Genomic DNA, 64,165 nt, shown 5'->3' with positions numbered 1-64,165 from the left:
AATAGAATGTCAAATGTTGATACCTAAGATTCTACAAGTACCTATCATCACTTAAATATGTAACAAATATTTGTATTGAGTTTCAAATGGAAAATTATGTAAATAAAATTACATGTTCATATATAAAGATTCATATTTTTAAATTGGATATTATCTGAGTGTGTTGTATATAGATTTTTTATCCATGACGATTATTCAAGTGACACACGTGCCTGCCTTTTCACCCCAACATTTTTCCATTGTTCATTAGCAATAAGGATAAGGTGTTTGTTTGCTATTAACAACATACAGTGTATTTCTAGTTCAGTGGTTAAGCCGCCTTTTAGATAGACTCATTCGAGTCTGGCAATAAAAAATATTGAGGTGATACACGTACATCGAGGTGCCTTCGGGCCGGCCTCAGTCCACTTTCGATGTTATGCATATCTTTGGCCATAGACACCACCTGACCATTGTCTCATCATCATCACCATTGCCATTATGAACAGTTATTTGATCTAAAAGCAGTGGGTCTACCTCTCAGATACTAGTAATCTAACTGCTACATGTACGATCCATTAGTCTTGGTCCGATACCCACAGACCTGCCAATTTATGTTGAGGATTTTATTCTATTTTGTAGGATTTTTAAGGGGAAAATTACACTAAATAGGAAATTTCCCTGAGAAATCAGTTTTTTTAAACTTGATGACCGGGAATGATGAACGAAAATAGGATTTTAGGCTATAAAATAGGATAAAATAATTTTAAATATGATTTTTTTTCACAATTAAGGTTGGCAGCTCTGTACCCACAAGCCAAGATTTTCTAATAAAAAAAGAGAAGGCAAATTTGGAAATGGATGGGAAAGAAAAGAACATGGAGATGAGAAAGAGGAGGAAAAGAAGGAAAAGTAAGAGGAAGGAGAGTAAGAAAAGAGGAAAAAATTGAAGCTGAGAAGTTGATTTATTTATTTTATTCAAAAATGACATATAAGGTAGCAGTAAAATCAGTAAACTTGAACAGGATAACCTACAAAATCTTGAAAGCTTGTTTCCAGTGGGGGTCCACGACATGTATAATGATAAAAGGTACATGTAAATGTTACATGAGGAAAAATCAGGAATAGTAATGTAATAATATGGACCATTTGTATTGCGCAGCTACTATATTAAGATTAGATACTCTACTGCGCTTAACATTTGGTTTCGTTTTATTAACAAAGCTATAGCTGAGCTCAAGCACTCAAGGAATTTGTTCTCAGCAGGTAACCATTCACCTAACCCGGGTTGAGTGCATCACAATGTGGGTAAATTTCTTGCTGAAGGAAAACATGCCATGGTTAGGAATCGAACCCACGTCCCCAAGATTGAAAGACGAAAGTCGTAACCACTAGAAAACGATGCCCCCAAAGAATTACTATTAGAAATAAATACATGTAATACAAGAAGAAAAGGAAGAGGGAGAAGAAAAAAAAACGAGGATAACGGTAATATTTTCAATATACAAAATATTCACACCATGCTCTGCGCTTTCATCAATCTCTGATGTAAGCTGCTCATCCTTTTCATGAACACAAACGATCAGGCTTAAAAATGTTCCATTTTCGGGTCAGAATATATTTTCTATAAGTTTGCGCTATGTGCTTGCATTCCTTATTTAGGCCTGATGAGATAACTACTTTTGTTTAAAAGAGTATGTCAGCCTCATCATCATAAACATCATCATCACCTACACTACATTTAATTGTCAATACAACCATCATTGTCAAAACAATGAAAGTATCAAATCACCAATGTCATTATTTTCATCACCACCATCATGACCATCATAGTAATCACCAGAATAAAAATCTTTTACACTACAACCATCAATCATCATCTCCATCATTGCAATCACTTTCAACATTATCATCATCATTGTCGTCATCATCTACATCATCGCCATCATCATGTTCATCATCATCATCATCATCAGACCCTCAAAAGTATTACCACCGCCATCAATGACTCCTACTTCACAACTTATTTTGTTTTCCACAACATGATTTCTCATTTTATTCAACCAGAAATCATATACATGTATGCCCTGCACTATATTATATAGTGGTTGCATTCAAAGAAAAAAAAATATCACGACTTGACACTAAAGAATTACATACAGTATCCACAAAACTGTACAAATCTACTTCATTATGTACAAACAGAAAATCTGTTGGGGCCAATAAAGGCATACATTACAATTTCAATTGAAAACACATGAGATTATATTTCTACTTACTCTGTATTCACTACATATTATTTAGCCTTTTTTATATATACACGTATAATAGAAATACAATAGACTGGAAGAGTAAACACATTGCATATGCTTCGTTCCGAACGTAAAAAGAATACTGGTACAACAGAAATTCAAATTTACAATAAATAAAATCAATATCTATTATTAACACAATATAAAGCAAGATTCACGATAACGAAAGAATATTAAGTAAACATAATACATGTATATTCAGTTCTAGATATGAAGGAATATTGATCCGAGCAAAATTGTTCAATTTCAAATCTTTAATGAACACTTTACACACACACACACACTCCGTAGAGTTTCAATATGAAAGAGACCCATGTTATTAGTACACATGAGAGAGAAATTATTTCAGAAATGCTGAATATACAAGAAAATGCCATGTATCATAAATTTCCAATGCGAAATAAGGGATATAAAAATAGCTTTATTTGTTCATTAACCAAGTTCCAATAAATTACTCTGTCTTCTTATATGGGTAGATCTTAAAAATAGTTTTTACATTATAATAGAACAAGTTGTCTTGTGGATAATCGATTTTCTTTAAAAATTGCAAATCTTGGGGCTGTAGTTATCAAATATGCATATGCACAATGTATATCTATTCAGAAATCAAAACAATATATTTTCTTTCACAACTTTCTTTTATTTTTGTTCCCCCACCAAATAATAATAATAATAATCTAAAATGATTTACATGTATATGGTAGAATTCTGAATGTTCGATTAAGGTTCAGTAAAATGCATCCATTGGCAAATAAATCATACAGTTCGCGTACATGTACCTGTAAAAAATAGACAAATAATAAAGCATTAAAAATTTGAAAGGTTATGCAGGTTAGAGATATTCTGGGAGGCATTTCATTAAAGGACCAGTTGACTAAAAAATATTAAAGTATTGTGTATTACAGAGGTCAACCTAATGCAAGTGATTAGAATGTCTACACAAAGTCACCAACCTAAAAATGGAGGGAAATTTCAGGGAGAAAATTTTACCATACAGCCTCAGAGAGTTAACCACTAGACAATTCTCCACATAATACTAAAATGTGGATTTGAATGAACAAAACAATAGTAAATAAAACAATTTATATAAAAAACAACAACAGCCCAGCTTTATAAATAAAGGTAAATAAAACTAATATTACAAACTTATGAATCCCCCCCCAAAAAAAAAAATAGTTTATTAATAGGAAATCAGTTTGACCGAAGTCATTATTGAAATGTGAATTTAAAAGAAAAACAAACAATACAAAGTTGGCATCATACACTTATATTATCAAATGCTGAACTGGTTAATGAAAGTGATTTTTACCTACACATGCCATACAGACATCTTCCCAAATCAATATTTTAGGCAGGAAAACAAGGTTAATGATTCTGAATTAAAGTACAATTGAGGAAAACAAAATTGAAATCCTATCTGCACAATGCAGAATCTTGTAGGTATAGATGTGAGAATCATTTGAAAATATATATTAGAAATTTAGCATTTCCATTCTACATGTTTACATTCTCATTCTCCCTCATGCATTATAGTTATATTAATTCATATTTAAGGATGAGGAAAATAATTACGTAATATATTATATGAGGTAGTGCTACTCAAATATACAAGTACATGTACATGATTTTTCTGTATCCTCAATCCACACTAATTATACACAACTGCCCCACATATAGAAAAGTATGCAGGCAGCATAGATTTTTTTTTCACAAGTTTATTATAATACACTTTCTGCATTTCAGCTGGCAAAATACCCATATATTTTAAATACAATATACCTGTATATGTAAAATATAAAGCAGTGAAATTACAATGCATAAATCAAGTTAATCAAGCGCTTAGAGACGTCGTTCCGATGTATTAAGCGCTATATAAATGCGGAATATTATTATTATTATTAATGTGCTAGTACACTAATCTGCAAATGATTCCGTCAACAGTAGACTCATTCAAAGACGTTGTTCCAAAGAAAGGAATAACATGGTATTTTTTTGTGAATGCATGCTGATCAATGATCAAAGCATGGCCAAAGCCTCACTAAAGAGACAATAATATCATATCCAATCGGTGATCATATTGAATGAAGGTAATTCCATGATCAATTTTATTATTTCAATTTTGTCTCCCTTAGAGATCCCTAATTAATAATAATAACAATAACAGTGGCTACAGGTCCACCTTTTGGTGCCAATGGCGTGGGGGTGTTCATACATCTGGGTAGTGTTTCATCAACATTTTCATCCGACAAGTTGTCAGATCTGACATCTTTCTCTGATGTTGATTGGCTGAGAGGTACTGTTACTATGGTAACTGTCAGATAAAATAGGACTTGTTGGATAAAACGTCTGACAAGTCCTTTCATGAAACGCCCCCTGAACAGGAGAATGGGCTATAATATTACCTCAAAGACTATGACAAGCTAACATGTGAGGACTATGTCAAGCCAAATGTGTGGCCAATGAAGGTCCAATATGCATGTCTTTATTAACAGTTTTTGTTAATCTGTTATAATTGTCTGTCATCATTCCAATTCATTACTAGTAATTTACTACATTGTATGAACATGTACATTCTATGGTGTGGAAATAGAACATTAAAAACATGTTTCAGTGGATGTTTTAAGGACTTAACTAAATGATCTTTATTTGGCATTAACGCAGAATGGTGATCGGGTACAGTACCTCATAAGCTCATTCAGAGTGACGCTACAGTAGAAATTTTCAGATTACCACATCCAGAGCTTTGTTAGACAGCTAAATCTTGGGCACCTCAATTTATAGATCAATTCAACATTTTATTCATAATACCAGCAAGCATGAAATGTATGGATATTTTATAAAATACTTATACCACATATCGTTTATACTACAGGTATGAGATTCATACATTGAACATGGTTTCAGGGGAAAAAAGAACACTTGAATTGAAGGGTGAACAGTTACAAGCTTCAAACACTAAGATGTCAAAATGCTATTTTTAAAAGTGGTTTAAATTTTCCAAGTCAATTCTTTATCCTATCAAAAATTACTGTGCCAGACCAACCTTATCATTGAATTCAACACAAAATGCAAAACATGTCCAGAGGAATCACCATTTGGAAAAAAAATATATAAAATTAGATTTGCTGTACAAGACAACAAATGGGGTGTTAAGCAGAACTAAACGATGTGTTTCGCAAAAGTTTGTACACAAGGGAAATTAAAGCTTCTCTACGGTGTGCATAATCAGGACTTTTATCAAAGGTTTTTAAAAATCATATGCATAGACAAAAAAAAATTATTAAAAAAAAATGTACATGCAAGGGTATTGTTTTTGGCAAGATTGTTTAAGCTGACCTGTGGCCAAGAATTTGGACTTTCAAATGAGAGGTACGGGGAAAATAAGTTCAAGTCGGATACTTAGCACGCATAGTATGCCAACAAAAATGAATATTTGGTGTATAGGTTAGGCGTTTGGTTAACTTATGAACGGATAATATCATGTGGCACACAAATAAGTGTTAAAATACTTCATATCTCGTTAAATAAAAACATGGGAACAACATACAAAAGGAAATAAAATGGTCAAATGTCTCGAACAATAATGTGCGGGTGTCAGAAAAGAAAGAAAGGATAAAATAAATATGATCTCTGCAAAAAAGAGGGAATTTTGGTTAAAAGGCCTGAACTAAAAATGGTAGACTAACTTTGGTAAAATAGTAAAATCACAACAGTATGATCTACTGATCACATATTCTGACTTAAGAGGCTGAGGTGTATATTATACAAACATACCAGGCTTTGAGTAATTATAGTGGGAATTGTTTGTCTGAGGTTGGACTGGCATTTCTATTTTTCCCCCGAGGGGCAAAGCCCCCGAGGGAAAAGTAATTTGCCATTACAAACGAGGATGAATACTTCCCTCGATACTTTCAAAATAAAGGCCTGGTATATTTGTTTTATATCCTACTCAAAATAAGTTAGAACAATAGATCTTGGTAATCTAGATATTGTACTTGTAGATCATCCTTTTTTTAAATCTGAACCAAAATATAGATAACACGCTGTGCCAGATGACCTACTTTTCCTTAAGCCACGTGCTTAGCGGACACGGATTAGCGCCTGAGCCGTCCCTTCGGTGGACTTATGTGGTGGAGACACCTCGCCGAACGGTGCGTTCGAGAGATTGCATGATCTGTGACATCACGAGGGAAAAGTGCACTTTTCCATCATTGATGTCACAGAGAAGTGGGCGTATGATTTCAATGGCATACATGTAGCTAGAATACATGTCTGTTTGGTCACATGATGCTGTTTGAACCAATCACTATAGAAGATTTCGTTTCTGTAGGATATAAAATGATCTACATACTATGTAAATATACTATTGAGTATAACATTGTATAAAAGAGCCACTGCAATCTGACTTATAATAAAGTATAATAGAACCGCTGACCAACTAGTTTATAGTAGATGGATTCTCATATGTAGAAACGTATGCCTCTATCATTGCCTGATCAGGAACATATTACACAATCAATCTCTAAAATTTCAAAATGACCTTCGTGACCACTGACTTTTGACCCCAATCAACACAAAGATTATTTTCTCTCCAATAAACAAAGATGAGCATAGTCCGAAGTTGATCTCTCAAAACGATACTTCAGGTTTTGTGAGAATGAGATATAGTAATGTATATGACGACCTCTGTGACTTTTGACCTCATGACCCTAATATTGCCACTCCCATGGGCACTGTTGGACCAAGTTTGAAACTGATCCGTCGAACAGTTCTTTTGTTATCAAGAGAACAAAAGCGTGATGCACAGACGGGTAGACTATCCAGAAACAAATGCCGCCATCAACCATCTACAGGGCAATTTAGTAATGCAAAGGTTATATAACATTATCAAACATAATTAATCGGCTTTCATTTGGAATTTTTTATGCTATCTCCAATATGCAGGTTCATGGTTAGAGGTCAAAAATGTGGGTCACGTGTGAGCCTTCAGAGAAGCATGATTTTGAAAGTTTACTTTCATTTTGAAATTCCTGTGAATTTAAAAATTAAATTAGACTTTCAAAATCATCATAATTAGTTATCAATTACTAAATCTATTTTTAGATCTAATTAAAGTCGAATTAACTAATTAAAGTTGAGGTTTTTCAAAATTTCGGTCACACACGAGACCAAGAAAGGCCCTACAGAGGGCAGGGGCATACAAACCACAATGCAAATATAACCAGCTGGAATACAAGTATGCACCAATACACAAACAACTACTCCACTCAAGAACTTTGCAAATGAGAACATACATGTATACACCAACTTTGGCAACTTGTGAAGACCTTCAAAGTCGCAGCATTGAAATGTTTTTGATACGTTAAAACACATACCGGTAATCATTTTTTTTTTATTATCAAACTGATCTAATTTTCAGCATCTTTAAATTGCAAGAAAACAAACTCGTCCAAGGGAGTAATTGGAAAATTCATGGTTACAAATCAATCTCTAAATATGAACAACAATATGATCAAACAAAATATGCTTTGTCCAAGTAAGCTCTTTAGTTCATATCTTGAAGGCATCGCATGTGACATACATGTCGTCTCATGAGACAAATACATGTGTATTTGATCCACGGGGTATAAGCATTGCCTATGAAGCCTTGATAAGAAACGGTCTAGCTCTGTGAATAAGATTTGTTCATGCCAGAGTGTAAGTTAATCCAAAGTAGGCCAAGGAGGTTGGGGGACTGGACTGAGAGGCCCTTCCTCCCCCTTCCTTTATGTTTTGCCCAATGAGTCAAAATTGCAATAAGATTTCATGATATTTTTCTTCCAAGTCTCAAGCAACATTTGAAACCAAATTTGTGATACCCCAGGTAAATGTTCCCAAATATACGTAGCATTTTTCAAGAATATACCAGACCCCAAATCACTCAAAATTGTACTTTCATGTACGAATCCAATGCCAATTCTGTTTCAAGCCAAAATTCATACATGTAGATTCCATTTCCTTTATAAAACTGAAATAAAAAAATTTCCTTTTTATGATTGGAAAAGTGTTACCGACAGGCCTTTATGTCCATTTTTTTTTAAATTTCAAACAATGATTTCATAGAGTGTGGACGAATGCAAGAAGAAGAGAGATTGATTATGAGGCCTTGCAATTAACTTGCAATCAATTGCGAGTGAATTTTGGGGTCAAAAGAATCAATCATAACTCTGGGCAAATTTACACTTGATTGAATGGTCTGCTTCTTGTTATAAGAAGTGAAAATCAACAGCGGGTATGTCAATTGCAAGTTTTCATAAGAAAGTTGCAATTGATTGCCAATATTTTCTTGTGATACTCCCTCAGTCAGACAATGTGCAGTTAGAATAAACAAGCACCAGACTCCTACAGCTACATCGGAGGTTAGGCTAGCAATGCCTGTGGACTGTCCAGCTGCCACATCATGATACTCATTTTCAGCACCAATATTGAACTGGGCCTCACCTTACAAAGAGTTACGATTGATCCAGTCAATCGTAACTCTACGGAAATCCATCAGCGTCAATTTTTTCTCCAGGAAATTTGTCCTTTTGTAAACAAAGGAGAACACACCAACTTGTCAAGAAATCAATGAATTTATAGATATACATTCATATCTAGAACAAATTTTGAACAAACATGCATTTCATATGTTGACTTAAAGGGGAATCCAACCCAAATAAAAACTTGCTTTTATAAGGAAGGAAAAATCAGACAAGTTGATAGGTGAAAGTTTGAACAATATTGGACAAACAACAAGAAAGTTATGAATTTTTAAAAGTTGTAAATATTGGTAATCACTATACCCATGGAGACTTCAGATTGGCCGCATATGGGATGTCATAGTGATGTAAGGCAAGGACTACTCTTCCATGTACTCCAATACATATTATGGCTAAAATGTAATTTTTCCCAAAAGTTTTATTTCAAATTATATTTTTCTTTCATGAGGACATAAAACGATATACTACCTGGGTTATATTTACAATGTAGATTACTGCCCCAGGGGAATGAGTACTGAGTCCCTGATAATAAAGTGCATGGCCTTTGGGAAAGTTGTCCTTGCCCCTTGTCATAATAATTTGCCAATTTGAAATCTACATAGTATTAGTGATCTCAATTTTAAAGCAGCTATAACTTTCTTATTGCTTGTCCGATTTCTTTCAAACTTTCACCATTCTGTTTAATTTATTTTTCTCCTTCCCAACACAACATTTTATGGCCAAGGCTGGATTCCCCTTTAACTGGCTTTCCATAGCTCTGATTGATTGGATCAATCGTAACTCTTTAAAAGACACAGCCCAGGAGTAGGAGGCATATAGGAGGGTCAAACTATTAAAGCTAAATTGCCCCACCCTACCAACCAGGGTTGTGACAAAAAATAAAATTTGGCTCAGGACAATTTAGTCAGTGAAAACCACTGACAAGCTGTTTCATGAAACAAACCCTCAGTGATTTTCACTAACAAGCTGTTAAAAGCTACTGAAATCCTTCCATCCGATTGGCTGAGAACAAATTAGTGAGTGCGAATCAATAGCAAGATACTTCATGAAACACTTCAGAAAACTTCCTAAAAACAAAACTGAGAGTACATGTATGACAATACGAGGGTCTCTAGTACTTGACTATCATCTGGACATGGAGTCTGACTGCGGGGAAGGACCGATGGGAAATCTGGACCTTAGCTTGACAATCTGCTCGTAGATCTTGAGCGAGGGCGCCACCTTCATTCCTGTCAGTTTGACCAGTTGTTCCTTGGTAAGAGACATCAGTTTTTGACCGTTGATGTTCTGTGGTCAGAGAGAGAGAGAGAGAGGAAAGAGAAACATTTTATTTTCAATCTTTGTATCATCATTGATTAATTGTTGGTGTATATCGGCCATCTTCTCTCCATTTGGGTCCCGTCTTACAAAGATTTACAATCAATCCAATCAATCTCAATCCTATGGAATTCCATCGTTGTCAAAATATTTTCTTCAAGAAATTTGAACAATGTCCTTTGTACACAAAGAGAAACACACTGAATTTTCAAGAAAACAATGAACATACATCATTGTTAGAAAATATTTAAAACGAACATGCATAATAGATGTTGACTTGCTGGATTTCTATAGTTGTGATTGATTGGATCAGTCGCAACTGTTTGTAAGACAGGGCCCTGGTCTCATTCTGTATAGTCTAATCCAAGTTCATCAAGCAATAGTTCATCTACTAGCCATTGGTCTAAAAGCCCATTTACCAAATTGTCTAATTTCCAGTTAGGCTACAACTATTTTGGTCTAATATCCACTTGGTCTAATACCACTTTGTCTTTACAGTTAGCTGTACTATGAACCAAATTTTTATTTGATAGAGTACAATATAATAAGTAAACAGACTAGATATCAGAACTACTGAGCATCAGACTAAATGAGACTTAGACCTATTGTTCACCCGAAAATTGATGCCATCAGCAATTATAAGTTGTTCATTTACTAAACAAATACAAACTTGTATTTTTCCTCTCCGAAGGCTAATTTATGATATTGAATCGGCATTTCCTTCACCTACAGATTTAAATAATTCAGAGACCAATATACATGTACAGCTTGGGAAAAAATATTTGACCATACTGTATGGGAGCTTAATAGGAAAAAGGTCCTAAAATAATGGTGACAGGGCATTTGTTCCTGCGACCTTTGCTCCGGTCTTGATATCTCAGTGGGCATTGGGTTAGGATTGTATAAATAGAGTTTTTGGTATAGAATAAATATAAAGATAAGGAATATGGTTATTCAGTTTCAGCAGTTAGTTTTATAAACATTTGATTAAGTTCTATAAACATTCTGATTAATGGTCATATTTTTCATTGGACTAACTGTCACCAGGGCAAATGTCAACCCTAATTTCTTCCCAAACTGTAGTTTCTATCCTACACAATTAATAGCTAACCTGTCTGCAAAAGCATTCTGCACATGAGCCTTCCCCGGTCTCAGCTAGGAACTGAACCACCTCCGGAATCCCCCACGTCCAAGGATTCGGCATCTTCTCACCGGGTGACTTGACGTTCGGTGTGGTTGGCTGTTCTGTGGTGAGGGCAGGTTCACCAGGTGTGGCAGGGCTCATCTGTGGGCTACTGGTACTGGAGGAGGGAGCCTGGCGACCCAGAGGGCTCGGCAGTGGAGACTGCTGGTTGACCATGGCCTGGTGAAGGTTGTACGGCGGAGGTGGAACCGACGGTGGTGGAGGTGCCAGGATATGTGTTGGTGGGGGCACTCCGGACATCTGTGGCGAACCCAGGGAATGATTGGCTTGGGCTGGGTAGGCGGACTTCTTTGGGTGCGGTGGGGGCGGGTACCGTGGCTGCATTAGCAGCGATTGCAGCGGGGGTAGACGTTGAGGGGCGTTGGCATGGGGGTGTGGCATAGGAAAGCTGGAGTCAATTGGCATGCGGTGCTGCGGAGGGAACGGCAAGAAGTCTGATCTTGGGTCTACAGGGGATCTTGGCATATTTCGCAATGCCTGAGATAAGTGGGCCCTGTATGTTGGTGGAGGTCTGCTTATCGTAGGAGACATGGAAGTAGGACTGGATAGAGGTATACTTGTTGGGGACATGCGAGGGGGATGGGTGAGGCCTTGCATCATGGCAGTGGGGGAGGGGGAACGGACGTTCACTGGCATACAGAATTCTTTTGGTGGTCTTGACAGGGCGACCATATTGCACAGATCTCTACCAGTTGGTCTGAATCCAGTGAATACACCAGGGTTGGATGAAGGGCTAAGCTGAGAAGGACTTGCTAGATCAGGGCCGAGAGGCAGACTGGATGGAGGAATATGCGACCTCTGGGTTTGACCTTGCATCATCATCCTGATTATCTCCTGCTGCTGAGGAGATGGGAGATTAGGAGTGGTACTACCATCCAGCGAGTTCAAGAACCCTACCTGGGTTATACCCTGTGCATTCATCAACGCTATCCCAGACTGCTCCTCGCTGCTAACTCGTCTCTTCCTCTTGGCTTGCTGCTTTGTCAGAATGTCACTAATCTTCTCCTGCTGCAGGAAGAGAGAGCGCAACTGCTTCAATTTCAGTTCATCTTCCTCCGAAATCTGCGTTCTTCCACCGCGCGATGTTGGCAAAGAAGCGGGGCCTTTCTTTCCTACCTGCTCTTTAGAAACAGTCACTGGCTTTGAATGTTCTTGGGATGCCAGTGACGTGTTCACATCCTTGATTATTTTCTGGACCTGGGCTTGTGAAGCCAAGAGTGCCGCGGTGTCTGGCCCAGACTTCAATACCGTCCCATTTTTCGCAGAGCTACCTTTCATAGTATCTTTCCGTGAGTTAGATGCTGAAGCCTTTTTCTCTTTGATAGGTCTGACAGGCACTTCTTCATTCAGCTCAGCTTCAAAGTTGTACGGATCATCACTGGGACTTTGTAGTTCTTTAGAAAGCCGCTCTTTGAGGGTAAGGTCTCTAGACTTGGTCTTGTCGATGAAAGAATTTGTCTTTGGCACATTCGGCTTTCCAATATCCTTGTTTGCAAAAGATGAAAATCCCACACTTGGCTTTGATTCTCTACTGGTATTACTGTCCTTTGCCTGTGATTCAAGAGGTTTTGTGCTGGAACCAACTGGCAAGCTTGTCAACGCCGAACTATCCGATTTCAGGGTTTGACTATACACAGTATAAGGAGCTACTCGTCCTGACACACTTTCATCCACAGATTTAGCCAAAAGCCTGTCTAATGTAGAGACTTTGTCTGATGCAGTTCTATTGTCCTCACTGACTGACGTATCTTTACTTGTTTCAGGATTGCTTCCAGTGTTCATACTAAATTTCACCTTTGACATTCTGTTCAAGTCCAGTCCGCCAGGGGGCGTGCTTTTGTCATTCAGAATATGATTAAGCACATTTTCCTCATTACTTGCCATGTCGGTTTGCATGACCGAAGGCAATTCCGTAGGCAGATTCAACAGGGTTGATAGCTGACTAGCCTTTGCTTTGGCCTTTTCCTTTTCTTTCCTCCTCTCCTTCTTACGCTCTTTATCTAACTTTGACTTCTTTTTCTTTCCTTCCTTCTTGTGCTTCTCTTTTTCCGGTTCCTCATCATCTTTGTTTTTCTCTTTATCTTTCTTCTTTTTGTTTTTCTTCTTTTTCTTCTTCTTTTTCTTCTTTTCATGTTTGTTGACACTAGGTATAAGAACAGGTGGTGCCATAGATGCATCTTCAAAGTCATATGTCTCGATGCCAAACTCATCATTTTTCTCTTTGCCAAAGTCTTTGAACGGCCTTGAAGAGAGCATCTTTGTGCACTGTTTGTGTTCTACGTGGGACCAGTTCCTCATGGTGAACTTGCCAGGACCTTCCGGATCACCTCTAGATTCCGACTGCTCCGATTGATGAGACGCACCAGCCCCAATAGAGCCCGACGAAGAATCTGCAGACAGCGGAGGCGAATCAAGACTGGATATAGATGCATCTGCTTTGGAATGGTTCCCCACAATTCCTTTCTCAACCTCCACAATGAACTCCCCCTTTTCCATGTTCTCGGACTTTAAGAATCCATTCAACATACTCCCTGTCTTCACACCGAGTGTCTGTTCTGGCGGCACGCTCTTTTCAGGTTCTGCCTTATTGTCCTGCGGCTGCTGACCCGGCGCGTTGCTGTTACCTTCTCGGGACGATGGCAATGCATAATTGTGATGAGATGCCGCCTCGTAAGGCCTGCCTTTCCCATTGTGCTTCAAAGTTGTCTTGGACATCTTTAACTTGAGGTTGGTGCGGTTCTGCGGTTTCTTGATCAGCTGTTTCTTTGGTGGAGGCGGGATGATTGTCCTCTCGTGGTTACTCTCTTCATCAGAGAAGGAATAGACAGATGGCATCATCTTCTGAGCCTCATCGCTTGTGTGTCTACTCATCTTCTCCAAGGCTGGGGTGAGAAACATCCCTGGGAAAATAAAAACACAAAGATTTATGACCATCAACTTTTCTTCTTCCATGCTGAAGGCATCTCCAAGAGATACAAAAAATCTATCAAGAGGAGTACAGTTAGGTCCACAAAGTTTAATTCTCAATATGTTGAATAATTGCCAAAGTAAAAGAAATATCTCAGACCAGATTAAGCAGAGCGTGTGTTATTTATATCTTCAAAATCAATTCCATCTAATACAAACAGACTTTTGGTATTCCCAGAAGTTTGACTTATGCAGATTTGTCTGTTCTAGTCGTCTTCTAAGTCCCCTAAATTAAATGTGCAGGTAGGGATCCTGTACTTCATCTTAATAATGAATATAAATGAATTTAAGTAGTTTACTACTACATAATGTTGCGTAATTTCGGAACCACGTACCCGGGTGCCGCAGAATTGGTCTCAAAAGTTGCGCAAGAAAATATTGCACGAATCGGCCTAGATAGGATTAATTTTGTGAAAGTAAGCGAAATTTTAAAATATCATGACTTTGTTATTTTACATCTAATTTTGATGAAATTTTAGCATTTATGCTTGTTGGATTTTTCTTTTTACTCTTTGATGGGGTGGACTTGTCCTTCAAGCATGACACTTAAATTTCTGAAACACTCCCTCATCCAATTTCATTCATCATTCTGACTCTCTTTATGCACTCTCACTTGCAAACATTTTACCCAACTCTGAAGTATGTGAGCACTCACTTCGTTTTTCTGCGCTAGGATAGTGCTTTCTCCTTGAGATTGGTTTGCATACTGGTGTGATGCTGATGTAGTCCTGGGACTCTGTTCATCAAGAGAGATATAAAGAACTTTTCAAGTATTTTGCATTGATATCATGGGTACAAGAGAATAGTCTTTGATATGATGCGTAAACCATACATATTTTACATATTCATATATCTTACATATTGCTATGTCTACCTATTACCATTTCTGCACTTCATGACACTCCTTCACGTGGCTCACTTCATTCATTATTACAGTATACTGTAGCTTCCTGTATGGGCTGCCAAAGGGATTATTACTTCAAGAAAGAAGTCTGATTACTCACCATGTATTCTCGGAGGTTGTAGCGGATACGACACCATTTCACACCAGCCTACTGGGCAGATGTCTGGCGAGTCACAGTCCATCCACTGATCAAACGATCTATCCCATCCATCAAAGTGGATCCTTAGCAACGGCCCAGCCACCTTGGTTACTGTGGCAACGCAGATGAAGCCGGACTCGATCAGGTCTACCGCTTCCAGCTTGTGACCGACCTTGAAACCTCGGTCGACAGTTTTCTGCAGAAAGAGGACAAAGAGAGAGATGAAGCAAGCTTCTGGTGATGGTGATCACCATGACAGTGACGATAAAGGTGGGGGTGGTGGGGATGATGATGATGCAGACAATAATGATAACGACGATGACGATAATGAAGATGGTGATGATGTTGATGGCACTGATGATGACAATGATAATGATGATTATGACAATGGTGGTGATGGTAGCGATGATGATGATCATGGTGATGATCATGATGGCAATGATTATGATATTAATGATGATGATACAGACAATGAAGACGACGATGGTGATGATAGAGATAATAGTGGTGTTGATAAAAAAATAATAGTGCACCTCGGAATAAAATTCCTATACAGACGGCACTATGTCAATGCCTATCATTATTAAACACTTACATATATGAGAAACAGGAACAGGATTTTAAAAGTTATTAAAAAATCACAAAATAGTTTAACCCTTAAATACATTTTTTGTGATAAAGTTGTAACATGAGAAGCTTTTGCCATGACTGTCTTCTTTTTAAAAACGAAGCCCCCCCCAAAAAAATATCAGATTTCTTGCATAACTTAGCATAATCTAGAAAACATTTGATTTGTGAAAGAAATCTTATGCTTACCTGATGAAATATTTCAATGGGTGCTGATACAGATTCTGTCATCCGTAAGTAATCTACCCAGTCAAAATTGCTATCAGAACCTACAAAGACAAGAAACAAAGGGGTTCATAATTCACGACTAAGAAAGAGGAACACCATGACTCCATTCATCAGGGTCATCATTATTTTCACTATAATCACCACCAGCATCACCACCATCATAATCATCAAAATCCTCATCACCATCATTATCATCACCAATGCTACAATAATCAATGCTACAGCCATCATTTAATCATCATCATCATCATTATTATTATTCTCACTATAATTACCAACAACATCAATGCTACAATAATCAACGCTTCAGCCATCATTTAATCATCATCATCACCATCACCATCATCATCACCATCATCATCACCATCATCATCACCATCATCCTCATCATCATTATCACAATCATCACCATCATCATCACTACCACCACATCATCATTATCATCATCACAATCTACATCATCATCATCATCACCATCATCATCACCTTCATCATCATCACCATCATCATCATTACCATCATCATCATCACCATCATCACCATCACCACCATCATCACCATATAAGTTAATTAGTTAAATAAGGCATCATCGCATTGGAAAAATCGTTTCAGAGGATGCACACTAACCTCATAATTATCAATAAGATTGGATGTTATAAAACATGTGCTCAATGGTGCTAAAGCATGACTGAATGCCACTGTTAATTCTGTGTGGAAAGTGCACCCCGGTGGGAGTTTCATATAGCTGTTTGCAAGTTTGAAAATTACTTTACGCACGACTGGTAACCCTTTTCTTGTGCTAAATGATATATTCCTACCTAGCTGACTTTGCACCTAACAACATGTTCTAGTCGTGCATAAAGTAAAAAAGAACTTGAAGGACAGCACTGTGAAAAACCACCCTGGAGGGTGTTTCACGAAGATTTAAGTGTGACTTAGAAGTCATACTTAAATGCTGATGCAAGCATATCTGACACGCAATATCATTGATGAATATCCAGCAGCACGCATCCTCATTGCATAATTTGACAAATGCGATGATGCCTTTTATACCATACACAACTGGGAATTTAAGCGACTTTTGGGGCAGTAGCAAGAAGGTTTCGCAATCAATTCCAAATTTCAGTTGGAAATCAACAAGTGATAGATCGGTTTAAATAAAGCAAGCAAATTTATTCCTGTTGATTCAAGGAGCAGACCAGTGATTGATAATAATAAATCATGATAATAATAGACCAGTTCGTAGTTACTTCATGGGCAATTTTGGTCAAATGACCTTTCATTTCTTTCATCATGATAGGCAGATTTCAAAGCAAGATATTACGTAAGCTTGCCTTACATAGCAGGATGAAGAAATTGAATAGACCAGGTGACTAGAATAGCACACCAATGAACACTTAATGAAGGTATTTGTTGCATTCCTATTTTGAATGCATATCTTAGCATGTTGCACAATGTACTTGACAAACTGTGAAATACCAGTCGTTCGTGGAAGCATTGTTGTTTTTTGTGGATGTAAATGAAAACGACAATTCAAAAGAATATATGAACAATCAAGACATCAAAGTTGGTGCTTATCTCATTAGATTTTAAAGCACCATGTCACTTTATTACAAATGACCTTCTTCTGATCAAGCGTAGAATTTTTTGATCATGCGCAGAAAGGAACTACGAACTGGCTTATAACTTATAGTTGATATCAGGACCTACAGGTAAAATTGACTTGCAATCAATTGCAAGTTCCTTGCAACATCCCATAAGTCACACTTAACCCTTTGTAAAAGACCCCCCCCCCTTCCCCTAGAGTGCTACCTACAGGGTTCCAACAGAAATTTTAAAACAGAATTCCATGACTTTTTATGACTAAATTGCTGCTTTCCATTACTTCCTTCCTGGCACGGTTTCCAAAATCAGACACGCTGTGAACACCAATTATAATAGCAGAGTATGATTACAGAGTATGAGAGTTGAAAGACACAACCGGAAAGCTGCCATAGCCAAGAGGTAAATGCAATTCCATGACTTTTCCATGACCAAAATCCCTTATCCATGACTTTTCACAAACTTTTCCAAATTCCCTGACTTTTCCCTGACTTTCCATGACGATAAATTTTTCCAGGATTTTCCATGACTGTGGAAACCCTGTACCTACCTCTTGGAGGCTGCAGGTCAATGTTATGATATTCACAGAATCCGACGGGTAGAAGGGCAGGGGAGGTACTGTGGCAACAGAACCAGCTGTTGGTATCCTCCAGACAACCGTCCACACCTATCATCAGGTAGCCCTCCCGCAGGACTTGCATCACCGTGGCAACACACACCGTGCCGAGACGGAGCGGGTCGACCACCTCCAGCTTCATCCCGATGCGGAATTGCGTCTCCTCTCTGGACGATGGCTATTGGTTGGAAGAAACACAGGTATGTTGTTGAAATCATTTCTTTACTCATATAGAAAATTATGATAAATTTTATTTCTGCACCACTGGTGCACAGTTGGGGAGGTTTTCGGGGGCCATGACCCCCCCCCCCAAAAAAAAAAATTAAAAAAAATCATGACATGGGAAAAAATAAAAGAAACAGAAAAAGAATATGATGTAATCATTGAGTATTATGTCAAAATCTATCACAAACTAAGATTTGGTAAGAAAAAAAAACTAATTAGGCTCGCTAGCAGCTTTCTTAGAATTATACCCTATACACCATGTATGCCCCCGCAAGATGTCTGACTGATTACATTCACCCTGCGACTAAGGGGGGGGAGGTCCTTCCTTTCAGTATAGTTCCCACTGGAGAGAGCGAACGTAGCCTAGTGGTCATGCTGTCAATCTCCCTGGTATAAACTTTCAAGAATAATGTACATGGCATGCTTACATAATTATAACATAGCAGCTTGTAAAGTTAATGGTGAAGAGCATAAAAAATACATACCATGTTGAATAAATCCCATGGTGCATCATCCTCCCCAGCTTTCTGGTTCCTTCCTTTATCCAATGCCTCAGATTTATATGCTATAAGAACAAAATAAAATACAAAATATATATAATTCACTGTCCGAATCTTTACATATTAATTCAGCATTATCCTAATTGTCAACATAATCATATCATCATAATCACCTGCCATACTACAAAGCCACCAACATCATCATCAGGATCATTGTGGTCATAATTATCACTATCATCAGCAGCATCATTATCATCAGCAGAATCATCATCATCATCATCACCATCATCATTACCATCATCATTACAATCATCATCATCCTCATCATCATCATCATCACTATCATCATCATCATCATCACCATCACCATCATCATTACCATCATCATTACAATCATCATCATCCTCATCATCATCATCATCATCACCACCATCATCATCATCATCATCATCATCACCATCATCATCATCACCATCATCATCATCACCATCATCATCATCATTATCATCATTACCATCATCATTACAATCATCATCATCCTCATCATCATCATCATCATCATCACCATCATCATCATCACCATCATCATCATTATTACAATCATCATCATCATCCTCATCATTATCACAATCATCACAATCATCATCACTACCACATCATCATCATCATCATCATCATCATCATAGTCACAATTACCATCTACACCATCATCATAATCATCGTCATCATCACATCACAATTTTAATCTACATCATCATCATCACCACCACCACCATCACAATCTACATCATCATCACCATCATCATTATCCCAAATGCAGCCACGGCTACCATCATCACCACTATCACTGCCACCATTTACCGCACAACCTCTATCACCACCATCACAACCATCATCAATCAGCACCAAATTCCTCCGAATCATCAAGACTACTATTCCTTACCAGCAGTAGAGATGATCGGATGACCGACCCGTTGCGACCACCCGACGGGATGGATCCACGGGGAGGTTTCATGGAACCAGAAATCCTTGCTAAGGTCTTTACAGTCGTCATATTGCACATGGATGCGATTAGCCACGGTTTCCGTCACCGTGGCAACAATGGTATGGGAGATCTGCTGTTTGTAAACGGCCTCGAGATGCATGCCCGTTTTGAATTTACATATCAGGTAATCCTAGACAAACAAACATGAGATAAAACAGAGTGAAGTTCATTTTATTTGCACCATGTAAATACACACAGTGTACCTGGACACTTACGGGGTGTCGCAAGAAAATATTTACAATCAATCGCAAATACTCTGTTGCAATTTTAAAACTGAGTGATCAATTTATAATGTAGCAAATCAGATTCCACTTCTTGTTTCATGGAGCAGATCAGCAATCAATCGCAAATAGACTTGCAATTGACTGCAAGTTTCTTGCAACACCCTAGACACCTTCATTCCAGCATAGAAACACACATACAAGCACATCTGCGAGAATCTTCAGCAGTGGAGGAAGATTATTCCAAAGAAGAAAAAGAGGCCAAGGTGCTGAATGATAGTATTAGTAATCCGGGTTTTAGGTCTGGTTTAGTCCCCGACCACGCGGATGACCAGATTCAGCCCCGCTCTCACAGAAATCACACTCACCCACCCATACCCTCCTCGTTCAACCCAACCCTCCTAATCTCCTCCATCACCTTGCCTCTTCCGTCTTCTTCAGTCACTCCCTTCCCTTTTGATTTCATGATTTTATATAGCATGTAATTTTCCCAAATGGGACATGTAGTACATGTAACTGTCATTTGTACGACACAGGTTTTTTAATACAAGACCATGAAATGCATGAATATGCAAAGATAGATATCATCAGCCTAACATACATTGCACTACTGAGTTTTCCAGGGTTATATGATATAAACGTCATCACCGGCTACAATGTTGCGATAAGGAAATACATCAATTCATAACTATATCAATACCACTTTTTAAAAGGCATACATACCAGTCAAGGGAGAATTTCATGTAAGGTTTGTCAATGATTTTCTCAGACTAATTAGCTCTCTGCTAAAAAAAAATTCACAAATATTCATGAAGTTCATAAAAATAAATCCATCAAGTGAAAATACCTTGTTTTGAGGGAGCACAATGGTAGGACTTCCTGCATGGGCAACTCTAGCTAGATGCTCCTGCCAACCGTTACCTAACCGAGCTAGGACACCTAAGAAGAGCCATGTCAATAATTTTGAGAAAAAGAAGACAAAAAGAAATACATCAATGAGATTGTTAAGTAATTGGAAAAGAAAGAAGCTATACCTCAAATCCTGACAAAATTTTCTTAAACTTTCATTGATCTTCTTCTCTGATTTTTCTGCTATACATAATTCTTCCAGGGTGTTTTATTCTCCTTTAATTGATTAACAGTCCTACCAACAAGAGAAAGTTTTAAATGATTAAGGGAAATATTCTATGCAGTCCCGTACATTTGTTTATCATGGGACCTATTTTAATATTTTGCTTTGAAACCATTTCTGACTATTCTAATCACTCTCATAGTCATGAAATTTACAAGGTGTACTGTATAAGATTAATATATATTCCAAGCTGCACAAAAATCTTTAATCAATCAAAGAAATGTGGTTTAACAACAGCATACCACTTGCAGCTCTTATTAGAGAAGATCTAACAACAAGAATTACGAGAACAAGAGCACCAAGGTAGGAAATAATTTTTTTGTCTTCGGGTTATTTTTTTTTTTCAAGGGCTTCTTTTTTCCCCAATCAGCAATTGTGCTGTAAAAGCAGAAATCAGTATTCTGATGTATGTAGAATATTGATTTTCTTAACCCTAATTCTCCCGGGGGGGGGCCATAATGGCCCCCCCCTCAACAATTTTCGCGATATATCTGCTGCGCGAAATTTTTTCACCTCGCAGCTCACTGACTTTTTACATTCAAGTCTCGCGCAAATTTTGAGACCAAATTTGTGACGCCCGGGTACGCGGTAACGACATTACGCAACATTATGCAAGTGCATGTCAGACCCAAAATTGCTCATAAACATGATTTCATGTACAAATCCAATGCAAATTGCGTATTTAGCCAAAATTCATAAATGTATCATTATTTCTACTTTTACTGATTAAACTTAATTAATTTTGCCTTGTTTATGATCAGAATTATGTCTGGAACAATTTCCATTGAAAAAACAATAAAAAACAAAAAGTAAAAAAACAAAGAAATACATAAGAAATTCATAAAACAATAAAATACATAAGAAATTTATTTCCAAACCAAAGTTTTTTTGAATTACGATTTTTAAGAATGCTACAAAGAAAGTTTTTACCAAAAATTAGCATTCTAGGAGCTTTATTTAGTGAATTAGAGCAAAAAGTATGATTTATGCATAAATTAGCATAATTAATTCATATAAAATAAAATCTCATTATTTTGGAAAATTTTACCATACAGACTTGTAGATTACATCGCACACTACCAGCGTGCAAATTTTTGCGTCGCTCGCGCGATCGGCGGCCGAGATCTTAAAGGGGGGCCATAATGGCCCCCCCCCCCCGGGAATGACAAGAATCAAAATACCCCGGGAGATTTAGGGTTAAGGTTCTTGAATATTTTTCGTGGCAGACATCTGAGGCAACTTTAGAAAAGATGGTTGCCCTAACGTATTCCATTTGGCAAATTTTAGGGGCAATAAACGCTGTCATGAGGGCAAATTGCCAGTCATCCTCATGTATTTCCTATGCTGGAGTGTGCAATAAATGGAAGGAGAAAGAAGAAAATGTGGTAAATGTGGCAAAAACACCACAGAAGAAAGCATATATGGGACTTACCTTTTGGTGGTTTCATGATGTGACCTGCTTTGACAGCACCATTAACAGAGTAACATTCAGCCATAAGAAGATGAAGGGTGAAGTCATGACTACTGTCCATGCCGTAACCTTCAAATCTTAACCTCACCTTGTAACCTAGGATATAAAAAAATATATCCATTAATTTTTCTTTAATGCCATTACCTTCAAATATTAACCTCACCTTGTAACCTAGGATATCAAAAAATATGTCCATTCATTTTCATTTAATGCCATTACCATCACATCTTAACCTCACCTTGTAACCTAGGATATCAAAAAACAAATCCATTCATTTTCATTTAAAGCCATTACCTTCAAATCTTAACCTCACCTTGTAATCTAGGATATCAAAAAATATATCCATTTGTCTTTATGTAATGAAGTAACCTTCAAATCTTAACCTCACATTTCAACCTAGAAATAAAAACTAAATTTATTCCTTTTCAGAGTAAAGTCCAAATTAGCTTCAAATCATAGCCTATCGCAATACTGCTGTGACGTCATAGTGATAAGATATTGAATTTAATTGTATTCTATCAAGAAGGCTACTATTGTCATAGATTTTAACATAATTATGATGATTTAGAACTTTGCAGAGTAAGATTATCTTTAGAGATTCAGCACAAATTTCATGTTTTTTATTCCAAAATCTGATCGCAGATCAATTGTAAGGTGTGCAGTGGCCTTTATAGAGACTGGGATTGGTTGATTACTGACCTGCCATCTGTATAACCCTAGCTACCCAGAAGCTGTTGGGCGATTCCTCAGGATCTCGATTGTGCACTTCTATCATCGCCCCTATCAGGTTACCTTTCCAATCCTGTGACATGGGTGCCTGAGCCAAACAGAAAGAAAGGTAGCATGAAAAGATCAAATCTGATGATCACTAACACAGATAAGCATATGTGGGACAGTGTAACATTGGGAAAATACCGGACATGTGATGGAATTCCGTGCCTACTTTGCTCATTTCTCAGCACTTCACATTTTCTTCCAGAGCTATTTGGCACATATTTTTTATTTCAACGTACCAACACACGGGTGGTCAATTCATGGGATTCTGTTCAAACTAATTTTTGATCATTACCACAAGTGGTATTCATCTTCAATGGTGGTGATATTAGAGAGTATTCACACTGAAATGTAGAACGGATTTAAGAACAAAATATATGTATTTAAAATTTCCATCAAAATACATAAAACAATTGGAAGGTATTCGTTGAACCAGAACAGCAATTCTGTCATAAGAAAACCTGCTGTTTTGATTCACCAATTTTTGACAAACATTTCTTTGCGGCTCTTTGTCACGAAAGGGCATTTGACAATACATTTTTCTTTGTTCTTGAATCCACTCTGCATCACAGTGCAAGAACTCCACAATGTCAAAGATGACAATTACAGCAAAATTGAAATTCTGAAGCACACTCAATCATCATAAAAAACAATGATTATAAAAAACAAAAAATAGATAAGAAACCAACAAAACAATACAGGGCAAAGGAAGCAAATGGAATCACCCATGGAAATCCAAACAATTCAAAAAGGAAGAATTTCAAGGACGGATGGCTGATTGTTCTTTGCTCAATCATATTGCCCGTTTGCCCATTAATCAAAAGAAAATGGTAACTTACGTGACAGAAACACTTGACCGGAGCAGCCTCAGTGTCATGGGCTTGGAGATAATCTGACCAATCGAAGACCTCGGAGCTATGACCGTTGGTCATCTGACCATTGGGAATGCTGTTAGTGACACTAGATGACCTGGAATGCTTGTGATTGTTGAATCGCGGAGGAAACAACGGTTGCGGTTTGTGTTCTTCGAAAAGTGTTGGTACCTGGAGCATGGCCGAAATGAAATAAAAATGTGTTCAAGTTCATGATACTCTCAGATAGTCACACGTTGAAAATAATTTTGGCTAAATAAGATATACATGTTGATTGAAGGGAAATGGTCTGTAGAGGAAAATTAAATAGAAGAACTGCTTTAATGCTTGTCCTTTGTATCCTATGGCAAAATACACTATATAAAACCACCTTCTTTATTTAACAGTGATTATTTATTGTTGCTGCTTTCTTGTAGCCCATAATACACTGAATGAGGTGTCTTAGTACTTCACAGATATATTACCACCCGGTCATCAGATCTTGTCCTCAGACAATGTATTCCCTCTCTCCACTCCTTGGGGAGCATTTCGGCAAGAGTTTCCAAACTCACTTTCTACGCATACTACACCAGATACCCATGTAACACCTGGGTAGAGAGTGGCAAGTGTTAACTAGGACTTTGCTAACATTGGGGCCCAGAAAGAAAACCCAGATTGAACCTGGACCAGAAGGTTTAGTAAAATTAATTTCCAGGTTGTGGATAAGCCTAGCATTCTGAGCCACCACATGTACCCAGCTGCAATTCACACATGGAGGTAAATGGTCCACATTATCTCGCTGTTTTTTTTATTTTTCAAAGGCATTTAGAGCTTCTGATCTTTGCTTATTTCGCTATCAACCCAGAACGGCTTGGCCCCACAACTCGCCAGGCTCCAAGTCCCAGCCAGGCCCAGCTCCCAGCATAACACTGTGCCAGTGAAAACTGACCTTATTGAGGTGTTGGTTTGTCCCAAGGTCTCCAGTAGTCTTCTCCAGGAGCTCTCCCTTCTCTCTTTTGTAAACAGCAAATTTCTTGGTGCAAGCCACACTGCAGAAGGGGTAGTTGCCACAGTAGGAGAGGAATCGAATCGCCCGCCACATCATGCAGTACGCACATGGTCCTGATAACAAAACAGATAACAAATAATTTGTTATACAAAGAGGAACTGAACAAATCTATATCTCATAATTTTTTATTACATGTTAATTGTATCTGAATGATCTGAAGCTAATTGATTATACAATATACAGGGATACCACTATGACTTGATCAAAAAGTCTGAAAATCATCTAGAATTACCCCTTCATCCATTCAAAGTGATTTTCTATTGCATAAAAAAAATTTAAAAGTCTGAATGGCATCATTGAAAAAAATATTCAATTGCAAAACATACAGTGGAATTCTGTTGGTTCACTCGGGGGGGGGGGGGGGAGAAACAAAAACTTACATTAAGTTTGTGACCCAAATACATGTACACAATCTTATCAAACTTTTACCTTAAGTCATTCAGTTTGGATTAAAAGTTTTATATCTTGTCTTTTCAAACTGCAGTTCAATTTCATTGAAACAGCAGATGCTCTTGTGACTTATTTCTTGTCACTTATGACCAAGAAAGGAAAATGCAACACAGAAGCTGTATTCTGTAAAACTAATACTAATATTAATGTATTATAAATAAAATAGCAATAAACTCAGGGTGTCCTTCAGTATTCTAATGCTTTACAATTCTTTTCATCCATTCCTTTGATCTCTGATCTTTGTTTTTGTTTATTTGTGCAATTTTATATTTACATATACACATCTGCAATGGGAAAAAACTATCAATTTTGATTAGAATTAGCAAAAATAGCCATACTGTACATTTATCAATTCAGGCTGAAAAAATTGAATTGAAATTCTACACAAAACACAAAATGATGTTTTCAAGCCATTTTTGGCCTGACGCGAGCAGCTACATGATCATGGGTCACTTCAGAAAGAAAAGAGTCAGGAAACTTGGGGTAAAGTATCTTTTTATGATCTGGACTTATTTCGCAAAGCATCGTGGGGGGGCCTTTATAAAACGGCCCAATCGATTCTTAACAAGATCCAACAACTCACCGACTTCTCTCCCCTTGAGCTCATAGAAGGGCATTCCCTCAAACAGGGCATCATGGTCAAGACCGTTGCTGTTTGGCGTCGATTGACTCTGACTGTCCACTGACAGCACATCAATGTTCTCCTCAGAATCGCTGGCCCTACCGTTGGTACTGCACCTGAGCTCACTCTCCTTGCTTCCACACTGGTTGAAATCATGGTTCTGTTTGGGCGATGTCTTCGAGTCCGAGTTGGGATGCAACAGATAAAGACTGTACAGACTGCTGGAAGGCATCAATTCTTCTTCAGGAAAGTCGTTGCTCTGGGAGACATGAAAGAGCATTAAATTTGTCAATATCATGGTCCAGGAATTAAATTAATCCAAAGCCTCTGAGACCACGGCCATATGTGTCCTTTGTGATTTGTTGTACCATTTTTGTGCTACAATATATAAATGTATCCTGTAGAAAAGTGGCCTTACCCTGAAAATCGAACAATTTAAGGCCCAGGCACCGTACCACGAAGGTTTGCAATCAATCGCTAAATACCAATGACCAATCAAGATCATCGTTGCATGCGCGCTCTGTTTAAAATACTGATCGGGAACCAATCAGTGTGGTTCTTTTATATTTGCGATTCATCGCAAACCTTTGCGTTACGGAGCCCTGGTGCCCGTTTCACAAAACTTTTTATAATAACAAATTTGCAGTGAAAGTTTAAAACTACTAAAATCGTTCCTTTTGATTGTAACTTGTTGTAGAATTTGACTATTTATAACTATAACAAGTCTTTATAAAATGTTACCCTGATGATCTCCTGAATCAGTCATTGAAAATGGGTGTATCAAGGACATGCTATGCTTGACAAATTGTTATGTGAAATTGAAAACTATGAATATCAACCATCTTAAGGCCTATACATTTCTTGATCTATATCAAAACTTTCACATGAATATATTTCAAACCCTTACTCAGCCAAGTATAGCCATCCAGATTAGTAGCAAGAAGGATTTCTTTATTTTATTTTTTTTCAATTTATCAGCCCGTACATGACACTATAACCCCCAAGCACAGGTGCAGCCATGCTGTTTCATCTGTTTGGGACTTTTAATTACCCTGCTAACTAAACAGAGAAAATGAACGGCAGTGCCCATGCACAGGGATTTCCACAATACAGGCTGCATCTACACGGATATTCGCAGTACAGTATTTTGTGCTATTACAAACTAATATCAACAGACTGATACATGTATATCTCAGAACTTTTTGACAGCTGATGGTGTTGTAATACTTACCACTTCCTCATCTGCTAAGCTGTTATAAGTGTTGTGAACGCTGTGAGGGTCTTGGCTGAGAAGGGGGTCGGCTCCCCCCATCATACAGTCCCCCATGGGTAAGAAGCCCCCTCCTTCTGATCCACAACCTGTCGAGGATAGAATCAAAGGATACAATATCAATAATAATAAGCGTTTTTCAATATGGAGGATTTAAAGGGTGATTTGGGTCGTCATGAGGGCAACATCATCCATCATACTTAAATTCTTTCTACATACTTTTAGAATTAACTTTCCATGCATTTACCTACATGTATGTACTTATGGGTGGAAGTATTGATGTACAACATCAATATTTTCTATATCATTTGTGATGTAAACAATATGATTATCATTTTTTTAAAGAAGAGAATTTTGTTCCTACTCACATATTCTGTTTGAAAAATCAAATGTCAATTTCACTTTCCCCTTCAAATAAGATCAATGATTGTTTTCTCTCTCGATTGAAAAGAAAAGAATTTTCCTTAAACATGGAATTGGGCAAATATTTTTGATAAACTTTGAAACTAAAATGAATAAAAAAAAATGTCACATTCCTCAGAGTGGGTGAGCACTAAATATAATTAACATACAACAAAATTCAAGATTTAATAAATAAAATAAAAAATTATTTATCATAGATGTACACTGTTTGTAAGATTTCAATACCAGAATGATACTCAAATATACATTTCACAACAATGATAAGATGTATTCTTTTCATGAAATACAGAAGAAACTTTTGCAAAATAAATGGAAAATTAGACAAAAATGCACCAAAGAATACAAAATTATCAGCTGTAGTTAACCTTGACTGACAGATCTAGCTGATCCACATCTTAAAGGGTAGTGACTACATGTAATTATAAAAAACAATATTTTGCAGGACCTTTTAATTATGATATTCTTCAATACAAAAATGGCAAGAAGAGAACTTAGAAGTTCACAAACTCCACTTATTAAACTGAGCTGGAAAATCATTTGAAAATCAAATAACACTAAACTTACCACTAAATGGTGGTTCAGAATCCAGGGAATTCTGTAAATAAACAAGACAAAAATAAGACAAACATATATTTCATTTACTGCCTCATAATAATTTTGAAAATTTAGGCATTGTAATTTTCAATTTCAATTCAACTCCATGTAAACAATGGAAAACAACAGTTTATAAAATAAGTAGGCCTACCACTATTGTTTGTGAGTGTCACCTACCTCATACATGTACACTGTCATGGTGAAAGTTGATTAAAAGCAGTTACATAAATTGTTGTCCAGAAATTCATAAACAAGAGATAGTTCCAACTTTCCATGATACATGTATGAGAATACTCTTATTCATTTTAAAAGAGCTATCCCCCCCCAAAGAAAAAAAGGAAGAAAAGCAAAGAAAAAAAGGAAGAAAAGCAATAAAAAAAAACATTCCTTGCACTTGTACATGTACAGTACGGTAATTGAAATTAGCTTTTATTTGCAACATATTTGTAGTTGAGAGAGAAAAATAAAACAATATCATAAAATCAAAGAAAATTATACCATAAAATAACTTTCCTGTACAGATGGAGCACAACTTTAAAAGGACTTATATTTTACAAATAACGGAGTGCTCTATTTTGCAAAGCTGATTTATAAGGTCATTCAATTACAAAGAATGAATTATCACTCCAATAACCAACACGGCACAATGGCATAATCAGTCCAATAACTTCTGACCTGAAATACTACTATGAATGAAAATATAGGGCAATTACGCCCTAAAGACAGCATGTACATATCATTCAGGCTATCATAGAAAAGCTGGAAAATCTCAGAAAAAACACACTAAAGGCAAAACAAAACAAAACATGGTCAATTCCATTGTGACTTATGGGAGGGACATTTGATACTTTTTTCCACATAACTGAGGTGCATATCTGAAATAGTAGCTGCACAAACATGGATTTACTTTATTAAACTGAAAGAAGAATACTTAAACTTACTATATACAAAAATGTATGCTTTCAGCTTGGTTGCATAGGGTGCTAGATATTCAGAAATGTCATTGTGACTTATGGGACATTGATGGACCACACAAATTGGGCTCTTTTGTTCAAAGTGCCATATCTATCTCAGTTTTATGACAATGTTTTTAGATTTGGGCTTGGAGATTAACTAGTGATAGGGCTCACTAACAGTACTTGAATTGGACTTGATTCATTTCATTTGTTTCAGTAGTTGTGTGCAATCGTGTGTGACTTATGGGACAAGTGAATGTGACTGATGGGACCCTATCTCATTTCATGGAATTAACATTTCCTCGCGATGACTTTTTAAGTCAAACTTAATTTCAGCATGAATAAATATTTCCTAATAAGATGACACCCTTAATAATTCAGGCCATTGTGTCAGAAATAAATTCAACAAAGGGCAGAAACATCTTTTCACGCAGTTCATTTATATAAAGGGAACATTAACCAAAAAAAAGCTTCCTAACTTGTCATCAAGTTTTAAGAACTGTAATCAAATAAGTAGAAAATAATCAATAAACAATTACAATCATAAATATTTAGCAAACAGATGAAAAATGAACAATTAGAAAGAATGTACACACTTTCAATTGTGACTGATGGGACATAATGATATGACATATTTGTTACAGATAGGACAAATAAATGTTGCTTTTCTCTATCTGTCTCATACAGTATGGTAAGAAAATGACCTTTACACTACAGTGTATTACATGTGAGAAATTAAGACATTAATGCTGCCATGAAGTAAATCAATATTCTTGTTAATATACTCTCTTTTGTGTCAAATGCTCATATTTTTCATTAGCTGTTGATGTTTATGATAAAACAGATGGATATCAGTGCACAGGCAAATTTTTGACAAAAAATATTAAAATTTTGGCATAAATTCTTTTTAAAAAATTCATTAACTGGACTGTCTAGAAAACAGTTGCAATCGCTTTCTACTATCTAAACTGCATGTACATGTATACTTGTATAGTAAAAAGTGTATTCATTTACATGGAAGATTTACCATTGTCTGTGCAAAAAATATGAAAATAATTGATTTTCATGAAAAATCCAAGATGGCTGCCAAAATTGCCAATTTGGAACCCCATGGGACACGATTTGACAAAGGGAACATCAAGATTCATTAACTATACACTTCAGGCAATACAAAAAATGTTGGTTAAAAAATATACCATGGGGATGCACCCTATCACAACTTCTTTTTTTGCCAGCTGCTTGGGTTGATATGTCATCTCTTTCATAGAAATTCTGAATGCCTGTAAGGACATCATCATTTGTAGAGTACCAAAGTGATGTTAGTTGTCATGGTGTAATGGCGGCCTGGTTCTAAACAAAATAACCTGGGGCCATTTCATAAAGCTGTTGTAAGTTAGGAGCAACTTTTCAGAATGACTAGTGATCCTTTCTTATATGCTAAAACATTGCCAATTTATGATGACATTTACCACAAGGATCATCGGTCGTTCTTAAAGTCGCTCTTAAGTTACGAAAAGCTTTATGAACCAGTGCCCTTTTACGACTATCAGAATGATGGTAACAACCAAGGACAACACAAATCATTATTTTTGCAAATACAAATGTGTAAGACGATCATGCAGCTGCGACTAGGTTTAGAACCGGCGATTCGATGTTCATGACATTATGACACCACCCTTTGGTCCTCTTTAAATGCGCATGTTCCTTTCTATTGGCAGGCGGCAGGAATGATTCTGAGAAAACTTGATTGCAAGCTTCTGAACAATTTTTTGGCATTTACAGGGGCTTTAATAGCTCTACTCATGGTAGCCTTAAATGCATCTGAGGACTGGTGCTCTTATTTTGACAGGATCCAGAGGGTCGCTCAACTACAAAATTCGTGACTGATGGGACATTGACATAGGTTTTAACAGTTTCCATGGAACTACGTGTATATACCAAGTTCACATCATATGTAAAACAGTTGATGCACACTCTAAGGGGACAAGAAAACCAAGAGAATGATCTGGACCTAAAAAATGACTAAAAGCTAGGGTGAAACAAACCCAATTCACCTGCACTCAGCTTTGCATTTTAGCGATCATATTCAGTTTTCTCCTTCTTTCTGGACTGGGCACACAATGCAAACTTATTTTTTGTTGTTCAATGCACTGCCTTTGATATTCAGACTGTTTTTTCTGACAGTCAGCATACTGTTCTCCAGCTTTTAAGCATTCTTGTCTCTCTCTTTGCTGTCATGGACAGCTTTAAGGTGGCATGGTTTACGAACTGTATATGTGACTTATGGGACATGTGACTTATGGGACTGAAATGTATGTCCCCCCAGTATAGCTATTTCAAGTCCAATACAGATGCAGCTTGATTTGTTGAAGCAAGCATGTACTACGGTAGATAAAAAAGTCCAATACTTGTCTCCAGGAGTCTATGGCAGCATATGAGGGAAACTTAATGCTCAAAACTGTGACTTATGGGACATCAAACATACACACCTTGAAATGTATTTTGTGCCTCATAGTTTCACTGCAGCGTGTAAAACAATACAGCTAATGGTAAATTATTGCTTGGAGGTCACATGGACAGTGGGATTTTTCATCAGCACCCTTTGCTTGCCAGGAGCCAAGGATGGGTGAAAGTTGTACATTTTCTATGAAATCTTAGTACCACAATGCAACAGAGTGTACATTGCGTATTTTATGAATGAATGAGGGTATAGTAAATATAAGTGTGTTTTTGTAAACCTTAAACTGTATACTTATAAACAGTATAAACAAAATTGCTCCGAAAAGAAATTTTTGAAAATGGAAAAATGCAACATTTGGCTGGAATTGACCACATACATTATGATGAGATATGATACCATTCCATTTGGAATTGACTTTTCAAAAATTAAACTTGCTCCAGCATTTAAAAACTTCACAAATGAACACAAAATATAACAATCATTTTTTTAATTACTACTTGCCCTATTCATATTGAATTAATTATGTATTTGTACTATGACAAAGTTTTTTTTAGAGCCTACCTTGCCAGCCCCCCCCCCCCCTCTTTTTTTTAACATGAAGTCATGAACTGAACAAAAAATAATACTTGAAAAAAAGTCAATATTTCTTCTATATTTGGTTGATTAAGTACTTCTTTGAACTGCTATCCGAGTGATTACGACTAACCATTAGCTTTCTTAGATATATATGTTGATTGTTTCATTACCCTTACATCGGTCAAAGGTTGTGATTGTAATTGTCATTGCGGTGGCGATCGGTTTTACTTTTTTACTTTAGAATCAGATTTTTTTTTTAAAGACCCAGATTGAAGCTAAAAGTGAAAATGACAAATGGAAAATACATTAGCTACATAGTACAGCAATGTTGGTTGCTTGACAATGACAGTTAAGTATTTTGCTTTAAAGATTTAAACTCATATTGACTGGTTTCGGCAATTAGGCTTTCCAGTACTTGTGTGAAACTGTAACATCATGTTGTCATTTATGTTTGTGTTTTGAATCATGTTCGTGATGCTAGCTTAGTAGCTTATGAGGTCACTTAAATGCAGTCATGTTTTTTGGCCAGAAATGATCAGTGTTGATGATAATACATTATGTAGCTTTAAGCTTCAATTTATGAAGTTCAGCAACAATGATGTTCAACAAGAGTCTGAAATGCCAAGGCAAATGCTACATATAGGGCAGAAGTTGAGTCTTGTAACCTGCTGTGTTGGCAACATCTCACAGTACCCTAACACCAGCATGCCAAAAGGCTCCTGCCAAATACACTTGCTATTTCTCTCAAGCCTAACACCCAAATCTCACTGTCTATTAAAAGAAATCAGTGACTATTTTTGTTTTTTATGTATCAATCAAAATTACAATTACATACATCTCTATTTCTTGTGGGTGTTGGTGACAATTGCATCCTTTTAGAGAGATGGGGGTGAGAATGTTTTAAAATGAGTTGACCAATACAGCAAAGTTGACAAGAGCTATGTTGACATTGATCACAGAGTGAATCTTCTTCTCTGTTGAATTTGTCCATTCAACATAAAAACTGGAAGCCTCAAGTTGCAGAGAGAATGAGCATGATAAACTGACTTTTAAAACAGTGTGCATGGTATACCAGATCAACAAGCCAATTTCATTAAAAAATGTATTCAACAGACTGCAGGGTAGCTAGGTAAAATGCATAGAAACGGTACTTGAAATCAAGGAGTATACGGTAGCCTGGTTCATGTTACGTAAAGATTAGTGTAGACCTGCATTCATGAGATTTGACAGCACTGTTAGGGCATCCTCTGGAAAATGCTCCAGAAAATTGTTTCTCAGACGACCGTATTGACCCGCAAAGGTGACAGACAGTTCTAGCTCTTGCATGACAGGCAGACAAGGATTCTTATCCTCATAGTGAAATTGTTGCCTATCTTCTGGCGTACGTGCACTCGCTTTGTGCAGAGTCCTGTAGTTTTGTCTCATCATCACCACTAACAAAAATTAATAAAGTATGGTAGTGAGTCCAAACTTGGCTTATGTCCAGACTTCGCCGACGCCCATTATCTAAAAAAATATTCAATATTGAAATCTGACAACATCAAAATGAAAAGCAAAAAAAAAAAAACTTTGGTCTGCAAATTTAGATCACACTTTTTCAGAACGGTTTTCCAGCACAGGGCAAATTCGTCGATCAGAATAGAATTTTGAAATCTCGCCACCGGCAAAAGCCCTTGACCTACTTGACATTTTTTTGTCAATAATTTTATAGTTACGATCTTGCTGCCAATTTGGTAAGGTAGCTATTATTTTAATTGGTTCTACATAATGCCCAATCGGTTTTACCAAATGCCCGATTCTTCTTCTTCCTGTGTTGTAGTGTATCCTTCATAGTTGTAGATCAACACACTGCCAGTTCTTTTAATATTAATAATGGCCTTATGATATTTTTCACTGCCCTTCTTGTCACTGGGTGATTTAAAGTAGTGTTGAAATCTGGTATTTGTATGCTAACACCAGCACCGGCAATCATGAATACATAAAATGAGGCTGGTGTTGGGATTAACTACTCAAAATATTTCAACGTCATCATCTGTGACAGTCCACCGGCTTGGAGTACATGTATCATCGTAATTGTAGAATTGTGCAGGAGTATTATAGTGCTGTGGAAGAATTATCCTATGTGTGGTTAAAAAGAATCAGCGCAATCTTAGCGCTGTTGGATTTTCTGCACCTCAGCCTTGAAGCTGTCTACTGAAGTCTAGTTAACTGTAATGGCAGGGAGTATATTCCACAGTCTAATGGTATAAGGAATAAAAGTTTTCTGATAACTAACAGTGCGAGCATGTGGGACATGCAATCTAAGTTGATGACCACGAAGAGAGGTGGACGTAGTAGCGGCCTGGTGGAAATTCCTAACCGTCAGTACATTAACAATTGCGTTTACCAAGTGATATTTCCAGCAAACGTGTTGAGCGCTAGTGGCATTACAGCTGGTGTAGACAATCTACATGTACTTTTCCATTTATCAACACATGACAAACCCCTAACCCCAGGGATTGCAAAAGTTGTGACTTCAACTTCTGTTGGCGATCTCAATCTCACAAACAGGCAGCGAAACCGGATGAAACGGTCCAGTAAAATCAGCTTTTGACAGTTGAGATCATGAAGATGAGTACATATCATTAGACTTTAAGAGAGTTGAACATTCATGTTAGACAATCTACTCTTTCGGATTCCTGAAGTGATTTATTCTACTGTAATGCCTTGCATTCTGTTTGATAAGACTTGACTGATTGTGTCGTCCCCGATTTCTCTTTTGTGGTCGCAAGAATTCTAGCGTAAAGTTGAAATGACTGGAGCCATCGTCATGGGTTATCGATAACACGATCAGAATCATACTTCTGAACATGAATCACTTTCATGCTCTAAACACCAGCACTGAACTTGAAATAACCCATGTGTGGGCTGCTAGGCCTTACCTTTACTATGCAATGTCATGTGATATACCCAGTTGTTGTGTGTCTGGACCATCAATTTTAGAAAGTCATTTGGAAAAATTTACAAGTGAAGTTTCATCAATTTTTAGTACAAAATGTTAAGAAATATAGAGAACAAAATAGAAGATGATTACAACGATTGAATTCATATTTTTATTGTAATCCAAAGATAAAAAATTATTGAAATCCCATAGCAAACTGGATGTGAGAAATAAGTCTTTCAGTAGAAGAGTAATCAAAGACTGGAATAGTCTTCCTGACCTAATACAATTGCCAATAAAAGACAAATTAAAAAAAAATATTTATATTTTGGCAAAATATGCACTTTGAGCTTCCATGACTCCTCACGCAAGCTCATGAAGTAGTAGTTTTTTCAGTGATCAATCTTAGTTCTTACAAGAAACGACCGGGAGTTACAGGCTCGCGCCTTCATCCCGTACCAGATGATGATGAGCCTATGAGGCTTCAAAAACATAAAGCATCCGGACACCCGACCCCCCATCATATAATCGTGTGTGTGATGCCTCGTTCCAACACTAAAGTTTCTGGTTACCCGGTAATTAGTATCCACGCTTCACAAATTGTCACAATCCATTATAGCATTAGATGGGGAACCCATTAGATTGTTAACTTACTCCCATGTGTGTGTGCTCACTGTGTGTAGATCTAACGTTACAACTCGAAAAGATGTCACCACTATATCGCTAACAAAGATTTTTTACACTAGGTCTAACGTTATATCACAGACCATGCAGACAGCAGTGAAATTGGACTGCGGACGTATTTCACGATCACATTCACAATTTAAAAATCAACTCTTTAGACTTTACTCTCAGTCTCAAGTAGGGCCTACAGTCATGACAGTACATCATGCATCAATCGATCTTTGTCTTTGATCATGTTGATTTTGGTCACTCACAATGGGAAGAAATAATGATGAAAATATGAAAAATGTTAACTTTATCTAGCCAATACAATGCCAAAGGCAATGCTGGTTAGCCTTAATTCCATTCACCAATTAAAATGACATTTTCACAAGCACAACTTCACATTTCACTCAGCTTTTAAAAATTCTATTTAATAATAATAGATTATCTAAAAACGAAATCATGGAAATAACATAATAAATGTGTGATCAGACTTTGATTCTCAGTTACTATAGCGTTATTCCTAATAATCATCATAAACATTTGTGCAAAAACGAAAAAGTTAACAGATGACAGCTTGGCGTCTCTTCTTCATTAACAAAAAATGGAGAAGATGATTCGCTTACGATTTTTTCAGTTTTCTGAAACAAATTCAAAGTTGACGTAAAATCGTCTTCTCCATTGAAATTCAACGTTACTCACCATGATCTTGTTTTCAGGAATGATTGTTAGTTAGTTTAAAAATCGGTTTCGTGAGAATTTACTTGTAAAACATCGTGAAACTTGTGCCGACATTTTGGCCGAAGAACTCGGATGAGAAAACTAGCTTGAACCCGATAACCTTTTTTTTTCCTCTCGCGAAAACCTGCACGTTCTCTCTCGCTCTCTCTCGATCTAGTAAATAACAACATGGAGTACCATTTGCGCATGCGTAAGAGCAGATTTTCGCAAATACCGAGTCAGATCGCAAATTTTGATTGGTCAGATAATTGATTGATTGAATTCATTAGTCGATAAAATAATCAATTGAAAATACAGATAGGCCTTTATCAATGAATGAAAGCGAATAATCATTATATATGGATAATATTAAGGAAAGAATCTGGATAAATTATCGCTTCGTAAATGTAATTGCGTGGGATATACCGGAAGTAACTTGACATTCGACCAATGAGGGCAACGCTCGTGAGAAGAGCTATGAGAAGAGGAGGGCGCAAGGTTTAAATCCCTCGATCTGTGCATTACTCACATGCCATGCATGTAGAACCGACACACCCCCAATCAACTTTTTCATAAGATTTAGAAAGTTGTGATGAATCATGACTTACCAACATTTCCATTTCATTCGGTAAGGTTTTACAATACTTCAGATTTCTTTTGGATCAGAAATCAAGCATTTTTACTCTCACATACATGCCGGCATACATTACATGTCAGTATCATAGCCCCGTTATATAGGCTTAATTTTTTTTTTTTACCAAGAAAAAAAAATTGGTTTGGTAGCCCGGTTTGGAAGGTGCATGGATAATGAAAGAAGAGAAAAGTAGTAACCCAAACACCAACGACACTAAAACTTCGTCAGTTTGAAATATAAGAAGATTTAGATATCTATAACCCTATCTATCTATCTGTCTGTCTGTCTATCTATAGGCTATCTACATGTATCCATCCATCCATCTATCTGTCTATCTATCTATCTACATGTATCCATCCATCCATCTATCTATCTATCTGTCTGTCTGTCTGTATGTCTGCCGTATGTCTGTCTATCTATCTATCGATCTGTCTATCTATCCGTCTATCTATCTATCTGTCTGTCTGTCTGTCTATCTATCTATCCATCCATCCATCCATCCATCTATCTGTCTGTCTGTATATCTGTCTGTCTGTCTGTCTGTCTGTCTATCTATCTATCCGTCTATCTCTATACCGTGACCATCCATCTAGGGGCATTTTCACGGTAACTGACATTACACTGCACAATATGGCTTTTACGTGATTATATCTAAAAACAAAATAATGATTTGTTTTAGAGATAATCATAAATTGTGCCGTGTCACGTCAGTTACCGTGAAATTACCGTCAAAATGCCCTATATATCTATTTATCTATCATTATGTGAGCATACGTCAAACGATTAATGAATGATGAATAGATATATATTAGAATTCTTGTAAAAACATTTGAATCTGGAGAGAAAGCAGTATAGTTATAGGGACATTGGCCTAGGATTTTCCAAAAGGGGGGCAAATTTTTGGAGTATATATTTCATCCGCGAAAAAAATTGGCAACCCCCCCCAAAAAAAAAGGTCTTCAAAAAAAAATTCTTACCATAAAAAAATTGACAAGCAAAAAAAAAAGGTCTTCAGGTTCAAAAGAGGGGGCACACGTTTGTGTTTTCATTTCATTCACACGTTACAAACTCATTTGGCTTCTCAAAGGGGGGGCACGTCCCCTGGATCAGTTGTGACTTGTCAAGGGGGAGCGGGGCCGACCCCTGCACCCCCCCCCCCCCCCGTTAGGTACGCTAGTGGTTATATAGGGACCACCGAGCATTAGATCAACCAAACATAAGAATGATTTCTAATAGTCTTCATCCCCTGGGGAATTATCAGAAACAGAAATAGTCAGTGCATGCAGACATTATTCTTCAAAATGAATAAAAAATTATTTATGCGAATGAAAACAAAAAATGGAGAAAATATGGATGGCAAAATCGGGGGTAAAATTTGAGAAGAATTTTCAAATTCAAATATTATTTTTAAAAAAATTACATCACTATTTCATGCATAATTTTTATGAAAATCTCAATAATTTTTTTTTTTTTTTTTAAGTGCACACCAAGTTACCAATAATGCACATAGCATTTCCATTTATTTGAAAGTAAAAGAGCATTGTACATTGAATGCGTTGCTCACGGATATAGGTGCCGTGGCCGGGATTGAACCCCGGACTTTCTTTGTATATAGCCAGGCGCCTTAGACCACTCGGCCACGGCACCTCCCCTCTCAATAATTTGGCAATTGGTGAGGAAATTGTGACAAGTGTATAAAAGGGATAGCTCTTGCAATTCATCATAGAAATATCAAGAATATACTGCCGTTGTTTATAATTTGTTTTACTGCCTCTTTACATCCTTGTGGTGGTGATCAAAATACAATATTGATATAATTATAACATATTGCTAGATATTTTCATGAAAGAAAAATATAATTCAAAGTATTATTTTTGGAAAAGTCGACAAAGTTATTATTTTGTGTTGGAACAATGAATTCCCAAATTCCCTGTGTCCGATTTGTTTTCATTAATTTACTTGCCTCCTATTCAGTGACTTCTTATATAAATATATATATATATATATATATATATATGCCTATATACAAAACATTCTCAGGGGCCGTGGAAGCAGGGGACGGGGGCTTCAGCCCCCCTTTTTTCCCAAACCAAGAAAAAAAGGGGGGAAATGACCACACGATTGTGATTTTTTGCATGGTCAGCCCCCCCCCCCTTGTAAACCATTCCGCGGCCCCATACTGTAGAAATGCGAATGTATACACATATATATATAAACATATGTATTGTTTTACACTGTTCTTGTTCTTAAACCTGTCCTGTGGCTCTTTTGCTTTTACCTTCAGATTTCTCTCTTCCTGATCTCTGCCCCCCCCCCCCCCTCCGAAATACATTTCTTTTCCCCCTTAATTTTATTTCCGTCACCTTTTTCTTCTAGACTCTTCACTGTATCGTTTTACTTCTCTCCACACCCCTTGTATTATTTTTCTTTTTCATACTCTTTTCCTTTCTTCTCCCCTTTCCCTTTCCTCTCTCTCTTCAACCCCTCCTCATCTTTCCCTTCACCCCTCTCTCCTTCTATCTTTTTATTCTCTCTACCTTTCCTCGACTCTCTTTTCCTCTCTCTCATCTCCCTCTTTCTTTTTCATCTACTCAAGCCACTTTGCACTTCTCTCAATTATCTACCATCATTTCCCATTAGTTTTTTTTTTCCCAGTCATTTTATTTATTTTTCGTTAAACAAGTTGTAGGTACCTTTTTTATTTTTATTTTAATGCAATATTTTTTGTTGATCTATGTTTTTAGTATAGTATGTTTGTATATTTTGTTTACTGGAATAGCCTGTGGCTGAAGAGGGCCATCCAACCCACGAGCTGAAAATAAATAAATGAATAAATAGCTAAACAAATAAATAAATGAATGAATAAATCAATGAATTCATAAAGGAATGAATAGATAGAAAAATAAATGAATATACAAAAATAAATAACTGAATAAATAAATAAATGAGTAAATAAATGAATAAATAAACAGAATAAAATATGTCTAGAAACTTCTCCACAACACACCTCACTTTTGAGCCAATTTCATAAACAGATACAATTAATGTAAATTTGCCATCATAGAAACTACCATGGAAACCTGGATTTGTGATTGGCTTTTTAGTCATGTCACCATGGTAGTTGCAATAATAGCAAATTTACAATAATCTTAAAGGGGAAGTTCACCCTGAAGAAAACTTTGTTGAAAAAATAGCAGAAAAAATAATACAAAAATATTGGTGAAGGTTTGAGGAAAATCTTTTAAAGATTAAGAAAGTTATTGGAGTTCAAATTTCTGTATTTGTGACGTCATAAACGAGCAGCTGCCTCATATGTTATGTAATATAAAATGCATGAATTTCAAATTTTGCATGGTTCCTGATGACTTAATTTTGTTTTCTATTCATGATCGGGTGTTAAATGAGTCGTCTATTGATATACAAAAAGTACAGTGAAAACCATTTTCAATTTTGTGAGAAAATTACATTTCATTGATTTTTTTACCATTTGCTTTGTAGGAATGCGGCTCGCATATGACGTCACAAATCAAGTAATTGAAATTCTAATAACTTTTCAATTTTTTGATGATTTTTTCTCAAAACTTCAGCAGTATTCTTCATTATTTTTTCTATTATTTTTACAATAAACTTTTTGTCAGGGTGAACTTCCCCTTTAACTCTTTATGAAACAGGCCCTGAACATTGTTTCATCAAACGTCTTTCAAATCAATTGAAAACATTCCTTGCCTGAAATTAACATATGTGTACCGAATTTGAATGGATGAGTGCCAGCTAAATAAAGAAAAGAAGAAAAAAAATCTTCAATGAGAGAAATGTTTAAACATAACTTATCAAGGATCATAATAATAATATACAATTTCAAGGTTCATAAAGCAGGATCTAGTTCCAGTCATAAAAAACAAAAATAATACAAGGCAGCTATATTGTTTGAGATTTAGACAACTTACATTTTATTCTTAAAATTTCAATATTGTTTACAAGGGATTTAATAAAAAAAAATCACGTTTTTCAACCTTTAATTAAGATGTATTACACTGAACCATTTAAGTGTGCATCTTTCACAATGTTACTCATACCATACAATAAAAAAAATACTTGTTAAGAGAAGGAACTGCCTTCCAGGCAATTTAAATCAAAATTAATAGTCTTTCAAATGTTTCTTTGTACCGTATTCAGATGGAGAACCATTTCCTCCTAATTTCTCAATAATACAGATACTTGTATGATGTGCTCATTAATCAGGAAATAATACTATTGACTTGCCTTGAGGGGGGTACTACAAATATATCCCAAAAGTAATCTCATATTTCCCACAAGTGTTCACGAGGATGATCTGGTTCTCAGGAGAAGAATATATGTGGTATACCTAAAAATTAATTTCAATCAATATTATCATTTCAAATTCTCATTCTTGAAATCTGATTATCATTGAAATATATGGTGTCATTAAAAAGGATTTTATCACGTATGCAAGGCTCCACACTAACTTTTTTTCTTGGTGGCCCAAACAATCTACCAAAATCATCAATTTCATATTTTTGGTGGCCCTAAAACAATAGAAAACATTACATTTATCAAAACTTTGGTAGCCCAACCGGGCCACCAAGTGTTGGCTTTTACAAAATTTTGGTGGCCCGACTCTCATATTTGGTTGCCCCGGGCCACTGCTAATGTCGAGCCCTGACGTATGGCAACAACCAGAAAACAGCCTAATAAATTTTGGTAGGCTACCATCTTTATCACAATTTTTCTTGATAGTAGTTAACAAATTTTACACAAAACAGACCGTTTTGATGATTTAATTATTTTCAGATATATTTCTATATTCAAAGTGAAAATGATAACACTATTAATTATGCACCATCAAGTTAGTTAAACAACTATCAGGCCCGGCATGATTTTTCAGCAAATCAAAGTCTCTGAACTACAATAAATATTGAAAAGGAATCCTCTATCAAACAATTTCAGTATGCACAATTATTTTCTTTATACAAATGCTAAATAATGCAATATACCCTCAGTATATATACATTTAGAAATTTAATACTTTTATTAAAAGCCAAACTAGTTACATTTTTTCTGCCTACAGCTGTCAATTTTGAGTAAGTTGAATCATCAACCACAAAAAAAATTGTCAAATAAATCCTTTGTTCCTAGTCTTTATCACTGAAAAGTGATAGTGAAATTCAAACAGTGAAGTTCTATATTTGGTCCAAATTGATCTTGACTTCCACGGATGATTGGTGCATATAAAGGCCACCGCACACCTTACGACTGTTCGCGATCCGATTTTGTACCAAATCGCATTTTGCTCATTTTCTGAAAGTGTGAATGGAATATATCATTTTATTTGAGGTTAAAATAAATTGAAAGAATACTAATATAACCATTTTGAAAGATTGCAATCCTTAATTTTGAGTAAAGGCCAAACTAGTTTCAAATCGTAGCCAATCGTACGACTGCTATGACGTCATTACGACTAGATATTAAATTCGCTTTTATTCTAAAAAGAGGGATGATAGACTAGTCACAGATTTGAACAAATGTACTCATACAATGATTTACATTACACATTAAAATATTCCAAGTCTCAATATAAGCATCAAATTCTACTACATTTTATTCTGAAATCGAGTAGCAGACCAATTGTAAGGTGTGCGGTCGCCTTAAGGTAGATACAATCTTAAGCAGCAGCCCTATATTCAGCATACATGTATTACATATATGATACATATATGTATGACAGTACGCTTTTGTTTCCAATATGACCTTTAAGTGTAGAGGCTGCATGGTACACTGTGATTTCTGTTGTAGGCATATGTATAAATGGCGGGGACTGCTGTGTTCTATTGTACCAACGCTTTCTTAGCTTGTTGTACACGAGCAAATGTAAGGCTGAATGTTGCACATCCGTACCGCTGCACATAGGACATACCATCCAAAATGTACAGCTGCACAGCTTTAGGTGACAAATAATAATTCATTGTGCTCAGTAAAATGAAGGTACAATACGCGCATAAGCCTGCTGCCTAAACGCGCAATGCTGCCCAAGGTCATTTGCGCTTGTGGGACTTTGCTTCTCGCTTTCAATTTGTTGCTCCCTTTTCATAGATTTTCTGCAGGGAAAAACTTTTTTTTTTTTTTCATATTTTCACTAAACTCCGAGGCGTTGTACAACACAAATAGCGAATATTCTTATTTAAGCAATGGTGCGAGTGAAAGAGTTGCTCTATTCAAGTGTATTTGCCCTTTTTTTTTGGTTAAACTTTATTTTTTGCTTTTTGTTACAATAACTCTGATCTGCTTTGATAAGTTGTAAATATTGTAATTTTACCTTGATTATGATTTCATGATGTAATAAAACATACAAGTAAAAAAACAAACTCAGCTAACGCCTCATTGAATAGAGCATTTTTCTTTCACCTCATGCGAAATCTCGCACCATCGCACTCATGCCTATTCGCTATTTGTATACCCTACTGATTCCCCATCTCACAAAGATCGCCATGAGACAACGGATTACAGGTTCCATGAAATGTTCACTCCTCGTTTAGAAAGCATATGATGAAGTAGCGAGGTTCTGACGGGATCCCACTCCACAAAGATAAGCTCCTTCGGAAAGATATTGATCAACATGGTGCAGCAATCGATCAAAGGGATTTGGAAACCTTGTGGCCCAGTATGATTTATTTCTTGAAGGTACGAAGTGCTACATGCTCGAGCTAAAGCTGGGTGAACCGTACCAACAGTCACTCAAAAAGGCTCATTAAATTTGTGTGATGGCATCATTAAACTGTTTCTGTTTGTGGTAACTCCCGTAGGAAATCAGCAGGACCGCAGTGTTGCTGGTAAACGCCAAGCTGGTATATAACTAATTACCTTGAAAACATTTTACGTCTAGGTTAATCAGTCATCGTGGCTGACGTAATAGACGACAGATATCACTCTTGGGCTTTTTATCAAAGTGGAGACAATGGCAGAGTTGGGATTCAAACTCACAACCTTGCGATTATGAGTCCAATGCTCTAACCACTGGACCACACGACGTTAAGAGTGTAGTGGTTCTACAATACACCATGTATTCTTTCATGGGCATACATGTATGTTGGCCCTGAAAAGGACCACCCATCAAACGTTTCACAATCATGAAAGTTAACCTGTCTCTGTCACATCAACAACTATGACATCTACAACAAAGATCTAGGCTCTGTCTTACAAAGAGCTGTGATTGATTCAATCAATTGTAACTCTATGGAAATCCATTATTGTCATAATTTTTCTACAGAAAATTAGAACAATGTCCTTTATGAGCAAAGAGAAGCACAGTGAATTTTCAAGAAAAAAAATGAATGCATGAATATTCATCATGGTTACAAAATATTTTGAACAAACAAGCATAATAGTTACTGACATTGCTGGCCATCCATAGTTGTGATTGATCGGATCAATCGCAACTCTTTTTAAGACAGGGCCCAGAAACCCGTCTTTTCAAAGAGTTGTGATTGATCCAATCAATATCAACTATATGGAAATCCATCATTGTCATAATTTTTTTCTACAGGAAATTCGCAAACTGTCCTTTCCAAATAAAGAGGAAGCATGCTGATATATTAAGATACTGATGGCTGAATGTATGGATACACATTACACCTAGAAAACGGTTTGAACAAACATGTATTTCATGTTGACGTTGCTGGCTTTCCATAGTTGTGGTTGATCAGATCAATCACAACTCTTTGTAAGACGGTGCCCGGATGAAGGTTGTAGCCCCCAAGTGAAAGCGTACCAAAAACACAGGGTAACTGTGACAGAAGAATGTACCAACCGTTCTGACCAAGTGCACACAGATGTCGGCTCATACGATTATGCACTATACAAGTGTGGTATATAATTTATTTGAAGTCTCTGTCTTTCTTTTCGCTTCAGTTTCAAGGGATTTACTTGACGCGGTATCTGTAAAAGTGCATGACTGTCCGACTGATGTTCCAGTTGAGAGTAACAGAGAGGATGTAGAGGCAGAATAGTGTGACACACGGGGGGTACAGGAGCACAACAGTCCTCTTGAGAAATGGCAACGCTGCAAGGAAATTAAAGATACAATTACAGATAAACTCTGGGACTCTTGTAGCAACAGAAAACAAAATGTTCACAGAAACTTCATTAACATTTAGACAAAAATGAATAAATGATATCTGCTAAATGATTTTTCAGGAAATTGCACAATTATAGAGCATTGAGCAAATGAAGATCAGAAAAATAATTGAAAATGCCCATCTGCATATAGTGCAGTCCCACATGTTGCTTCCTATGTTAGCTACACCAGAAAGTGCACAAGGTAATGAAATGTATATAACTTCAAGCAAACGTAAATTATTTTTATGAAACTTTGTTGTTCTAAATAAGCATCCTGGCATATGAGGAAGACTTTAAGATTGCTTCCAACTATTTCCTATCAAATTTATAGATTTCTATACCTGAACTCAAACTTGGCTTTAAATCTTTTAATTAAGAAGTGTTACAAAAATGTCTTAACTTACAATAATGTACATGAAACTGTAAACATGGAATATAATGCATGCATTAATTAAGGTCAATTTCAGTCTGGGAAGATCAGGATGTGAGATTTATAATGATCAGTCAGTAATATCAGGAAAACTAATGGTGTCTATATGATGAAGGGCTGTGTGGGTAACCAAGCTCAAAATTTCCTCAGATTTCTATCATTTAACAGAAGGGGCAGATTAAAGTTGCTGATCTTTGTTTCAAATGCAATGATAAATCAATGACAATAATGTTGGAAGATTTATTTTCAATTTCTTCAATATCCCTTCTCTATTTAGGCTAACAAATTCAGCGAATCGGGGTATTACTGTATGCAATTCCTTTTTTGCTCTTAATCAATCATTCACCAATTGATTAATGTATCCTCTGAAATACGAGGTATATGTTTGTTTATTTACATATATTAAAGTCAACATGCATTAGAAATGGTCGTTGCTACAATTCTATCTCAAGACTGTTGTATATGAGGTATTAGAACTTTGTATAAATCAATGATAATAATAAACAGTTCTTGTAAAGCGCATATCACAATTATGAATAATGTCTCTATGCGCTTCCAAAGGACTTGGATATCATTACCCCAGCTGTAGCTTGGCTGCCGTAATTACTATGATTACAGCGCACACGCATTTCAAGGAATAAATTCCTGCCAGGTACCCATTCACCTCACCTGGGTTGAGTGCACCACAATGTGGATAAATTTCTTGCTGAAGGAAATTACGCCATGGCTGGGACTCGAACCCACAACCCCCTGTTTCAAAGTCCGGAGACTAATCCACTGGGCCACAACGCTCTACAAATCCAAAGTTTTCTTTTCATATTTAGCCAATATGGACATAACTCACCACTGTAACCAAGAAAAGTAATGTAGATATAGTATCCAATCGCAATCACCCACAGTGTGTCACCAAAGAATGTTGAAAGGAAAGAATCTCTATTAATAATTGCTGAAAAGCAAGAAAAATTCAATTTGTTCATTAATTTCATTGATCCATTTTTTTCATGAAAACATATAACATATAACTGCAAGATGATAAATATACACATCCAAAATAAATAAGGGTATAAATAAAGAAGAAAAAAAGAAAGAGGCAGAATGAAAATATGGGGGAGGCACTTTGCAAGATGTTGGTTGGGAGAAAAAACATATAATGTGACTGTCTCTTAGAATAGCAGACTAGCTTTATTGACGGAAGCCACTCAAAGTTGATATGAAATCCTGAAAACCATGTGGAACGAATCGTTTTTTACACAACTATTGGGCTTTCTATGGCCTGAAAAAGTTACTTGGCCTGAGTTCAGACTTAAACCTTAAAAGTGGCATCTTTGTTTAGTACATAATACATAGTCTCTATTAAAAGAATGATTGCATGCTGTCTATCCATTGCAATCTTGGAACCAACAACTGTTGCATATGAATTATTCAACAGGAAATGAAATATCACCCATTTTTCTATATAGTATCTTACTACAGCTGTTGAAGAAATATATGTAGAATTCCTTATGTCAAACTTACGCATGTAAAGAATGAGCTGAAACACATGAAGAATGATGAGAATAGGAAAGAAAGCATTGAGATGAACATCAAAAGCATAGCCCCATTCAACATCTTGACCACGATGTGATATCAAAAGATATCTGTTTGTTATGAACCTAGAACGCAAAGAAAAACAAATCAGAAACAGCACATTATCGATGAAACCACTTAAAAAAGAATTTGATTTTCAGAAATATAATGATAATTGCAACCTTTGACCCCATGACCCTTGATTCTAAGCAGATTATACCTCCAATATGCCTACATGTCATGAGCAAAGTTTGAATTCGATGCCTCGAATGGTTTTAAGTTATCACAAGAACAGGATATTTCAACCTCATGGGCACTAAATCTAAAGATCATTGTCACTCCATAGAACATCCTTGGACCATATGAGGAGAGATTTCAGCACCCCCACTGTAAAAATCGTTCCCAGACCTATGCTTGGACCAATTTTTTAGATGAACAATATATTGGCCATAAGTTCTATCATTTATTCAATCCTTCCCTTCTTATAACATCCTTCTATGACCTCTTCCTTTTCGTTTATTTCCAATTTGTCTAATGCCAATTCGCCCAATTGCCAACCCGTCTTCTATCATTTGGGCTATCATCAGTTCGTCCACTCACCACATTGTCTACTCTCATTTTATAGTCTAATGCCATCCAAATAATAACTAGTTGGTCAAATAACCATTTAGTCCACACCCTGCAGTCTAATTAAACGTGTTAATTATGAAAAATGAAGAAAAGAAAATGGGGACTAGACCAACTGGTTATTAGACGAAATGGTAATAGATGAATTGGTGAGTAGACAAAGTGGTGATGGACCAAATGATTGTTAGACGAATATTGATGGACGGAATGGCATTAGACTACATGAAGGCAGACCATGTGGTAAGTGGACGAGTTGGCAATAGACGAATTGGCAATTTACCTTCCTTTCTTACCAAACCCTTAACTTTCCCCTCTATTCCCAGCAAATTTCCATCTAACCATACACCATTCACCTCTTACCCAATATTATTTTCTCGGCCCGGGGTGGGGGGGGGATGTTTCACAAAGATTTAAGTGCGACTTACAATCGCACTTTAATTCCTAGTTGTGTGTGGTATGAAAGGCATCACTGCATTTGTCTAATTGTGCTCATGAGGATGCACTCTACAGCACACCAACCAATAAGATTGTACATTATATATCATGTGCATGTCGGCATTTAAACGTGTATTAAAATTATGAATAATATTATGATACTATTATGTTTATGTTGATTTATAAGAATAAAGCTATAAAGAAGTGACTATTAGGACTACCTCTTCAAAGGAACAAACAAAAATCATCTTCGAGCAGCCGAACAGGGAAAATATTGCTGAAAAAAAATTCTGGGGCCCCCCTATTGGCGAATGTTGGATTCGCCCCTGATAGCCCACCATCTTTCCTTTAGGTAGCAACATTCCTACATGTAACAAGGGTTGGCAATTTTATGGGAAATTCAGGTAGGACATACTGGGAAAAACTTGTAAATGCTCAGAAGAACTATGCAGGGATGTACAGAGAAATGATAGAATATGCTTGACAAGCACCTGGGGAATACCTGAAAATATTTAAGAAAAATATTTTGTAGTATTTCCATGCATTTCCAGCTTTTTCTGAGTTTCCTAAAAAATGATCGAGGTACCGCCAGTATTTCCCACTCCGGCCATACAACCCTGCTGATAACCGAGTGGGTAAGCTTACCAGAGAGCCGTCGCAATACAGAGTCCAACACCAATGCAGTCAATACACACTACCCAGAGAAGAAACTTGAGGAATCCAACAAAATGTAAATCCAACACAAAGGCAAATCCTACCGAAGAAGCTGCAAAACGACGAAAATGAGGAAATTTTATAAGTTTTATCACCCCATGGCTTACAACAAAGGCCATGGCCGTAGATGCCCCGTTGATTGGCCTAATGAATTTGATGATCCTTCGATTGGCCATGAAAATTTTTCAGGCCCTTCTTTACTTTCAATTTTTGTGCTTAAATATTGAAATGTGCCAGACGGAAAAGAGGCCCTGCCCAAATTATCATTTTCTTTGCCACACCTTGGCTTCACCTGGACTAGCAGGTGGAAAGCAAACTGAATTACCTTGACCTGCGGGTCTCTCTTTATAATATACCGATGAGGGTGAGCTGGGCTCACGGGAAATTTGCAAAATGTCCTTTGTAAACAAAGGAGGACACACCAAATTGTCAAGAAATCAATGAATTTACAATATACATTCATATCTAGAATTTTTGTGGAACAAACATGTATAATAGATGTTGACTTTGCTGGCTTTCCATAGTTGCGATAGGATCAAAACTCTTTGTAAGACGGGGCCCCGATGGAACAGGTGCTCCACCGACTGAGCAAACTCGCCCCCATCAAATCACACAAATCAGCGGTCACACCAAGACGTTTTAGCCAGTGCATGCTGACTTACGTATGGCAAGCTGTTTTATACACATGTAAATCATTTAATCTGATCTCTTTCCATCAAGAACAGCCTTTTATATCAAGATAAGCCAATTTCTTGATGCAATGAATGTGATTCATTGATATTTTGTGTTGCTCACAAGGGGAAGTTCTTGATGGAATGTTTGATATCAATAAATAGGATTAAATGAGAGAATGGCTTGTCATACATACGTTGGCATACACTAACTGAAACATCCTAGTTGGCGTTTCATAAAAATGTAAGTTATTACCCTTTCCTGTTCTAAATAATATCCCCATGTAACTGACTTATTACAACATGTTCCAGTCGGTGACACAACATTTGCACCTGCGACAATTGCTCCAGGATTAATTTTGCCTAAGATATGGGGTTAGGGTTAGGGTTGCAATAGGGTTTTATGTTAGGTTTAGGGAAGGTATAGTGTAAAGCCCAGGGTTGAAGTTGGTCATTCGGTTAGTGTGTGGAATTTAGAGCGGAGAAATTCTCGCTGCAGCAAATGTCATGGAACCATTCCAGTCATGCGTACACTATAACTTTACAAAAATGGTTTTGAAACCTCCCACCAGGTGTAACTTCCCCCTTACCAGACATTGGTGGGTTAAGGATCACAATCAATAAAGTACAAAAACAGGACTTACCACATAGGCAGACACTCAGAAGGACAAGGAAAGCTGGATCATCCCGAGCAAATTGGTTCTTGGTTTCTGAAAATACAGAAGAAAAAAAATCTAGATTTATTTCCCCAGAAAACCCAACCAAAGCTAAAAGGGAGACTGATTAAACCAAAAAAACCTGAAAACTACAAAGCACAATAAGGCAAGAATCTCTTGCATGTTTACCTCTTTCCAGCCTAACATTTTGCTTTAAACAACTCATATTAACTTGGTTCAGAACTCTCCTTCTTGACTAATTTACTGGCATTTTCATTTGAGATGTCTGTCTAGTCAAGTTCCCATTACAAAAAAAAATTATGATTTCTTTGCGCTAATGCACCTGCTGAAGACATGCACACTATACCTCAAATTTCAATCTATTTGCAATCGAAGATGTCATTTTCCAATGTACTAGTCAAACAGCACTGGTACATGGTGACAGTATTTTGGTAGAAACGATTCATGAAAAATAATCAAGAATTCAATTGAACCAGAGCCTTTGTGTATCACGACTTACCATCATTGTATTTTAATCATAATGGTATTACCATGGTAACATGGTCAATAACCAGTTGAAATCCCATGGTAGTTACTATAATGGAAAAGTTATCATGATGTTTATGGAAATCACCCAGACATACTTACGTTTTCTGTACTGAAAATTGCGGTATCTATAGAATGAAACAAAAAGAAACAAGATTTGAAATAGAATTATAGATTACACTGGAAGTCTACATTAAAATAATTTTCAAATCTTCATGATTTCTAATTTTACTCTCTTCTCTTTTTTGTTTATGATCTGTACATTGAAGTCTATTTTTCTTATGTTCGAGGCTCAAGTTACATGTAGATTACTCCAAAGACTTTTCTTGACCAAAAGTAAAATGCAAGTAATTGGAAATGGAATTTTTTGTATGCTATGCCATTCTTGCTCTAACACAATAAAAAATATATGCTGATGCAAAAAAAAAAAACATTAACATATGATTAAATTTACTAAAAATCATCGGCTTTCTGCAAGAAGGGACTTAGTGTAATTTTTATGATTTTTTTTCCAAATATTAAAAGATTAATTTGTAGGCTATTCAATTAGGCAAAGGCATACCGGCATTTCAAAATTTCAAGTAAAACTAAAAATATCAGAAAACTAGAAGGGCATTAAAGAAATTAATGAAAATTACCATAAGTCCCTTTTTGCAGGAAGCAGATATAATATGGCTGAGTCAAGCACTGTGTGTCATTTTTTTTGTCATGTATACATGTATGCATGGTACCTGACAGTGCAGGTAAAAAAAAGAAGAATTGTCAATTTTGGGGCTACTTTTCACAAATATCCTAAATCTGCAACATTGAATAAGCTGTAAAATTGAAGTGAATGTGGATTCTTTAGGGCTCTTTTTTAAAATTATTATTTCAAGGGCTCTTTTGAGCATTTCCGGAGTGAAATCATCCGAGACCCAGTGTAATATTTCCCAGCCTGACAGAGTGTCTGAAAATCAAAAGAAAATAGCTTACACTTTCTGAGGAGCCACCAGAAGATAGATCATCTGCCACATGGCAAACTCAAAGTCCATCTGACGGAAGCGTAGGATGCGGCGCAAGTACTTGTGGCGTTTGGCCTGGGCGGTCATGCGGGCCTCATTGCGGGGTGAAGTCGGCCCTATCCCCGTTGGGCTGGTCGGAGGGGATGAGTGAGGGGAATGGGTGGTGATCACACTGGAAAGCATCTTCTATCCACTCGCAGAACTGAATGACCAATGACCTCTACAGCAATGTCACACAAAAAAGAGTGCGCCTGTATGAGCATGTGTGAGAGAAAGAGAAACAATGAGTGAGGCATTTCATTCAATCAAATTCACACTCGTATTGGTAAACATTCTAATTCAAATGTCATATGGAACTAGGAACAACATGTACAGAAAGATTGGAAGTGCTTCTACGGTTTTATACAGGTAGGAGTTGTAGAAATGAAAACTATGGAAGCTTAAAAGTGCCACCGAGATGTTGAGATAATTATCTCGGGAAGTCGACATCTTGATAGTAAAAGATAAGATGACGAGATCCCAGATCTCATCATGTCGACATCTTTTAGAAGAGATGATGAGATGACAAGATCCCGGATCTCATCATGTCAACATCTTTTAGAAGAGATGATGAGATGACAAGATCCCAGATCTCATCATGTCAACATCTTCTGGAAGAGATGATGAGATGACAAGATCCCGGATCTCATCATGTTGACATCTTTTAGAAGAGATGTTGAGATGACAAGATCCCGGATCTCATCATGTCAACATCTTTTAGAAGAGATGATGAGATGACAAGATCCCGGATCTCATCATGTCGTCATCTTTTAGAAGAGATGATGAGATGACAAGATCTCGGAGCTCGTCATGTCGACATCTTTTTTGAAGAAATGGTCAGATGACAAGATCTTCGATCCATGATCATGTCATCTCATCATCTCTTCTAAAAGATGTCGACATGACGAGATCCGGAATCTTGTCATCTCATCATCTCTTCTAAAAGATGTCAACATGATGATATCCGGGATCTTGTCATCTCATCATCTCTACTAAAAGATGTTGACATGATGAGATCCGGGATATTGTCATCTCATCATCTCTTCTAAAAGATGTTGACATGATGAGATCCGTGATCTTGTCATCTCAACATCTCTTCTAAAAGATGTCAACATGATGAGATCCGGGATCTTGTCATCTCATCATCTCTTCCAAAAGATGTTAACATGATGAGATCTGGGATCTTGTCATCTCATCATCTCTTCTAAAAGATGTCGACACGATGAGATCTGGGATCTCGTCATCTTATCTTTTACTATCAAGATGTCGACTTCCCGAGATAATTATCTCAACATCTCGGTGGCACTTTTAAGCTTCCATAGAAAACACATTGCTCAAGGCATCATTTTAGCTGAAACTTTCTTATTTCTACATTCTAAAAATGAAAGGGCAACAGTATCTCATTTTGCAGGTTTTGTTATAGATAATTTTAGAGATTAACATGAAATACATTGTAGGTCACGAGTGAATTTTGATAGTAAAAAAAGTGGCAAGGAGCCATCAAGAATAGCAATTAATGCAGAGACCTTTTAAAGGAATATTTGGCCACAAGAAAGTTCTGTTTATGAGATTTCCTATTCTTTATTGTGCAATTATCAAATTGCCCTAATTATGTTTAAAAATAAAAGGGCAATATTGCCCCCTGCCCTAACTTTTCCTCACTCTTCTAATTTAATGTTTTTACGATACCCAATCTCACTCAAAACTCCATTATCCAAAAGTACAAAAGCAAAAGTTGTTAATATTAATTATACATTTGACAGGGCTTAGAATATTGCATTCTCTTAACAGCAATACTACAATATGCAATAGTTCATTCAAATATAAAATGAAACTCAACCTACTTTCAGTTTCTGGGCCCCGTTGCATCTAATGCCAATGGTAACTTCCCTGATATCCTTGATCCTGATTGGCTGATTAGTGTTATTACCATGGCAGTTAGCATGCCACTGGATTGAAGAGTCAATATCATAGTAACTTTTGCAACGGGGCCCTGGATATCACTAATAAAGTTGCTTAACTAAGTGTAAATTTCATTTTGCAGCCCCCCCCTCCTCTAAACCCTTGCAGTTTTTTCCCTTTTTACATTGTGTTTTATTGATTACAGTGTTTTGTATCTATTTAAGAATAGATTTCTTAGAATAAAATAGAATAACATTATGCTACGAAACTTGCAAAACAATATGAATCAAATTTCTGCTAATATTCCTAAAGTACTACATTAAAGCGCTGATTTCTCTTCTTGTTGACGGATTATGGAGTTTACTAGACAGCTGGCAGCCGTCTGTTTCGAGGAGTTTTTTAACATTTTTAATTTTTTTTTTAATTTCTCCTCGTACAGACGGCTCGCTATCGTGCAGCCACCATTAGGGGACTTGCAATGCAAAATCTCCCCGTCGGGGCTCTTCAATTTTTGTCTTTAATGAATAAAAATTTTGAAAATTAATGCGACCAAAATGCAAATTAATATTCCCTCTTGGCATTAATTGCCAAAAAACGGAGAAAAATCAAGTTAAAAGGAACAAAAACAGTGACTTACCTCGGCTGTCGCACAAATTCACGTCCCCGTTTTATCTGATTTTAAGGACATAAACATATGGCCATTGAGTCCCCTGTACAGATCGCGCTAGAACTTCGGTCTCTGTATTTGGTGATCAAGCCAACGGAGTTCAGCTGAACAACCAACATAACGGAGACCGAAGCTTTTGGTCTAGGAGTTTACTTGCATTTCCCAAATTTTTTGTCTAGTAAAGGCAGGCGATTCATATCCATTTCAAAGACACTACATCTACAATAAATTGACACAATCTGTCCCCTTCGCCACACCCCCTGACGGAATGGATTTCAATTGGTTGAGTGACACGAGAGAGCTATAAACAGTAGAGGCACACGGCCAATAAATATGGGAGACTCTCTCTAATAAGGGAGACAATCTCCCATATTGGAAACTTGCTTTGCAAAAGAACAAAAGAAACAACACCAACAAAAGTATGATTTTTCCACCCAAACTTTTTTCCCACCGAGGTCAGAAGCCCATTTGTTTTGTGTGTGGATGACAACAAAAATCCTTATAAAAACAAAAGTAGACGGTGAATTTTTAAGGTGGACGGTGAAAAGGGGTAGGCCCCCTAATATTTCATGAGGAATCTGCTTAGGCCCCTATCACATTTTTATTTGCCGCCAAGGTAATCCTTTTTAAGCAAATGTAAACAAAGAAAATTGGTCTCCATAACTAGAGACTGTCTCTGAAATTGGATACATACCGGTACTAAAATTCTTTATGAGAGTCTCTGATATTGGAGAAAATCTCTCTCATGGGAGACAGTCTCCAGAGTCCAAATATTGGCCGTGTGCCTAGTACTAAGTCTAAGGCTTTAGCAGTCTAGGCCTACTGGCCTACTGATAAACATGATAAAAGCGCATTTCTAATTGGATATTGATTAAAAAGTAGTGTGTCTTACAGAGATAAAATGAAGATAAAATTGTTCTCATAACATACCAATTCGGAGAGATTTTAAGGGTATTTTATCTCACTGATTTTAAATTTTTAGGGAGCCGAGATAAAATATTTTATCTGATTCTGAGATAAAATTAAAAATGGTAATTTCTTATTAATCTTACCACCTGACTTCTATAACTTGTAAACCCAATAACACTAACGACGTTATCTTGCGAAGGCCAATGCCTTTTTGGCAATACGATCCGGATCAGCTAAGAACCCCTCAGGACAGAGCTCAACATCAAGAGTTAGACTGTTTCTCGCGTCTCGCGATCGTACGTGGAACAATTTACGCGATCGAGGGGGTACCCTATACTTTGTGTACAAAATGTATACAGCCTCTCTCAAGTATCAGGGCAGAGTTTACTCAAAAATCATTTTGCTTATTTAATTTATCATAATGAATCATATTTTTTTAATCAAATAAAATATGATTAAAATAAATTGTTAATTACATTATTTTTTAATCATTCAATCAGTATGATCAGTACCAACATTTTTTGTATAAAATTTAAAAATCTTGATTCTGATTCTGATTCCCTAATTTTACAATAACTGTCAACATTTACCCAACATTTCGAGTGTTTTACGGGCTGTAGTAAGTATTAAAGCTCTTAAGTTTTTGAAATAATATATGATTATCAGCGTGTGGATGAAGAGGTCTATTTAATATGTTTGATACGATAATCAATCAAGTTTAACAGACTGGAAACGTCTTCATTCAAAAATTTGAGTATTGTCCCACATATTGATGAATATGTTAGTTGATAGAACAGACATTTTTTAAAAGAAAAATCTCATTTCACCTCAGGCTCAAGCCAGACTTGTATACTTGACTTGCACGTGGGTGTTATGGTGGGGGATTCGAGCATATTTTACGACTATGAGGCCTTAGAATAAGATAAGAATCCAGGCAATCCTGTATTTTAGGGGTCTAAATTAGGTTGCTAACTTCAGTTCATGGTTCAGGCAACAGCTCCACGACCGCTGTTAACGGTAGTTCAGTAGTGCATACGTACATGCCGGGTATGGCAGGCAGTTTATTATTTCTTCATTCTATACCCCCCCGCCATGACAAGTAACGCTGATTACCATTGGTTTGATAATACCATTATACTCTTCATCCTTCACCCATAAGTGCTCACATATACCCCCTATTATGCCCCAAATAATAAAACACCCTAAAACCAAGGTGTGCTGCATGGCATTATATCTTCATTGCATACCCCCCCCCGGCCCGGCCATGACTAGTCCTGGGTCACGTGACACCCCGACGGCTTTAGGTATACCATTATTCTATACTAACTGAAGTTAGCAACCCAAAATAATTTAGACCCCTAAAATACAGGATTGCCAGAATCCATTCTAACGTTAGACTCGAGTTAATCTAGGGCCTATTACTAGATCTAATAAAGACTTTAAAGTAATAGATCGAGCCCAGCACTCACCATGCTCACACGACGTATTGCCAATAGTCGCGAGGTTACTAACTTCGCACCATGATTCATGAACCCCGTTTGGCAGTGGATTTCTAACTAGTGGGTTGTGCATGCTGCGATTCCACATTTCCACTTCTGGTGTCCAAAACACACAAATTTCAATCTATGGCTTGATTTTCCTGTGTGCGGCGGCATGTTATGAACCCTTGACTGAGTGGATTGAGCTCGGCTCTCTATCCTTCCTCGGTTAGGTCGGAGATCACTATCAGTTGAAATGAATGCAGACACTTCCTAGGGGTTGTTAGAGCTAGAAAAGTTGTTGAGGGTTTTTGCGGGTTGTGTGTAGATTGCGTATGAAGTATGAAATAAGCTCAGTTTTTATTTGGCCTGGGCTGGCATTACTCACACGTATTGCGAGGTTAACCTCACACTACGAACGTGTCTACGCAGTGGAGTTTTTACTTGTTGGTTAACATTGCTTCATAACGCAAATAATGTGAGCCGAAACTCATTCCGCTACTCGCCAGGGCTTTTTCTCGTGAAAAGTGTTCCATTTCAATTTTGTCTCACCTGCCTCGCGGCGGCGTCAACACCAAATATTAACAGAAGGTTAAGTTTTTGAAAAGACAGCATAACTTAGAAAGTAGATGGACCTAGTTCATGAAACTTGGCCATAAGGTTAAAGGGGAAGTTCACCCTGAAGAAAACTTTGTTGTAAAAATAGCAGAAAAAATAGTAAAAAATATTGGTGAAGGTTTGAGGAAAATCCGTTAAAGAATAAGAGAACTATTAGAGTTCAAAGTTTTGGATTTGTGACGTCATAAACGAGCAGCTGCCCCATGTGTTATGTAATAAAATGCATGAATTTCAAATTTTGTATGGTTCCTGATGACTTAATTTTGATTTCTATTCATGATCAGGTGTGAAATGATTGATCTATTGATATACAAAAGGTACAGCATTACGAAAATTTGTGTTTAAAAATGGATCTCATCTGACACCCCAATTTCAAATTCCAAGCTACTTTCACTCGCCCCCCCCCATCCCTGATATCAACAAGGAAAGTTTATCCTTAAGTAAACAACCACGCACTCTCCCAGATAATCCACCTTCCCCCAAGGAGAAGTGACCTTCATAAGGCCTGGCAGAGAGAGAGAGAGAGCAAGAGAGAGAGAGGGTGATTTTTTTTAAACTTATTGTTATTTCGGCAATTGTGGGTCATTTTGCATCGTTCAAAATTTCATGTCGATCTTCATCTAAATTCCGAATCGTTTTTAGATATGCTAATGTCCTAAAACAAATAGAATACAAATTCATTCTTTCAAGATTAATGTCAGCCAGGAAGCTCTGAAGAGTTTGTTTATACTATTACGTAACAAGGACAGCTGCAATCCCACTCCATGCTGTTCATCAGCCTGTTGTGGTGGCAGGCATCGGTGTTATCGGCTCTTATCAGCAGCACCAGTCACCCCACCCCAGTTTAAACGCGAGAAATGCAACTTTCCCAAAAAAATGAAATTGGGGTGTCAATACCCCACTTGAGATCCCATTGACTAACATGCAAGGCATTATCAGCAGTCAGATGAACCCCACCCCAGTTTAAACGAGAGCTCTCCCAAAATCTGAAATTGGGGTTTCAAATACCCCACCTGATCTCCCATTGACACAACACGCAAGGCAATGGAGTTCCTGTGTTATAAGCTGGTGGGGTATTTTTTAAACACAGGATTCGCGTAATGGTAAAAACCATTTTCAATTTTCTGAGAAAATGACATTTCATTGATTTTTTACCATTCGCTATGTAGGAATGCTGCTCGCATATGACGTCACAAATCAAATAATTGAAATTCTAATAACTTTTTAATTAGTTGATGAATTTTTCTCAAACCTTCGGCAATATTTTTCATTATTTTTTCTGCTATTTTTACAATAAACTTTTTGTCAGGGTGAACTTCCCCTTTAATCAAGTATTACTGAACATCCTGCCTGAGTTTCAGGTCACATGACCAAGGTCAAAGGTCATTTAGGGTCAATGAACTTAGACCATGTTGGGAAATCAACATCAAAATCTTAACCTGAGGTTATGTTTTTAAAATGTCATCATAACTTAGAAAATATATGGACCTAGTTCATTAAACTTGGACATAAGTTTAATCAAATATTACTGAACAACTTGCTTGAGTTTCACATCACATGATCAAGGTCAAAGGTCATGTAAGGTCAACTAACCATGGCCAAGTTGGGGGTATTTGTTGAATTACCATCATAACTTTCAAAGTTCATAGATATAGTGTATAAAATGTAGATGTAGGGGTAATCAAGTTTCACTGACAAGGTTTAGGTCAAATGATCAAGGTCAAATGTCAATGAACATAGTATTGTATCATTATATGAATGGTGTTTTTTGTGAATAATTATTTAATAGTTGTTTTCAAAGTCAGCACTGCTGCTATTTTGAATCGCGTGATGCAGATGAGACCGCCAGAGGCATTCCACTTGTTAAAATATTTTTTTTTATAAAACGCACATTAAAAAAGCAAAATTGCTTAAATCGGCCTGGAAAGTAGCTTCGCATGTCTCCTTCATGGAAATAAAAGAAAGGTTGTCGGTGGCGCTAATACATTTCACAGCCTTAATTCAGCTTGTCGGTATTTTTAAAACTAGATTCATTGAATTCCCATGATTGTTTGATAAAATATAGACACCAATAAATGCAATAACTTAAAAAAACCAGTGCCTTCAATTTTCCTGTATACGGCAGCATGTAATGCCCCCATGGGTGATATGGGCCTAATCCATAAAACAACATGGTGGTTCTGAAATTTGGCAAGATTTTAGATGAATGTTATCTCAGGTAACTAAATAAGCCCATGTCAGGTAATTTGGTGGTCAAGAAACTGGTATAAACTATAAAACTATAAAAAATAACAACAAATAGCAAAAAAAGCTTCAGATTGTTACTTTCAAAAGTTAATTGTTAGATATTGATGTAATGGTTAATAAATTGAATTCACTGAGTAAGGTTTTAAAAGGTCATTTCAGAAGTCGTTTGATTTGATTGACTGATTGTAGACTTGTTTTAGCTATTGTGCTTTCCTTCTAAATCGGACCCTTGTGCCAAGGAAGTTGTGTCATAATAAACTCACATCAAAATTTAGTGTTTCTAAATTCCACTCTTCTTTTACAGCCAAGTATTTGCCAAGGTAGATGTTAATGGGCGTTTGGATTTATTCAGAGCAATGCCTAAGTATTTTGAAGAACTTGATGGGGAGGTGCGGAAACCGTGTGCTGGACTGAGAGAGGACCTCAAGGCGTGTCTCCTGGAGAGTGATTGTGTCAGGAAAGTAAGTAAATCCTTGGTCCTGGAAGAGTAGTTGTGTACATGAAGTGGTTCCGATTCTCTGGAAATTGGAGGATTGTGTGTTCGAATCCCACCGCGGCCTAGCCTTCCCAGGCAAGGTGTTAATTCAGTTTGCCACTCTCGACCCAGGTGCTAATACCTTAGTCATATTTCCCTTATGATGGCCGAACGGCGAGTCGAAAACAGCCGTTTCTTTTATTTTAATTCCAACCACCTATATGTAGCTGGCGAAATGTGACCGAGGTATTATACTCCCCAGGGAGTGGAGGATGTGCATACATTTTGTGCAGGAATAACTGAGTGAATGCGATGACCATGGTAATATTAAATATCTGCAAGTGCTTAGATATGTAGAACGTATGTCTTCTCTTAAGTTCATTTTAATATTAAAAACATATTCTTTGTTGAATCATCCTGTTAGAAAAATGTAAAAACTGATTCTCTGTATGTGAAAGTAATACTATAGGTCCTGTGCTGCTGTCAGCCATTTTTCCTAGCGATTAAAATGATGTATGTAGTATGTTATGAACAATTTTAAATTTCTTTTATTTCATCCTTTCATTCACTCATGCATTTTTATCCCCTTCCTCAATGACATCTAAGAATTACATTCCCCGGATTCCCTAGACTGAACAACTGGTTGGTTGGCTGGGCCGGATATTACATACACATGAGTATCAATCAGAATATTTTGCTAGTGAAGCCGGTGGAATGCAAATTAAGCCATTAAGTGAAAGTTTATATGATTTGACATTGCACCAATCCACTCAGATGCAGTGTCATGTAACGTCATTGGTTCAGCTTCTTGTCCTTCATAGTATTAACGGCCTATTGAAATCTCAAAAGTTCAAGCTGTAATTTGGGTTGCATTACTCGTTACCGAAGAGTTTTCCAAGTTGAAAAATCGCCTCATTTTGAATTTCATGTTGCGCTCCGTTTGTTGTCCTCCCTCATCATTTTGAAAAGGTTTTAAGTTTTTCTCTCCTTTTCTTTCCAACGCAGGACAAACTGAGCCCGAAGGAATGCCTGAAGGAGGGAGCAAGAGTTGATAGTGAATGTAGAGCTTTACAGTTTGCCTTTTTTGAATGCAAAAGATCACTGGTATGCATATGCTCCTTATATTTTTGTATTGTATTTTATTTGTTTTTTATGCTTGCTCTATCCTTTCAAAAAAAAGTTACTAATTTTAAGAGCTATTTTTTAACTGTATGTTAGGCTTTCATGCTCTTTTCTCTAAATACTAATCGAATGCTAATCATTTTGAGATTCTTCTCTTTTTCAAGCTACTATATTTTCATTTTTTCTCTTCTTCTCTCTTAACTTACTCTTGTTTTTATTCTAATCCAACCGTAGGAAAATACCCCATACCTCTTATTTTAAACTCTTCTTCCCATTTTCTCCTAATCAAAATTTTTTTTTTCACTATTTGGAAAAATTATTGGGGATGGTCACCCCCTGCCTCCAGTGGTGCCCCCCCCCCATTTACACTTTGTGAAGGTTTAATTTATGTTCTATTTTTTGTGTTCACTTTCTTTGACGACATCATAGCTGGACACAAGGACAAGATTTCGAGGAAGGAAAGGATGCTGAATCAATCGCTCTCAAAAGCACTGACGACAAGCTTGGATGTCTTGTGGGTAAAGAGAACATTGCGTCAGTGGAACTTTTACTTGTCATGTGGCAGTGAGGAGTCTGAGGACTGTAATGTAACAAACTCAGCAGGAATTCATCTGCAAGTCGTGATCAGTTGTAGATCGATGTTGATGAATCAGTATTCAAGTCTCCTTCAAACTTTGTTGGTTTCCAGGGTGTGTGTCTACTAATGAATGTCCAATTAAAGTGCATTATATTTGTACTACTCACATCATGGAAAGCTAAAGAACTCTCTAATGATGATGACAATGACCAAAATTATGATGTGGCAAAAGTGATGATGTTGATGATGATGAGGAGGATGGTAATGGTGATTAACATGTTAAATAAGGAAAGTGCAGAATTATCAAAGATTTCTAAAATTATTGGAATTCTAGGGGGGAAACTTTTTTTTTGTAATTGTTATGTAGTATCTAATCTTCTATGGTTGCTTCATGAAGCCTTTTGTTCTGAATAACAGATGCAGGGTTTCACATATGACAAAAAGATGAAAAAAAAAACAGATGCAGATGATGACTGTATTGGTTTAAATTTGTCCAAAAGATAATTAGCAGTAAGTTATAGAAGGTTCACTTGTATTACAACATGGAAATTTTGGGTATTCCATTATGCAGCACAAGAAAGGGTCAACAGTTGCTTCTTAAAGTCAGTTGCAATAATTTACAAACATTTTTGTGAAGTCCTTATGATTTTAGATAAGCAAGAGTCCCATGCTTTCCTTAATCAAGTTGTTTGTAAAGCCATACATAATTCGTTTTTAAGAAACACCCCCTCCTGATCTCAATACTTTTAGTACTTTTATTCATCTCTCATTTTCTTACACATCAAAATTATGTTATTTCATTTATGCACTTGCTTCGGAATTACAGTTATACCTGCTTAAAAAGGGTTAGACAAGAGTAAAAACAAGGAACATGGGGAAATGCTAGAATAGAAAATGTGATTAGTAATTGGTCGTTATTAATGAGTGTGATGACTAAGTAAAATCTTTTAGGAGTCTTTCGACCACCGTGACAGACATTTGTTTGACCTAGAAATAATGACATTGAAGAGGCAATTCCATGTATGCATAATCTTGTATATTTCACTCTCTATATCAGCTAGAGACATCAATTTTGTGAACCTGATAACATATAGTATGGTGAACATCAAACAATTTGCATATTGTAGCAAATTTTGTGACACTTTTTTTATGCCTGATTTTACTTGTATTAGAGAGGGCCCTGAATTGAGCATGCTTTGTATGAATACAATTTTTGGCTCACCTGGGGCCTGTTGCAGAAAGAGTTGCGTTTAAACGCAAGTCAAAAAATCAAACGCAAGTCCCAAATGCGCGCTGTTGATTGGTTGAAAATCAAGTTGCGCATGATTTTTAGAGTTGCAATCGATTGCAACTCTTTCT

The 64,165-nt window shown here is 36.8% G+C and overlaps 3 protein-coding genes across 3 annotated transcripts; 1 reads left to right on the top strand and 2 right to left on the bottom strand.

The window, feature by feature from the left end:
• Positions 1-9,526: 9,526 nt before the first annotated feature.
• Positions 9,527-37,545, bottom strand: LOC121413942. The gene is made up of 17 exons (XM_041606964.1): positions 37,342-37,545; positions 29,031-29,061; positions 28,005-28,132; positions 26,735-27,032; positions 25,582-25,754; positions 24,621-24,824; positions 23,707-23,824; positions 22,969-23,103; positions 21,252-21,343; positions 20,082-20,313; positions 19,124-19,203; positions 18,348-18,591; positions 16,157-16,236; positions 15,302-15,536; positions 14,953-15,033; positions 11,238-14,230; positions 9,527-10,096 (listed from the first exon to the last, which is right to left on the bottom strand). The coding sequence occupies exons 1-17, from the start codon at positions 37,342-37,344 to the stop codon at positions 9,935-9,937; spliced, it is 5,289 nt and encodes a 1,762-aa protein (XP_041462898.1). The 5' UTR covers positions 37,345-37,545; the 3' UTR covers positions 9,527-9,934.
• A 7,940-nt stretch (positions 37,546-45,485) lies between these two features.
• On the bottom strand, positions 45,486-56,594 carry LOC121413934 (protein unc-50 homolog). Its single transcript, XM_041606953.1, has 8 exons — positions 56,433-56,594; positions 52,744-53,023; positions 51,874-51,899; positions 51,214-51,279; positions 49,830-49,950; positions 48,072-48,208; positions 47,401-47,502; positions 45,486-46,070 (listed from the first exon to the last, which is right to left on the bottom strand). Exons 2-8 carry the CDS (start codon positions 52,953-52,955, stop codon positions 45,931-45,933), a joined length of 804 nt encoding a protein of 267 aa, XP_041462887.1. The 5' UTR covers positions 52,956-53,023; positions 56,433-56,594; the 3' UTR covers positions 45,486-45,930.
• Positions 56,595-56,813: 219 nt separating this feature from the next.
• LOC121413929 (cytochrome c oxidase assembly factor 5-like) lies at positions 56,814-63,118 on the top strand. Its single transcript, XM_041606940.1, has 4 exons — positions 56,814-56,908; positions 60,937-61,093; positions 62,113-62,211; positions 62,659-63,118. Exons 2-4 carry the CDS (start codon positions 60,989-60,991, stop codon positions 62,698-62,700), a joined length of 246 nt encoding a protein of 81 aa, XP_041462874.1. The 5' UTR covers positions 56,814-56,908; positions 60,937-60,988; the 3' UTR covers positions 62,701-63,118.
• The last annotated feature ends 1,047 nt before the right edge of the window (positions 63,119-64,165 follow it).

The sequence above is a fragment of the Lytechinus variegatus genome, chromosome 1, assembly GCF_018143015.1.
Source record: "Lytechinus variegatus isolate NC3 chromosome 1, Lvar_3.0, whole genome shotgun sequence".
NCBI classification, from domain to species: Eukaryota; Metazoa; Echinodermata; class Echinoidea; order Temnopleuroida; family Toxopneustidae; genus Lytechinus; species Lytechinus variegatus.
The sequence above is the reverse complement of the archived record's forward strand: the minus strand, read 5'-3'. Positions and strand labels throughout refer to the sequence as shown.

What these genes read in the sequence shown, in the direction of transcription:
- LOC121413942 (XM_041606964.1), bottom strand. An exon ending in CAAACCAACACCTCAATAAG is followed by an intron (nt 24,825 to 25,581) that starts GTCAGTTTTCAC and finishes GCCATGCTCCAG; the next exon opens with GTACCAACACTTTTCGAAGA. An exon ending in TGACCTGCAGCCTCCAAGAG is followed by an intron (nt 16,237 to 18,347) that starts GTAGGTACAGGG and finishes TTGTCTTTGTAG; the next exon opens with GTTCTGATAGCAATTTTGAC.
- LOC121413934 (XM_041606953.1), bottom strand. Translation starts at nt 52,955, where the DNA reads ATGCTTTCCAGTGTGATCACCACCCATTCCCCTCACTCATCCCCTCCG. An exon ending in TCTGAGTGTCTGCCTATGTG is followed by an intron (nt 49,951 to 51,213) that starts GTAAGTCCTGTT and finishes GTCGTTTTGCAG; the next exon opens with CTTCTTCGGTAGGATTTGCC. An exon ending in TCAGCTCATTCTTTACATGC is followed by an intron (nt 47,503 to 48,071) that starts GTAAGTTTGACA and finishes CTTGCTTTTCAG; the next exon opens with CAATTATTAATAGAGATTCT.
- LOC121413929 (XM_041606940.1), top strand. Translation starts at nt 60,989, where the DNA reads ATGCCTAAGTATTTTGAAGAACTTGATGGGGAGGTGCGGAAACCGTGT. An exon ending in AGAGTGATTGTGTCAGGAAA is followed by an intron (nt 61,094 to 62,112) that starts GTAAGTAAATCC and finishes TTTCCAACGCAG; the next exon opens with GACAAACTGAGCCCGAAGGA. An exon ending in TTGAATGCAAAAGATCACTG is followed by an intron (nt 62,212 to 62,658) that starts GTATGCATATGC and finishes ACGACATCATAG; the next exon opens with CTGGACACAAGGACAAGATT.